Source organism: Salmo salar, chromosome ssa16, assembly GCF_905237065.1.
Source record: "Salmo salar chromosome ssa16, Ssal_v3.1, whole genome shotgun sequence".
In the NCBI taxonomy this organism is placed as follows: Eukaryota; Metazoa; Chordata; class Actinopteri; order Salmoniformes; family Salmonidae; genus Salmo; species Salmo salar.
The window spans coordinates 35,753,730-35,820,718 of NC_059457.1; the positions used below are offsets into that span (position 1 = coordinate 35,753,730).

Consider the following 66,989-nt stretch of genomic DNA (forward strand, 5'->3'; position numbering starts at 1 on the left):
GGTGATAATATTAGCCTATCGCTTGTGAATGAAGCCCAGCGTATGGCAAGAAACAATGCCTTTTTTTGTGACTTGTTTTAATCATAGTCTTACATCTTATGTAGCCTAGCCCATAGGCCAAATGTTTTGATTAGGTTTGTATCACAACTGAAGTGTTTTTTTGATGCTAGTGGTTGAATTCATTTGAGATCTATCGCATCCCACAACTGTCCCAGACTATGTTAGTAATATTTATTTCTCACACAGAATAGATTAGGTCGGGCCTCCTGTGTGGCGCAGCGATCTAAGGCACTGCATTGCGGTGTTTGAGGCGTCACTACAGATCCAGATTCGATCCCTTGGCTGTGTTGCAGCTGGCCGCGACCGGGAGATCCATGAGGCGGCGCCGTCTGGGTTAGGGGAGGGTTTGGCCGGCCGGGATGTCTTTGCCCCATCGCGCTCTATTAACTCCTGTGGCGGGCCGGTCACATGCATGCTGACAGGTCACCAGTTGTACAGTGTTTCCTCCGACACATTGGTGCGGCTGGCTTTAGGGTTAAGCGAACTGTGTGTCAAGAAGCAGTGCGGCTTGGCAGGGTCGTGTTTCGGAGGACACATGGCTCTCGACCTTCGCCTCTCCCGAATCAGTACGGGAGTTGCAGCAATGGGACAAGACTGTAACTATCAATTGGGTATCATGAAAAGGGGTAAAAAATAGTAAAAAAAGAATAGAATAGGTCAACTTTTGTTCTATTGGGGATAGTAGATTGACATAGGCTAGGGCTTTTGTTGTTCGTTAGACCTACTCATCTTGTTGACTGATGAAAAGTAAGTTCTTCCAATATTCAACATGCGCGCAGTTGCATCCCCGATGTTGCTGTCTTCCCTTGTAGCCTGTTGTCATGATGTTGGCCTGTTGGGGTAGGTTTATGACCCCCATAAATACCTTTCCCCTTTTTCCTCTCTCTACTCTTCCGATGTGACTATTGAAAATCCCTTTGTTAACATAGAGAGTCTGGTAACATCAAAAGCTGGGAAACGGAACCATATTTCGGTAATCCAACCAGTTGAAAATATGCGTTGGTACTTAATGAATATGATTTCAGATCAGTTGGCGTCTGAGACATTATTATTGATGATAGGACGACATAAACTGTATCTTGGAAAGTCTACACATTCTAGTTATCAGATTCACATGGAATTGTTGTGCAATTTAAATGTTTAAATATGAAACCATTTGTGAAAAGATTAAATGTAATTTTAGTTTCTTAATGAGAGAACGGTTTGTCATAAGAGTAAACTTTTCTCACTCAGAGGCCCCGCCCAAGTGAACAGACATTGGTTGTAAACTATGAAACACGCCCTTCTTTCACCACTATATAAACCTGTTGATGAAAATGAAACTTTCTGTTCCGAGGACGTGAGGATGACGGTCCTACGTTAAAAGGGCTCAGATAATAACCTAACGAAATTAGCATCGTGTTCAATGTGAAGGTGACGATCGACACGCCGTAAGGATGAATTTCGACTATACCAGCCAGAATATAGCACGATCTTAAAAGTATGCAACTTGATATGAACTTTGAACTCTTATTCACTCCAGAAGTGATACCTCTTAGCCGTTGAGTTAGCAGCAGCCACTGTAAACATGGGCTAGGAAAGGACGGACGACGTATCCAGTCTAACACACACAACGATACTACAACGTATCCAGTTTACCAACCAGAGACATTCTTCGGAGGACAAGAGATCCTTGCTGGGCAACCTGGCCTTCTATCTATGACTAATCTACCGAAGCGCAGCTCAGAGTAAATATTTATTGCATTTTCCTTTTCCAAATAGGCGGTTATTTAGAATGCATAAGATACTGTATTTACGATAGCATAGCTGCCTACGGCCCGATAGAGACACAAAACCTTTTTGTTCCGCTCTTTCATTCAAAACCCAACCCCCTTTCCTTGTGTAACCAGCAGTCATATCTGTTCCGTCCGCTAGGGACGTTTTCCTTTATGACATAATTTGTAATCAATGTATGATCCATTCTGTGTAGATGTAATTCTGTGTGATTATTTAGGCATTTTGTAAATAAATAATTAAACCAAATGTTGTATTGCTGATTCAACTTGTTAGCCAGGGTTCGTGAAGATAACCAAGAATTTACAACTTTCAGATGAGACTGAATAAGGTGACGATTAAATATTGACTGCTATTGAGGTAAAAGATTACCAGGTCTTTAAGAGTTTATTCGGAAGATAACAGCTCTATAAACTTTATTTCGTGGTGCCCCGACTTTCTAGTTAATTACATTTACGTGATTAGTTTAATCAGGTAATATTAACTACAGAGAAATGATTTTATATAATAGCATGTCAAATCACTTAATCCGGCATAGCCAAAGACACGACACTGTGAAAAAGACCCGATCATGTGATGGAGAGCCATGTGAGTGAGAGGTGCTTCGGAGCACACAGCATTCAGGGAGAAGGGTATTATAATTATTATATTTAGCCCAAGGGCGCAACGGCCACTGGCCGCAAAATGCATGGATTTTTTTCGGGTGCATTACGGCCACACAAAGGGAATGCCGCCGGGAAATTCGAGGCATTACCAAGCGCTTGTCAAATTGTGAATGAGAGACTGATGAAGTGTGTACAGCCTGCACAAAAAAACGAAGCAGAGCTCATGCCTTTCAAGCAACTTTTTTCAAATCATCATTAGAGTCGCATCATGCAGTCTTACAATGTATTAAAAATCACAACATATAGCCCAACATTTGTAGAACAACTAAAGTTACATTAATAACTTAGGGTCCTCCCGATTTGTGCAGCGGTCTAAGGCGCTACATTGCAGTGCTAGAGGTGTCACTACAGACCCAGGTTGTATCACAATGGGCCGTGATATGGAGTCCCATAGGGTGGCGCACAATTAACCCAGCGTCGTCCAGGTTAGGGAAGGGTTTGGCCGAGGGGGCTTTACTTGGCTCATCGCGTTCTAGTGACTCCTTGTGGTGAGCCAGGCGACCTTCCGGCTTGTTGACCTCGGTCGTCAGGTAAACGGTGTTTCCTCTGACACATTGGTGCGGCTGACTTCCGGGTTAAGCGGGCGAGTGTTAAGAAGCGGTTTGGGGGGTTATGTTTCGGAGGATGCATGAGTCAACCTTTGCCTCCAACCCCGATGGGGAGTGGCAGCAATGAGACAAGATCACATTTGGGGAGAAAAAGGTGCTAAAATACAACAACAAAAATAAATAAATGTTATAATAATAATACATTTCCATAAATTAAGCATATAGGAGCACCTATTTCCTTGTTAACCGCTCAACACAGAATAGCCGCATGTGTACACTCCCTTAAATCGTTTGTAAAAAATATATTTTCTATTTTATTCAGCTTTGTTCAATTGTATTCTTCATACTATAAAATAATATAAAATAATGCCATGGAATTTTAAGCAAATCTTTTCTGCTAAATGAACTAGTGTAGCCCACAGCCATATGGCATAGCCAGATCAGGACCTAACATAAGGACAACTCAGAGTATGCTATTCTGTTCTTCTGAAATAGACTACATTTTCTTCATATCATGTTTCCTTAGACCTGCCTAAAATAAATAATGAATTTATGTGAAGGTGTCGGCTATATTACATGGATGAATTAGACTTTTTAAAATGTACATGTTCCAAAGGTCTGCATCAGTGGTTTGTAGGCTGTGTGTGGATGCCATGAGATGCTAAACGGGTTTATGTTAATTAACATTCAATTAACCTGAGACTGGCAGTTATTTGCTTGATAATCACCGGCTGACAACATTTTCTGACCGCCACACCCCTAGTCTAAACACAATGTCAGTTGCAGTAGTGTTGGCACCAGCAGTAACACTCTTTTCTCTCATCTGTGTGTGCGTGCATGCATGTTTGTGCGTGCGTGTGTCTATGTGTTTACAGATGAGGAGGAGCACCCCCCCAGTGCAGCCAGGTGAAGCGCTGGTGTTCCATGAAAACCAGCAGTGAGCCAGGGTGTGTGTGTGCATGTGTATCTGCCTTCTTTAGGTGTGTGTGTGTGTGTGTGTGTGTGTGCGTGCGTGCGTGCGTATGTCCGTCCGTCCGTGTCCAGAAAGTAGTGTGTGCCATAGGGAGGGATGAGGGTGCTGTAAACTGAAGACTTGTGAACATTATTTGCCTTCATAACCCCCCTGCATTTGTACAATAAGCCTAACGGCGCATTAAAATACACTTTTGTTTTGTCAGTTGGACTACACTACAGTATGTATACTGTATTGTATCTGGAATTAGTTTGTAGTTTCCTATCTTCAAAGAAGATAGTAAGAAACTCATTGTCATTGCTCACCCCCTTGGATTATTGTTTTCTAAACCAATTTGACATTAAACATCCAACCATATTACTTCTGTAGTATCTGTAATCTTTTTGATGGTGAAGGCCTCCACGTTAAGTGTTGAAAAGGTTCTTGATAAGAACTGGTTGGTCTTTCCCAGGGTTTGTGTTGTATTGAAGATATAAAGTGAAGTTTTAGCCTTTAAAATAGTCTTGTTGACTCAACTCTTGAAATGTTTCAACCACTCTACCAGTGTTTTCCATAACTGCATGGAGTAGTCAGCCAAATACAAAAAGCCAGCCAGAGAGTTCCAGGTTGGGGTAGTCCAGGGGGAGAAGGGGATGCCCCCCAGAATATTATTTTGCGGAACAAGCTTTATTTTGGTGGCCTCCGGTACATTCTAAGGCATTGTTTCCATCCAAAATACACAGCTAAATTATTGAATACTTGAATGACTTTAACTCCCAGATTGGTAAAATTAGTTATGTTACTGAGTAGAAAGACATTACTTTACAATGAAAATGACCCAAAAAATAGGAATTCAGTGTGTTAATTGTTTTGGATATCATCTAGGCCTATATGATCAGGACTATTTTCTAAGTAAAATAACATTTTTTCACATTGAACCTGTCCTTTTCTTGAGATTAAAGTAGTATTTACAGTTTTACTGCAAGATTTGAATTGCCCCAATAATGTTTGTTCTTCGAATTATGTATTTTATTGGCTCTGCTGCTGTGGACACTTAGGGTAAGATAACCAATGTAGTTTAAGAAGTCTGTGGATAGTGCTCAAACGATCCATATCTGAATTCCTCCATCTTTATGCACCTTCGCCATTTGGGTGAACTATCTCTTTAACAGTTTTGCCTTTCAATCAATAACACTGTGTGGGATTGTCAGGGGAGGGGGCAGAATGTCTGTGAGTCACAGAGTTGGTCGGGTTTCAGACCTGTCAATCCATCACTGTTGGTGGGACTTTGAGGAAATGTGGTTGATTAGTAATCTAGTCAGAACAACTAGTCTAGTCTACTCTTTCAATTTAGTTTATTGTTGCAAAAACCTAAGAAAAAAGGTTGTGTTCTGTCAAGTAAATATAGATTCCCTATTGAGAAACAATATAGAATTACATGAAAATGGTTTTGAAAATGCAAAGAAATAGACCTATTGAAGAATGAAGCAGGTGTTAAACCCGGGCTTTGCTACACAGAAAACAACAGTTGACTACTCCATTGTCAACACTTTAATCAAATCAGTAGGCCTATATAAATGTATTTAATAATACCATATAAGTATCATGACATTAGCTTTTATAAACATCAATCTGTTTTCTTTGATCATATTTTGGACCAAAATGAGTCTCTCTCTCCACTACCTATTGTTCCTGCAGTGAGGATTCAAAATCTTCATTGAATGTTTTCATAATTTATCCGCACATAATCCATAAAAAGCAGTACTAGCCTACCAGTATGACAATTAGGGAGCCAAATCTCACCGATGCGATTCGGTTCGGTTCCGTTCCAAAAGAGCCGTTCGTTCGCGAACAACCCATCACTAGGACACACTGACGAGTCTCTTTAGCGGTCACTGGCAAGTCTTAACATGGGCTTTGAATCCTAGGAAAATACAAAGAAAATCTTTGGTTGCCTTGTCACGATGCGTTACCATGCACATATAACTATGTTGTATGATTATTATTATTTTATTTGTTGACTTTTTTTTATACAGGGTGGGTCACCATTGAGACCAGGGTCTCATTTGCAAATAAGCCCTGTGAACATGAACATACAATAAATAATATCAATACAATAAATACAAAAATATGAATCAAAACAAACTCTCACATATCACCTCAATTAAACTCGATATAAACTTTCCAATGGTGACCAGCGAGTCTAATTTTAAAGTGACCTGAAGGCTATTCCATGAGCCAAAGCAACATGCAACAATTTCAAAGATTTTATTGAGTTACAGTTTATATAAGGAAATCAGTCAATTGAAATAAATTCAATAGGCCCTAATCTATGGATTTCACATGACTGGGAATACAGATATGCATCTGTTGGTCACAGATACCTTTAAAAAAAGTTACAGGCGTGGATCTTAAAACTAGTCAGTATCTGGTGTGACCACCATTTGCCTTGGGCAGCGTGACAGTTGCTGGATATTTGCGGGAACTGGAACACTCTGACTTACACGTTGATCCAGAGCATCCCAAACATGCTCAATGGGTGATATGTCTGGTGAGTATGCAGGCCATGGAAGAACTAGGACATTTTCAACTCCCAGGAAATTTGTACAGATCCTTGCGACATGGGGCTGTGCATTATCATGCTGAAGGTGATGGCGGGGGGATGAATGGCACGACAATGTGCCTCAGGATCCCGTCACGGTATCTCTGTGCAATCAATTTCCCATCAATAAAATACAAGTGTGTTCATTGTCCGTAGCCTATGCCTGCCCATACCATAACCCCACCGCCACCACAATGCTGACATCAGCAAACCGCTCGCTCACAAAATTATATACACGCTGTCTGCCATCTGCCCATTGCAGTTGAAACTGGGATTCTTCCACGAAGAGCACACTTCTCCAGTGTGTCAGCGGCCATCGAAGGTGAGCATTTTCCCATCGAAGTCAGTTACGACGCCAAACTGCTTTCAGGTCAAGACCCTGGTGAGGACGACAAGCATGCAGATGAGCTTCCCTGAGACGGTTTCTGACAGTTTGTGCAGAAATTCTTCAGTTGTGTAATTCCACAATTTCATCAGCTGTCCGGGTGGCTGGTCTCAGACCATCCCGCAGGGGAAGAAGCCGAATGTGGAGGTCCTGGGCTGACGTGGTTACACATGGTCTGCGGTTGTGAGGCCGGTTGGTTGTACTGCCAAATTCTCTAAAACGACGTTGGAGACGGCTTATAGTAGAGAAATGAACATTCAATTATATAGAAACATCTCTGGTGGACATTCCTGCAGTCAGCATGCCAATTGCACACTCATGCAAATCTGTGGAATCTGTGGCATTGTGCTGTGTGACAAAACGGTACATTTTAGAGTGGCCTTTTATTGTCCCCAGCGCAAGGTGCACCTGTGTAATGATCGGGCTGTTTAGTCAGCTTCTTGATATGCCACACCTGTCAGGTGGTTGGATTATCTTGGCAAAGATCAAAGTTTTTTGTGCATATGGAACACTTCTGGGATCTTTTATTTCAGCTCAAGAAACATGGGACCAACACTTTAAAAGGTTGCATTTATATAGTATTTTTGTTCATTATATCACCATATTAAATACTGGGAGAAGTGTTGGTTGAACAATCTTCCTTCTATTTTCAAAAGTGAGGGAGGATTTATTTCTAGAAAGTTTTTTGAAAGTTTTTTGTATGTTTTTCAATGTTTGTTTTAAAAGAGAGTTTATCATCAATCCAAATACCCAAGTACTTATAATTGTCTCCCTTCAATGTGCAAATATGCAGGTCCTCAGGGTCAATGTTATGAGAAGGGATGGTTGTTTAGCAACAGAACCGACTTCTGCCCAACTATGGAGCAAAACAGACAGGGTTGGCTTAGTTTCATTAGCATTTAGCACTAGTTTAGGATAAGTATGGAACCCTGACCTGTTCACCGGACGTGCTACCTGTCCCAGACCTGCTGTTTTCAACTCTCTAGAGACAGCAGGAGCGGTAGAGATACTCTCAATGATCGGCTATGAAAAGCCAACTGACATTTACTCCTGAGGTGCTGACCTGTTGCACCCTCGACAACTACTGTGATTATTATTATTTGACCATGCTGGTCATTTATGAACATTTGAACATCTTGGCCATGTTCTGTTATAATCTCTACCCGGCACAGCCAGAAGAGGACTGGCCACCCCTCATAGCCTGGTTCCTCTCTAGGTTTTGGCCTTTCTAGGAAGTTTTTCCTAGCCACCATGCTTCTACACCTGCACCTGTACAGCACTTTGAGATATCAGCTGATGTAAGAAGGGCTATATAAATACATTTGATTTGATAAGTAAACAATTTTGAATTGAGTCAAAACCATGCTGAAGGTCATGAATGGCCTGCTGTTCTGACGGGGCACAGGAGTAAATAACTGTATCATCCACGTAGAGATGAATGTTACAGGTTTTAACAAATAGAAACATATTATTTATATAAATAGTGAAGAAAATAGGGCCCAAATCGACCCCTGTAGCAAAGGGATAGGAGATTGACTTTATTCATTCAATTCAACACCTTTTATAAACTAGTCAACACTTGCTGCTGTTAGGTCGTATATCAAAGCACCATAAATAGTCCATGTGCCCTGACTATAGTAGGCCTATGAAACAGGCAAAAGAAAATAAATGGATGTGCCACAAAACAATGAAGTGGATTTCAACTCATTGTTACCACTTACATTACACTGGACATCTAAATTCACTCACACGAGACAATGAAGAAGCATCATGCTCTCCCTCCTTGAAAAAAAATTATGTGGAAATAAATTTGACAGCAGCCAACCAGAGCGCACAAAAAGTACAAAGTGGAAAAAGTATCCGGCTGACAATGAGTCTGTTATTGGCTACTAAGACTACGGGTGGCATTTATTGAATACACTGCTCTACCATGGGCCCAGTTTTTCAAAAGTTATCTATCTGGATTTAGCCTATTGGATAGGATTAAATAAATAGCAATAGAATGGGAGTCCCCATTCAAGTCAATCATTCATCTTTTCTATTCATTCTATTTCTATGCATTTAATCCTATCCGATAGGCAAAATCCAGATAGATAATTTATGAAAAACTGGGTGCTACTGATTTGTGCCAAAGCTTTGCCTGAATATATGGAGGGGTTGGTTGTTTAGCAACAGAACAGATTTTAGTTTTGGGAACAGAAAACTGAATTGAGATCAAATGGTTAATCGATCCAAAATTTGCAGGATGTTGGCCAAAATCCATCTCGCTCCATCTTCATCCACTGCTGACACTGGGCTTCCTCTCATCATCATACCATATTTGGTGGTGAGTGGAAATGCCAACTGGATGCTTCAGATTTATACACCCAGTGAAACATCTGGCTCATTGTTCTAACTGTATTATAGCTCTGGGTGCTGTGTGTTATGTGCATCACTGTTTTCCGTCCTGGTAGGACACATTTTGTAGAGAGTTGTTGCGCATGCTTGTTTCAAGTGCAAGCTAGTTATCAAGTGTGACCCACAGTCTGCGATTTATACATTTTTTTAAATCTGAAAGTAGATTACGCTGGTAAAGTCAAATGTCACAACAACACCTACTAAACCATTCTGTGACAAACACACTTTTTGCCTTGTCTAAATTTGTCCATGTGGTTGCTGGCTGCGCTTTGCTACCATCTGAAAAATAGGAAACATTGCCCATTATTTCATTTCTTAAGGACCCCAAAACCCCACTGGGAGAACCTATTCAAGTAAGTAAATACATGTTTCTTATGTAAAAAAATATATAAATGTATTATTAGCTAGCTGGCTACAGTAGGCCATTTTGTAGGCTAACTCAACTGATATGCTAGCTAGCTTTACACACTGTTTAGCTAAGTGAATTAAATGTAATCAGCTAACTAACTTCTTATTACTGTAGCTAGCTATCTTGATGTAATCATTGTAAATTAAAAAACAGTCTCTAAATGCATTTGTAGATAACAGCCATGGAAGAGGTTGAAATTACAGCTCCAGCTGTCAGTAAAGGGAGAGTGTAGGCTACTGGATAGGGCAGGCCATTTTGTGGGAGGACATTATGAAAAAATTCTCCAGTTCCAGTACCTAGAGGGAAAAAGTTTGAGGACAGAGAGATAATAGCAACATAATATTCAACGATGTCTATTTTTAGTATAATGAAGCCTGTTTCTTTGATGTTTTCTGTCCTCAGATATGGAATCCTGTGAAAGCCTGATGAAGAGAGAGGTCCCAATGAATGTCCCAAGAGACTAAGGGTATATCCTATATGCCATGGGTTATATATGTAACCCTACCTATTTTAGCAAATGTTGTATAAAGAAATACAGTTAAACATCACACACAATGTACTGTATAAACCTATTACAATTGGAGCAGGCCAACCCTACTGTCAGAACCGTCTCTGGATTGTAGGAGGGGTGAAGTCAGGCGCAGGAGACAAACTACATGAAAACACACTTTAATGAATTAGTCCAAATATGCCACAACCCAAGGCAGGGTACAAACTCAAAAGGATAGGAAAAATCCTAACTGAGTTGGGGCGCAGCCTGGCAGAGCCTCATGCCTAAGTACAGCATAGCGGAGTAAAAAATAAAATACCCAACCTACTAAGGATGACACACTAACAATCCTACACAACCCCAAACCAAAAAACAGACAGATTAAATAACCCCACTAATGACAACCCAAAACAGGTGCTAACCTACACAGACATAACCAAACGAAACAGAGAAGGAAATCGGTGGCAGCTAGTAGGCCGGCGACGACGACCACCGCACTAACGGGGAGAGGCGCCACCTTCTGTGGACATTGTGACACCTACTGGAGGTCTGCTGGGTATGCAGGGTTCTGTTTCAGCCCAGCAATAACACACCTAACTCAACCTATCAAACCTAATGAGTAGATAATCAAGTGTGCTATTGCTGGGCTGGAATAGAAGTCTGCTCACCCAGTAGGTCAGGTATCAGTGAAGCAAGGTTGGCTAGCTAGTCTCAAATGAACCTCGGTGTGACTGGCTAGTTCTTGTCTCTCATGCTAGCCGTTTCAGCCAAATATAACTTGAGAAACTGTTGTTTGTTTGTCCCATCAATAAATCTATCAGATTTACGCAGAAACAGAGTGCTCCTTTTCTTTTTTTCTGGCTAGTCACCAGTTGAAGTGTCCTGGGCTAAGGAATGGTTTTTGGATCACACCAGAAATGTCAAAATGTAAAATATTGATATGGCCAGCATTGTAGATCATTTCTCCCCTCTTACTGCCGCTTTAGCTTATCTAGAAATAACAGAGAAATTATGTGAAAACCAGCGTGCTGCAAACGTTCCAAAATGTTTTGTCACCAGTGCTTGTTTTGTCGTCCTTTTTAGTTCTCACGCACTGTTGCTCCTACAACACTTATCTAGTGAGCACCTTTGGAGTTCCGCCCAAGCAAGGCATTTGATTGGTTTGAAGTTGTCACTGATCCCTCCGGAACTTTCATTACGCACACCTGGCCCCTATTCCCAGTGATTAGTAATTGTATAAGTGTGCCCTTGGTTTACAATGTCCTGGCAATTGTTGTTACAATGTGTGTTGGTTTGTGTGAGTACCTATGCTGTGTGTTTTGTCTTTCGTGCCGTTGCGCAGATGATTACTGGTCTCGTCCCGTGTGTTATTTATTTGACTTACTCCTCGCTCTTTTATTTGGGTTTCAACTCTGTGTTTTGTGTAGTGTTTGGTTGGTCTTTGTCCCCGTGCCTTTATATGGCACGCCGTAATTTGGGTAAGAAATGTTTAAAAAACTATGCATTTCTGCACCTGTCTCTCGACCCTTCATACCAATGTGACAGTGTTGTGAGCTTTCACTGATTTACACCAGGTTCCGATCCCTTGTTAGCTGATTTCTGCCAGGGAACTTCCCCAGGCTTCATGTTATAGGGAAGCCTGGATTGCGACTAGGCTAGGAGGGGGTCTCTGTCGCCTGACCGGAAGTTAGAGAATTTAGCATTTCTCATTTAGCAGTTCTCATTTTTATGCATAGTTAAGCATACCACTTGAGCTGTCTATCCTCCTGTTTTATTTTGTTTTAAAGAAGCTAAATATGCATCTCTGTTAATCTGGGTAAATGATTGAAAGGAATGTGAGTCTTATTCATTGCATTTAGTAATTCTTGCTTTTCTAAAGTATCAACGTCACCAGCATGCATGCTTCCTAAAATAGTTAGACAAGCTAGCTAATCTAACTTCATTGATAGCCTGAAATGGCTTCTTGGTAGCTACTGTAGTTTGAGGTTGAACTTATCTGGGCTAGCTAAAGTGAACTTCATGACGTTGCTACTAGTATTACACAGAAACGACAACAAAATGGACAAATGGGTGTGGCCCCTCTGGTCAGGTAGAGAGACGAGCCAGGGAGGAAATCAGTGCCTCCAAATGAAACGCAACCTAGTTACACGTAATTATCCCAGAGTGACCTATTTTATTCAGATAATTTTGTCACTAAGATTTTGACTAAAATATTGTCTTAGTCACATTTGTGTCCTTTGACTAATGATTTTGTCAAAATAATGAAAACAGTGGGCCATTTTAGCCAACTAAATGCCCTTTCATTTTAGTCACATCACATTATTGCCTCATTACCTTAAAGTAAACAAATGACTCACTTCCATGTGCACAAACATACATAGCCTTGTCCTACCAACATATTTCACTGCATATCATCCTATTCTCTTCCCAACAGCAGAAATATGACAAACGTATACTGTATAAGAATTATCTGGCCATATAAATTCCTAAGTCAACCGTACATTACATACAGAACAGACTCACAATTGCAGAGAGAGTAGCTCAATCACCAGATGGTGCCGCAAAGTATTGGCAAAGTCACTCGTCGCATCATTGTCATTTATCAAAGTTCCACAGATGCCGCAGCCACATTGATGTCCAAAAGTAGAACGGGGTAATGACTTTGAACAGGCGCTATGACTGTTTTGCCCACCAGTGATGTCGTCGATTCATTAAACCTTGAGTCCGAATCGAGCCATATGTCCACTGTGCTCATGTCAGAGTCACCAATGGTCGAGTCACAAGTCCCTATGGCTGGTACGAGCCCAGCTAGTGTTCGAGTCCTGGTCCAAGTGCTCAAGTCTGATTCACTGGGTCCATATTAACTCCAAATAAAGTTATTTACACAGTCATGTAGTGGCAAGAGGAATTTAGTCAAATTGTTTGCTATCCATTTTCCTTTCTTTCTGTGCCAACAAATGTTTGCATATAGGCTACCAGGGCGGTCGTTTCTCGTCAAAAAGCACAAGAAAGAGGATTTTGACACCCACCATCTCAGATGCTCTGAAATTGTTTCTGTAGTTAAAAAACATTTTTGTTGAAATGTAATTTGATCTCTGAGAAAGTAAGTTAATTGTTAATCGAGCTGACTTTTTTCAATATTCTATGAATCCGATCAATTCGAATGTCCAATTTGGGTGCAATCAATTAGCTTAGATTCTCGGAGATCAACCTATATTTCAACAAATTACGTTACAGGAATGCTAATCTTATCTGTTTCTAACTACAGAAACGATTTTGGATCAATACGAGTGTCATGGCTTGATGAATTGACATGGAACGACGTTCAGCTGGAAAATGTCCTCGAACGTTGCAGATCGAAATTCCATGAATAGAGCCGACGTTATTCCTTATTCAACATGTCAGAGGCATGTTTGTTCTACATAGCATATTTCTATCTGAATGTTCCAAAACGTTGCTCGCTGAAAGCGCCCCAGGTTGTTTTTTAAGGTAAGGGCTAGAATCAAGCCGTTTTCTCTGAGGAGAACAGGGAGACTTGGCTATGTTGGCTACAGAACCTGGCTATGAAATGCAGTGGGAAACATGGGAGGGTTGAGCGAGACTACAAATTCAAACACAGCCTATTTTTTTTATACTCAAGGGAGTGAAAAACATAGCTAGACTGTTGTTCTACTATTCAACTCAATGGTGCTATTGTTTTTCATTTCGTAAAGCACCTTGAGAGTCTTAACCAGGCAAGGGTAGCAAACTAGAAGGCAGGTGGTGACTGGTTAGCTACGGGGAAGCAAGATTGTCGCCTGTGCAATGTGTATAATCAGACGCAGAGCTGGAGCGGAGCCTGTCTGCCTGTCTGCCCACACTCATCGCTTACTCCCCCACAGCTCACCAGCTGATGTAGACTGTGTGTGCTGGGTGTGGTGCTTCCTTCCTACTGCTGAACAGAACTGCGCTACACATCTGTGCTGCTAATATGAATTGTGCTTGTCACTGAAAAGCTCTAAATCTCTCCAGAAATGCTTGTCCAGTTCACTTAGTAGTCAGATTTAGTCGCAGAGATAATTTTGTCTCATCTCGTTTTATTTAATTGAAATTAAAAATAATTTTCATTTAGTTATAGTTTTTTCTTTAGTCAGCTATAGTCTCATCAATTGCCAGTGAAAAATGTGTTTTACGAATATTTTAGTCACTATTTTTGTTGATGAAGTTAACACTGGGCTCCCGAGTGGCGCAGCGGTCTAAGGCACTGCATCTCAGTGCTAGAGGCGTCACTACAATCCCTGGTTCGAGTCCAGGCTGTATCACAACTGGCCGTGATTGGGATACCCACAGGACGTACAGGGCGTCCAGCGTCATCCGGGTTAGGGTTTGGCTGGGGTAGGCAGTCATTGTAAATAAGAATTTGTTCTTAACTGGCTTGCCTAGTTAAATAAAGGTTAAATAAAATCAGACCTGAAAAGAATGAGGGAGGGATGAAGAGAGCGAATGATGATGGAGAGATGGATGAGGTTACTGGGATGCTGCAGATGTTTTCCCACTCTTTTTTTCACTCACTCCCTTCCTCATCTGCCTTCAATCCCCTTATTTATATTAAATCCTGTAAAAAAGACTGATATTATAAATAAAAATACACTTTTTTGGTCTCAGTGCCGCTGACATGTCAGGGCACATGCAGTCAGTGGTCTCGTGAGTCCTGTGTGTGTGAGAAGTGAGACTCACACCCATAGTTTGTCTTTATCAATTAGTTGTATGTTAGTTGTATAATATCATACCCTGTTTTATTGATCTTGTTGGTGTTTCATAATTTACACTTCTCCTCTTTCATAACACCATATTGGGTGCAGACTGACTAGATGATAATCACCATCACTCATTATCAGCCTTTTTCAATGTTGTCCCGCTGAGATTGTTCAGGCCCAGTATTAGTGACTCATGATAACATTATGCTTACACAGTTAAGGCAAATAATCACATTTCGTTGCCATTTGGGTGTGTGTTTTATGAGAGTAGTTGTGATCATACACCCAGCTGTCAGCTGGATAGATATTTGACAGACTGTTACCTCTCTCTCTAACCCCTCTCTACCTCCTCCAATAGATTTAGAGGAATGACCCATAATCCTCTTCTAGTGGTGGGACACGGCTAAACTCCACACAGTGATTTTATTACAGTAATCTCTGGTGAAATTGGCTTAGCTTCCCTTCAGACAGCAAGCAGACAGGGAGGCAATCAGAGACACAACAAGACATACAGAGAGCTACAATGAGAACAAGACAGTGGTTCCAGAGTCTGGCAACAGAGAGAGGGCTTATTGGGAATTGACAGCAGTGCAGGTTGATGTTTATTGTCATGAGTCATGTCCTGGAGACAGAACTGAGCGATTTCCCCTTAGATAGGCTAGCTGCAAAGTCAAAATTGGCTATATTGTAAACATTTATGAAAACCAAAAAAATTGCTTTTTGGTCTTCATTTAGGGTTAGGCATTAAGGTTAGCAGTGTGGTTAAGGTTATGGTTAGGTTTAAAATCAGATTTTATGACTGTGGCTGTTCCAGGCTAGTAACCACTCTGCAGAGCTGCCTCCAGAACAAGATTCATGACCGAAAATGCTAACCTGCAACAGGGGTACGACACTACTAGCAATACAAACTAGGCTCTGTTGTTATTTACTTGTGCCATGATTTACCAGTAAAATAAGATAAAGAATATCATTTCTATGTAAGCTGCAGCATGCTGATTTTCATTGTGTGGTCTTGCTGTCTGATGTAGCAACATACAGTATAGGACGCACGCACACGCGCGCGCACAGGCATGCACACACACACACAGTGTAATGTTATTGACAGATAGCCAGTATAAACCAAGGTGGAATGTACTATTTAAAATCTATTCAAGGGGAATTTTTGTCTTTGCTTCATCAGCTATTCTTCTCTGCATTATTGAAATCCAGCAGCATAGTACAGAAAGAAGGCAAGAGAAGGGAGAGTATAGAGGAATAGTTCACATTGAAATGGGCCTTCCCTGTGTCTCAGTTGGTAGAGCATGGTGTTTGCAACGCCAGCATGGTGTGTGCAACGCCAGGGTCGTGGGTTCAATTCCCACGGGGGACCAGTACAAAAAATTTTATGAAATGAAATGTATGCATTCACTACTGTAAGTCGCTCTGGATAAGAGCGTCTGCTAAATGACTAAAATGTATTATTATTAATAAAAAAAATTATTTGAAATTTAAATGACATAGAGGGAAGACTGATTAAAGGGAAATTAAAGTGTGTTGAGCTTGATACAGCATTTTCCTCTGCCTTTTCCCTTTTTCTCTCTTTCTCTCTGCCCTCCCTTTTATTGAGAAGATGGGTCACAGGAGACTAGCCCCACCCCCATATGTCTGACCACGCCCCTCACGTGACAGAGAGGAATACTAAATCATGGTTGCCATGGTGACCCCCCCTCCAATGGTGCAGTTTGAAGTAGCAGTTTGATTTACTCCCTCTGCATCTTTATCATACTTTGGTATCTAACATGTTGTATACCTTAACAGTTTAACAATATGCTGTGTATACCCGCATACACACGCATTGCGCATGCGCAAACACACACTCTGGAAAACACACACACGTGGCCCCACACACACACAAAATGCATTTTATTGCTGATATCGTCAGTACTGTTTCTGTATATGGAAAGAATTGAGTGAATAATACAATATCAACGTTGGAGAAGATCTGAGCAAAATAAGACTTGAAGAAAGAGGGAGAAGACAAGGATTCAATAACCACAAACAATGAGTTTTCTTTCAAACACTTTCATTATTTTCTCCACATAACTCAAAAACAAACAGACCCCCCAAAAGTTAATAAATAAAAGAGAAGAGGAGAGAAAAAAAGAACTGGGCATGCTTGGGCATGCGATGGGCTCTCAGGGTGATGGGTACTTCCAGTCGGAATGGTAGAAAAACCACAGGAACAGGTAGATCACATCTGCACCTCTCAGCATCAAGACCCGCTGGACCAATATTCATAGTTATTCTTTAAATCAGTGAACCATTTCCCATAATATGCCTTAACCATCTTACAGTATCAGTCCAGTTTCCAACAGTACCTCAGTAAGTCAAGACTGGGGGAGCAAACCACAGGAGGTTGGTGGCACCTTAATTGGGGAGGATGGGCTCGTGGTAATGGCTGGAGCGGAATTAGTGGAATGTTATAAAATACATCAAACCCATGGTTTCCATGTGTTTGATGCAATTCCATTTACTCCGTTATAGCCATTTTTATGAGCCGTCCTCCCCTCAGCAGCCTCCACTGGCACAAACGTTCTTGAAAAATATAACTCCAAGCATTTGGCCCCAGCTTTCATTCCTTCACATCGGCAGCTCTGTTTGACTTTGCTGGATAGAGAAACGGAGAGGTATGGGAGGAAGAGAAGAGAGCACACATACTGTAGATTGTGAATGATTACTGACTGGAGGACCAGGACAATCAGGAGGGAGTACTAGCCCATTACAGACATGCTATAAATGTCTCAGAGTCTTTGAGTTAGTTAGCCAGCTATAAAAGATAAACAAAGCACTTCTCTCTTAGTTTGTCTGTTTGTTTTTTTCTCTCTTGTTTAGTTACGTCTAAGATGTGGGCTTTGTCATGGAGAAGCAGTGGGATGCAGTATACTGTGTCTGACTCCTTTACTGTACCGTACTATAGCTCCAGCCGAGGCTATCCTATGGAAGATTCTGCTTCTCAGAACAGTACTGGACAACACCTGGAAAGGTTCTGCTTGCTCACAACTAAGAGCAACTTGGCAAAGCCCGTAAAAGACAACCTTTCCTCATTGGGATGACATTTTAAAATGTTTTTTATTTTATTTATTTCTTTTTTTTTCTAAAAATGTATACAAATCTAAAACATACGTGACCATGCATTTTAGAATATATTTTTTTTCTTACTTTATAAAACAAGGCAGTTGGCGTTTTTTCAGACGTCTTGCAAATAGCAAAAAATGTTTATGATTTTTTTTGTCTTGGTAAATCGTTGTTTTGAAAGCAGCAGTTTGAAACATAACAGTCTCTGAACTTGTACTTGGGCACACCAGTCTCTTACTGTACAGCCAGCCAGTGGCTCCAGACCAGGTGTGTGGGGTGAGGTTTGGGTAGAAACCTTTAGTCATTATACTGTAAAGAGAAAGAGAGAGAGAGACTCTGTAGGGGCCAAAGGGGCAGTTAGATGACATGCCCTATAGTCCTCATATGAAGTTCAACCTGTACATTAAAGGCCAGAGAGATATTGATAAAGTTGGTTGGAATGTCAATATTTTATACAAATCTAGCGTATCATCACTCCACTGGACAGACGTGCATGAGTATTGTACCTGTTGTGTACATGGAATTGTACAGTGTGTGTGTGTGTGTTTGAGAGTTCTTTCCTTTAGATCACGATTTCCTTTTGTTGTAGACTATAGAGATAATCTTTTACATTAGAGACTTGTTGTAGACTATAGAGAGAATCTTTTACATTAGACTTTTGTTGTAGACTATAGAGATAATCTTTTACATTAGAGACTTTTGTTGTAGACTATAGAGAGAATCTTTTACATTAGAGACTTGTTGTAGACTATAGAGATAATCTTTTACATTAGAGACTTTTGTTGTAGACTATAGAGATAATCTTTTACATTAGAGACTTTTGTTGTAGACTATAGAGATAATCTTTTACATTAGAGACTTTTGTTGTAGACTATAGAGAGAATCTTTTACATTAGAGACTTGTTGTAGACTATAGAGAGAATATTTTACATTAGAGACCTGGATGAAGTCCTTTCAGACAGAACTATTCCTACTCCGGTTGCAGACAGATTAGAGTTGATAAAGAGTAATTCCTTGCGCATGTTTCAATCTTGGTAACCCAAGTTGCTAAAATTTACTAACATAGATAGGTATGGTGTTATAGTTGTTAGAGGCAATTTTGTATTGGTCATCCTGGTTTTTCAGATTGTAAACATGTCCTGTTGCTGACCAGATTCTGTAGTTGCAAAAGTTTTTTTGCAGCCCTATTTTTATTTAATCATATTTTCATGAAAGAAGGAAACAAAATGAAGTCTTGGTGAAGATGGTTGGTTGTTAGGATTTGGGGAGCACGGTGGGGTATAAAATGAAAGGAGAGTTACATGAAACACGGAAAAGAGGGTAACAGGATATGGTGTGATGTCATGAGTGGACTACCGGGAAGGGGAACGATGGGGGGTGAGAGGCTGAACTTATAATCGTGAAGGGGAACAACGTGCCAGAAGGGTGATATGTGCAGGGGGAGAGGAGGGGGAGGGTTCGGAGGGCACTGGGTAGGACAGGGGACAGGGGGCCGTTTCCCATCCCTTTGAACCTTGTATTACTGGGTGGACAACACCTGTGTTCAAATTCTACTTGAAATCTTTCAAATACTTTCAGCATTTGCTTTAGCCTGCCTCGACTGTCAGGTAGGCATGGTTTTGCACTTTTGGGACTTTTGGGACTTTTCTGTTGTTTCCATTGCAACAGGTAATCTCAATCAAGCACAGATACAGTATTTTAAAATATTATTAAATAGTATTTGAACCCAGGTCAGGTGGACACAGTCACAACCAGAGTAGATACATTATCTTCTGCCTCATTTGACCCACTACACCATCATACAGGCAGTGCCACCACTCATCTGAGTCTACCACCCCAAACAAACTCAATCAAAAGAACATCAGCAATATCAACAGAGAGAAAAGGCAATTAAGGAATAAAAAATAATATATATTAACATGTCATACGTGAGCAAATGAATCATTTTAATTATACGTTTTTAAACTATGATTTAAGAAGATAAACAGGTAATCTCAGGGAGAGAAAGAATTAAATCCAAAATGTTTTGCAGATAACTGCTTATCTGAAATCTGGGCATTGGGAACCATCTGTATGCCCATATTGTTTATCCTCTTACTGTATTCTTTACAGAAGTGTCAAATGGTCAAGGGCTGGATACTGATAGTCATGATAATACTCATAATAATGTATAATAATAAAATGAATCAATAGGCAATACATTTTTAAATAAAAAAGTGGATAAACAAAAATGCGACTCCAATGTTGAGCAAAATCACCATGACGACCAGAATTGAGCTGGAGCTCTGTGGAGGAGGGAGGGAGAGAATAGAACATGTTCATTCAGACTTTCACTAACATAAGCACACACACACACACACACACACACACACACACACACACACACACACACACACACACACACACACACACACACACACACACACACACACACAGCTCTGCCTTAACACACAAGCAAATACACAGCTAATGTGTACTTTCTTTGATTTTGGTATTTACTCTGTATAATTAGGTTAATTTGAGAGATACAATATTTTCAAGTGAGTCTCTGTGTCATTTATAGCCAGCATGTCTAAACAGCAGACTATTAGTGAAATCTAACTGATGGGCTTATGTACTGTAACACTGTCATGGAAAATGTGCAGGACTGGATCTATTGTACAAGGTAGAGAGCATAACAAATGACCTATGTAATTATCAAAGCAATTGAGTCCATAGTATGATATCTAAAATATTTCGAATAAAGATACATCTTTACACTGTAATTCACACAATCATTGGTAGCCTACAGCAGCTATGTTTACTCCACACCATGTTACTGAATGATTAACCCTAAGGATGTATTGTGTATAATTCATCATGTCTTTTATGTGGTGCATTCTCCATGCCAAACATGTTGTGTAGATGGCTCAGGTCACTGATCCCATTTGTTAGTGAGATACATGGACATTAGCTCTGTGTTGGAGTATCCTCATGGATGGATGTATGTTTGCCTAGGCTGTTAAAATATATCATAGTGGGATCTTTGTCCAAGAGTGTTTTACAATGTGATCACTTGCAGAATCTACGTCTGTGTTTCATGTGAACCTGTCTTACACAAGTTCGCTGCATTACTTGCCTCACTGCGGCTGCAAACATCCCCCCCCTCCTCCAGTCACCATCACACGCCCACTTATTGGCTACCGCTGAAGCAAGGCATAACCTGTTCCCTAGCAACAGAGCGTGGGGCAGCCAATGCGGGGCTGCTTTGTGGAAGGAGCTACTTTGCCAATCTGCTGTTACTAAGGTGCTGGGAGTACAGTGGGAGATAGCTAGCTGAGGCTGTGGTGCGGTGGAGGGGACTGTGGGAGGTTAGAAGCCCAACCGAGGTGTCTGTGTTGTGTAGAGCACCTGTCTATCAGGAGACTACACCAGGTCCTGGGATGCTCCCACTTGCTACCTTACACATAAGAGTTCATTCTGTTATTTTGTCTGTCTACAGTAAAGTTGTATCTGAGAGCTGTGTGCGTGGAAGTGAATACTCATGCATGTGTATTTTTCTGCATGTGTGCACACAATAAACAAATGACATGACTAAATGTGACTATGAATGTGTGGTTGAGAGGAGGACTCCTTACCGAGTTTGCTTTGAGCTGGGTCAGTTTCTTGTCATCGTCGTGTTCTAGTGCAATGGGTGAGGATTTCTGTGGGGGGGAGAGGGTGAGATCCCTGCGCAGAGGCCGAGCCTCCAGCTTGTCCTCCTTGCGCAGACTGTCCATCTTTTGCATTGAGTCTGGGGCCTGTCCCTCCTTGCCCTCTTTTCCCTCTTTACCCTCCTTACCCTCCCGTGCCCCTGAAGGCCGTGCCGCCTCCATGTCTCGGCCCTCCCTGGCCTCCCGGCTCTTACTAGGCCGCTGTCTCTGCAGCGTGTGGGAGTGGGCTTCGCCCCCATGACCATGACCCTCCTCTGCCAGCCCATAGGGCTTCTGGGAGTTGGAGTCCATCGGCAGCAGCGGCCTCATCTCCATCTCGTAGTTGCTCAGCTTCTCCTCGTCCTGCTCCAGCAGCCGTGTGTCACCGCTGTGCGTCCGCTGGGACCTCCACGATGCTGACGGGCAGTCCGACCACCGGTCCCTGGAGGCCTTGTGATTGGACGAACCATGCTCTCGAGACTTATGATTTGAGGAGGCGTGCTTGTGGCCGTGGCCGTTGGTGCGCCCGCTGCCCCTGGCCTCCTCTTGGACAGAGGGGATGGTAGAGCGACTTCTGCCCCAGCTGCCCCCCCTGCTGCCCCCTTTATAAGAGCGCTTGTCCTTGTCCTCGCTCCAGCTGTTGGCCCTAAGGTACTCCCCCCCTCCACGCCCCTCCATCAGCACCTGGATCTCCTGCCCACTACTGCCCCCACCGCCACCACCCCCAGCATCGTCCACAGCACTCTGCCGCAGGAAGCGAGCGTTCTTGGTGCAGGGTGGCTTGGTGGTGGCAGGGCTGCAGGGGGGCGAGGAGGGGTGGCTGGCCTCAGGGCTAAGGTCAGGGGTCAAGTTTGGGGGCGTAGTGCCCTTCATGTAGAGTTCAGGACTGTCTGGCCCTGTGCCACTGGAGACCACCTCAATGTCGTTCTCACTGGAGTTCTGATGCTTTGGCCTTTGGACCTCTACTCCTGACCAACAGCACAGAGACAGAGAGAGAGAGACACAGACAGAGACACAGAGAGAGAGACACAGAGAGAGAGAGACACAGACAGAGACACAGACAGAGACACGAGAGAGACACAGACAGAGAGAGAGAGACACAGACAGAGACACAACAGAGAGACAGAGTCAGGACAGCATGACACACAACGTTGGAATAGTCCCATTTCAAAGTGAATGATTTAGAGTTATTATGTTGGGACGGCCCCATTTCAAAGTGAATGATTTAGAGTTATTACGTTGGGATGGCCCCATTTCAAAGTGAATGATTTAGAGTTATTACGTTGGGATAGTCCATTTTCAAAGTGAATGATTAAGCGTTATTACATTGGGATAGTCCCTTTTCAAAGTGAATGATTTAGAGTTATTACATTGGGATAGTCCCTTTTCAAAGTGAATGATTTAGAGTTATTACATTGGGATAGTCCCTTTTCAAAGTGAATGATTTAGAGTTATTACATTGGGATAGTCCATTTTCAAAGTGAATGATTAAGAGTTATTACATTGGGATAGTCCCTTTTCAAAGTGAATGATTTAGAGTTCTCTTTGTTTTGTATTCATGAAGTCCAACCTCTGTCATATGGCCATGGCCAATTTACCCCATGAACGACATGAACAGCTGTACTGCTAACGTCAACCAGATGATGTCAGTATTATGTAAAGGAAATCAAAGGGACGTGCATATGGAAGGAATCATAACCCCATATATTGACCTTAAATGACCTAATTTCCTTTCCTGAGATGTGTGTAGTTGATGTTCCCATTCTATTATGCAATCATGCACACAACACAATAGAATAGAATACCTCTTAGACAGACAGACAGACTATTCCTGACAACTCCTGTCCTGTCTGTAGACTAGACTCTGCCTCTTTTCAAGGTTTTTCAGTCAGCAGCAGCAGAGAGAGAGAGAGGGGGAGCTGGTTAAGCATTCTACTCAGTTACACCAGACACTCCTTTCTCTCTCTGCATTGCCTACCTTACCTCGCTGTCTCCCAGACGTCTGCACCCAGCCAGTCACAGCGCTCACACAATCTTTACTCTGCTCAACAGGCAGCATAGCACAGCATGGCAAGGCACAGCACAACACTATCACTCTCACTCTGAGCCTCAACAGTGCTCAAAGGGCTAATTTATCATGTGCAAGTGCACAGATATTGTATGCAAAGGGTTTTGTTGGCGCATAAGAGCTTGGTGAAATGACCCGTTTCAGTTAAGACAAATGCTGTTGTCGTTGCTCTGAGAATAAACTCAGCCTCCTAGGGAATCTGTAACTGTGAGTCTTTATAATGTCATGACATTAAAAACAGCCATCAAGGTATTGTCAGGTACGTGGAACAAACAAGCAAGGGACAGTATATGTCAGGAAGTGTGTGTGTGTGTGTTTAAGAGTGTGTGTGTGTGTGTGTGTGTGTGTGTGTGTGTGTGTGTGTGTGTGTGTGTGTCAGTCAGCCTGCCTTGCGTGGGCTTGTTGGAAAGTTCATTGTTGACCTCCCTCCAGCTTCCTGTTGTTGCCTCCATCACTCATGACTTGCACTGCACTGTGGGTAACCGGTCCCATGGGGCCCGAGCACATACGGTAGAGCACCCACATGCCTGCCACTGACACCTGATTGATTTGGCCATTCTCTCCTCTCTCTTGCCATTAGTTACATGTTGACTTATTAGGGGTTAGCTCTTGGGGGTTAGCTGTTGACTTACATGTATGTTTATTCATATATGATGCAGTATGTATTTTCTCTCAGCATTTCAAGTTGATAAAATAAAGTGACACACTGTGAGTGCCAAATAGACTCATGGCATTAGTGTATTGACATTTGTGGTTATAAAAAGACTGTGTGTGACAAAATTGGTGCTTCTGGTGTATTGATGGTTGCTATAGGGATGGTGGCACACTCACCATTTTTGCGGTGCTGGAAGGAGGGGGAGAACTCTTTGGCGGTGACCCTGGCAAGGCGACACTCTTCCTGGGCCTTCTGGGCTGCTCCCGTGGCCGCCTCCGCCTTCCCTCGTGCATGGGCTGTCCTGGTGGTGAGTAAATAATAATTAATTAAAGAATGCAACTGCAGGGAGCAAGTTGCATGACTGACTTTGAGTGTACTGTACGTGCATTGGAATGTATAATATAATAGACAGCCAATTCACATTTCTCCTGTGAGGTCAGACCCTCTAAGTCAGGGCTGCCCAATTCCAATGCTGGAGTATTTTCAAATCATTTCCTATAAATAGCCTACTATTTTAATGTATTTTCAAATACTTATTTCAAATACTATTTTAAAATGCCTGGGTTAAATGCATGGGGAGTGTATTTGAGTCAGTGTATTTCAAATACTTTCCAAGTGTATTTCTAATAAATTCCAATATTCAACTACTTGTCTTTGAAAGTAACTGAAAAAACCTAAATAGTATTTGAACCCAGAGCACGATACTACGAATCAAGTTTTAGGAGTTACCGAGGTAACTTTGGTCAAATCTGAGTTCAACTCGGGATAACCGGTACCACGAAAGTTTCTCACCTTTTAGCCAGGTACATTTCTATTGCAATGAATCCTTCAGAACTAACCTGCTCTGGTGCAGGTGTCTGAGTATCTGAGCCGTGAGTTGAGGACCAATGAAATCAGATTCTCTCCCTCTCGCAAAGATTGCGTCATCATCCACTTCATTTGAGGAAGATGACTGATTAAATATTTTTTTTATTAAATGTTTTTTTTGTGTGTTAAAAAATAGTAATGTTGAAATACCTATCACATTACACATTTGGTAATGACAGAATGCACTTGAAACTTCACACACCTTTGTATGACAATACAATTATTTTGTTGACAGGAGTGGCAAAAAGGTACTTGTGCATTGATAAGCACACCAAAGACGACCTTAACGATAACTAATAAAATAAATACCTCACTTCTAAAAGCCTATTTCACACTATAGCCTGCTGAATTGAAAATATTAATTATAATCCACGTAATAATTCACATTTCCTGTGGCTGCAGGATTATTTCCCTGCTGTTTCAAACTGGCTCAAATTAAGATCCTACATCTGTAGCTTCCTTCGTAGTATACCCCTCTGGTATTTGACAGATAGCCCCATACTGACATCTGTTTCTGTGTCACACTACTGTGGTCTCATAAAATAATAGAGGCCTGATGATAATGTGCACTTACAATCCCTTCAAATGGATAATTCCGTTTTAGCTCGCATGACATAAAGCCACGTCCAGAGGAAAACATATGGTGCTTTCCCAATTGTTTTGCCTTTACCATTCTTTCTAGTCTCTCTCTCTGAACCCTCTATTTTGTCTCTTTCCTTTTCTATTTCCCTCTCTCCTCCTTGTTTGTGCAGGAACTGTCTTGGTGCAGTATTGCATGTCGATGGTTATTGATTTTCTTTGCCTTTGTTTCTTTTTGCTTCTGTCTCTCTTCACCCTGGCACTAGAGCTCACAGCACTGTGTGCGTGCGTGCGTGCGTGCGTGCGTGCGTGCGTGCGTGCGTGCGTGCGTCCATCCGTCCGTCCGTGTCCAGAAAGTAGTGTGTGAGTAATAGTCTGTAAAAGTCTCTGTTTGTTCATTTTAGATAGCTGTGTGAGGACAGTGTTGGCTGGCCTGGTGTGTTTGGTAGGGACACATTAGTGGGTGTTAGAGAGGGGTGTGGTGAGGGGGTTAGCTGAGGTGAGCTGAGAGGGGGATAGAGCTCCTCATCTTGTTCTACTGGGGACCAGCCCTCTCCTGGACTGTTGTCCTAGCAACTGCAGGAGCAAGGGAGTGAGAAACATAGTGAGAGAGAGAGGGGGATAGGAATCTTCCATTCAGTGTTACTGTGCCCCAGAGCACTGCATGAGTTATTTTACAGCTTCATCATTTAGAAAGAATGCAGTGATCACCCCTCCCTCCCTCCCTCCCTCCCTCCCTCCCTCCCTCCCTCCCTCCCTCCCTCCCTCCCTCCCTCCCTCCCTCCCTCACTCACTCACTCACTCACTCACTCACTCACTCACTCACTCACTCACTCACTCACTCACTCACTCACTCACTCACTCACACACACAGACACACAGACACACTAGCACATGTGCTGGCGTGTAAGGCAGATATGGATTTGATTCTCTGCCTATTTATATCACACCAAGCCACAGCAGTAAGAACACCACTTCTGATTTCACAGAGACACTAATCATTCCATGACATCAGACACACACAGGACTTTTTTCCTGCACCCCTCATCCCTCCTAATACACCTTCTTACTCTCATGCGTGCGCGCGTGCACACACACACACACACACACACACACACACACACACACACACACAAACATACATGCACACATGAACATAAGTTATTTCACCGCTCTCTGACTCTCACAAAGCACAATGTCTCGACCTCTTGAACCATCTTTCTCATGCAAACACAGACACGTTTTCTCACACAACCTGCACTCACCTTGTAACACACAAGTAAAGACAATCTCCCTCCTCCCCACCTCTGCTCTTGCAGACATTTAGAGAGCTAACTTCCTCTCACACCTTTATCTATCTAACGCATTCATTCACACTGAATACATTTGTCTTGAGAAAAGCTGCCAGCTAATCTTATGTTAATGGGAAAGGGGCAATGCTTATACAATCTTAAGTAACCTAGAATGGCCTGACTAAGGCATGACCAGAGCCGTCTGGGGAATAGGGTGCCATTTGGGACACAAGGAGAGTCTCACTAATCCTCAGGATGACACACATAAGGAGCCTCTTTTTAATAAGTTGCATCAAGATGGAGTTGAACAGAGCCGGAGACGATTCATGCTTGTTTCCGGTATCAATGTCTCATCAGCTGCACATGTGTGGACAGGATTCTGTCTAAAACATGACTGACATTTACATTTTAGTCATTTAGCAGACGCTCTTATCCAGAGCGACTTACAGTAGTGAACGCATACATTTCATACAATTTCATACATTTTTTTCTGTGCTGGCCCCCCGTGGGAATCGAACCCACAACCCTGGCATTGCAAACACCATGCTCTACCAACTGAGCTACAGGGACTCTGATAAACGCAATTACCCTGTTAACGTCTCATGAACATCTCTTTCTGTCCTACTGTGGTCTCTTTCTGTCCTACTGTGATCTCTTTCTGTCCTACTGTGGTCTCCTTCTGTCCTACTGTGGTCTCCTTCTGTCCTACTGTGGTCTCTTTCTGTCCTACTGTGGTCTCTTTCTGTCCTACTGTGGTCTCTTTCTGTCCTACTGTGGTCTCTTTCTGTCCTACTGTGGTCTCTTTCTGTTCTACTGTGGTCTCATTCTGTCCTACTGTGGTCTCTTTCTCTCCTACTGTGGTCTCTTTCTGTCCTACTGTAGTCTCTTTCTCTCCTACTGTGGTCTCTTTCTCTCCTACTGTAGTCTCTTTCTGTCCTACTGTGATCTCTTTCTGTCCTACTGTGGTCTCTTTCTCTCCTACTGTGGTCTCTTTCTGTCCTACTGTGGTCTCTTTCTGTCCTACTGTGGTCTCTTTCTGTCCTACTGTGGTCTCTTTCTGTCCTACTGTGGTCTCTTTCTCTCCTACTGTGGTCTCTTTCTGTCCTACTGTGGTCTCTTTCTGTCCTACTGTGGTCTCTTTCTCTCCTACTGTGGTCTCTTTCTGTCCTACTGTGGTCTCTTTCTGTCCTACTGTGGTCTCCTCTGCCTCTGTTTGTGAGTATGTCTCTATCTCTCTCTCTCTGTTTGTGAGTATGTCTCTATCTCTCTCTCTCTGTTTGTGAGTATGTCTCTATCTCTCTCTCTGTTTGTGAGTATGTCTCTATCTCTCTCTCTTGTGTGTGAGTGTTTGTTGTTGTTTGCCTATATTGTTCTGTGACTATGCATTATTTATTGGTATCTTACCTCTAAGAGTAACTTTTGTCTTGGAGTTCTACAAGGAAAATACCTTTCCTCTCATAATATCTGGGTTAGCCTGAGTACTGTTTGCACCAGAGAACTGCTCTAGAGGCAATTAAAATGTTTAGCATAGAACGGTTGAGGTCAATCTCTTCTCACACTGTGTTCCTCGAAATGTGCTTCCCTGTCCTCACAGACAGAGGTATGTTACCCACATTCTCCTTACTGTATTTTAGCACAGCTTTAAAGTCAAGCAGTGGCTGATATTGTTCCTGTATACAAAATGATACCCCCATACCCCTGCTCTCATCCTCTCCTCTCTCTGTGCTACAGCAGTGCCACACTGAATCAGCTGACATGGGTTGAGATAAATGTATTATCCTGCTGCATAGAGGTGTAGATGCCCTCATCTATAATGAGTGTCCCTGTGTAGGTAGTTAGCTGTAGCCAGTGTGTCCTGTGTAGGTAGTTAGCTGTAGCCAGTGTGTCCTGTGTAAGTAGTTAGCTGTAGCCAGTGTGTCCTGTGTAGGTAGTTAGCTATAGCCAGTGTGTCCTGTGTAGGTAGTTAGCTGTAGCCAGTGTGTCCTGTGTAGGTAGTTAGCTGTAGCCAGTGTGTCCTGTGTAGGTAGTTAGCTGTAGCCAGTGTGTCCTGTGTAGGTAGTTAGCTGTAGCCAGTGTGTCCTGTGTAGGTAGTTAGCTGTAGCCAGTGTGTCCTGTGTAGGTAGTTAGCTGTAGCCAGTGTGTCCTGTGTAGGTAGTTAGCTGTAGCCAGTGTGTCCTGTGTAGGTAGTTAGCTGTAGCCAGTGTGTCCTGTGTAGGTAGTTAGCTGTAGCCAGTGTGTCCTGTGTAGGTAGTTAGCTGTAGCCAGTGTGTCCTGTGTAGGTAGTTAGCTGTAGCCAGTGTGTCCTGTGTAGGTAGTTAGCTGTAGCCAGTGTGTCCTGTGTAGGTAGTTAGCTGTAGCCAGTGTGTCCTGTGTAGGTAGTTAGCTGTAGCCAGTGTGCCCTGTTATTATACTTAAAAAAAGAAACATGTGCAGAGGCTCTTATCCAGAGCAACTTACAGGAGCGATTAGGGTTAAGTGCCTTTCTCAAGGGCCCATCGTCAGAATGGTCACCTAGTTATCTCGTGGATTCGAACCACCTTTCGGTAACTGACCCAATGCTCTTAACCGCTAGGCTACCTGCTGCCCTGTGTAGGTACTTAGCTGTAGCCAGTGTGCCTGGAAGAGTTTGATGAGCTTAAATAGGATTTGAGTTTTAGAACCAAATATAGCAAATGCGTACCCTTGCATATACTGTATGTATGTGTAGAAACACAGACACACACATGGAAGTGTACAGATGCCCACAAAACGTAACATAGCTATGTAAAACAAGACTAAAGTCCCTCGTTTTTAGAGTAATAGCCTTTGGGGTTGCGTCCTATGATATAATAATTCATCGATATGCATAGTTAAGACTTTGGAGATCTTGGAAGAGTGTGCTGGTATGAAGGTTGTAAGCGTGGGTGTTTGAACATTTGTTTGCACGCACATATATTTTTGTGCAAATTGTGTGTGTGTGTGTGGGCCAGCCTCCAGTTCAGCCTCCCTTGTCTCTCTCCGCCTGTCCGACAATGCAGATATCACTCCCTCCCTCCCTCTGCTCTCTCTCTTTCTCTCTGTATCTCTGTCTCTCTCTCTTTCTTTCTCTATCTCCCGTCATGCCTTTCTCCCACCTCCCTCCAGGAGAAGGCTTCAGCGGCCCAACACAGGAGTGCAGAACTAAGTCAAGAAACAGGCAGATCACACAGATATTCTGTTATCATAGCTTATGGCCTAATTGCGTTTTCTCTTTATCTCTCTCTGTCAACCACAAAAACACATACACACATGCCCGCACGCACACACACACACACGTCACACACACACACACATATGAACAAATGCATACATGCTTTCAAATAATGATGTAATAGTTCATAGCCATGACACCATGACCGTGTATACCCACATCATTGATTGCCTCTACTGCTCACCCATCAATATAGACCCATCAAGGTTCCGGGCAACGTGTTTAAACAATCCATACCAGCCTCATTCAGACCCCAGTCTGGCTTGGTCAGGAAGAGGAACTCAGTATAGTGGGCCATGCAGAGTTCCACATGCATGTGTGATATCCAAGAGCAACCAGCTATGTACAGTGAGGGAAAAAAGTATTTGATCTCCTGCTGATTTTGTACGTTTGCCCACGGACAAAGAAATGATCAGTCTATAATTTTAATGGTAGGTCTATTTGAACATTGAGAGACAGAATAACAACAAAAAAATCCAGAAAAACGCATGTCAAAAATGTTATAAATTGATTTGCATTTTAATGAGGGAAATAAGTATTTTTTGGATTACAGTATTCACTGTAATCCAACCCTAGTTTATAATTAAATGAATAGTCACTGGGGACAGTTTGTTAAAATAAATACAATGTGATGTAGCTCAATGTTACCATACATTCTTTCAGTTCCTCAGCCCAGAAGGGGATACACAAACTAACAGTGGGGAACCGTGAGGGTCTTCTACACCTTCAGAGAAGACCTAAGGATTTATAAAATAATTGTTGTCATTTTAAAATATACACTTTGTTTGAATTTCTATTTAATCTTTTCAATAATATTTCATTGGTATTCTGATTATATTATCCTTCTCAATGATATTCTGACTGAAACTCTTCAGGTTGTTTTGGAAAGAAAAGGGTTAACACTGAAGCAAAAACAATGATCCAATCAGGATTTTTCTTTGTTGGTCTCCGGGGAGATAAATCTAGCTAGCTGTGTCAGCCATTGGCTAGGCCCTCAGAAGCTAGATAGAAGGCATCTGCCATTCAACTGTATTAGGGCATAATTTAGGAGTGACAGTGGAATTAACCAATCACGTTTTGACTTGGGTGGGACGGTTCTTACAAAAACGTATGGAAACTTCCAGCTTCTTGAAGGCGGATAGGTCACTGCACAACAGCGAGCAACAGTTTTCCCACGGTTTAGCTAGCTAGCTTTTGTTGTAAGCTAGTTAAAAGTGTGTAGCAGCTGCAGTATGTGTTATCGAAGAGGATGTTGTTGCTAATTTGTTACTGTGGCTTCACCCTTTTCAAGATGAACTTTCAACAAGAAGTTATGTTTCAAATGATCATTGTCTGGTGAATGGAACAGTGTTTTTTAATTGCAGCTCGCTTGCTGTTGTTAGCTGTCTCTTTGAAAAGAACTTACAGTATGTGTGTGAAACATTGTTGCATTTAAACTTTAGATTGATCACTGGTTACTTTGTGTGGTGAACATGATGAAAAGTAATAGTTATACAATTTGACTGAGAAATGCTTAGCCTAATGGTTGTGTTTTTGTATTCTTATGATTGGGACCTACTGGCTGATTATGTCTGAGGGAATGAGCTTCTTATCCTTTAACATCATGCTGTGTGTGACTGCTGTCTTTCTAGTGGCTCTATGTTTTTGGCTAATGGTGTTTCTGTATGCTACTGTACAATGTAGGCCTACAGTGTAGGCTACATGTGATAGCAGAGTTTGCTAAACAAATTACGTCCCGATACAAATCTTCATGATATTATGCAATCACGCGAATGTCGCAAAGGTTGCGTGTTCGAAACTCATCATGGACAACTTTTGCATTTTAGCTAATTAGCATCTATGCAACTACTTACTACTTTTTAGCTACTTTGCAACTACTTAGCATGTTAGCTAACCTTAACCCTAACCTTAAACCTAACCTTAACCAAAACCTCAACCAAAAACATAACCCTTAACCTTAACCCCTAGCCTAGCTAATGTTAGCCACCTAGCTAACATTAGTGTTAGCCACCTAGCCATCTAGTTAATGTTAGCCCCAACAAATTGGAATTTGTAACATTCATATGTATTGCAAATTCGTAACATATTGTATGAATTGCAATTCATAACATATCATATGAAATGGATGAGGGACATCCACAAATTAATACATATTATATAACATACCAAACGTAACAGATCATACTCCCGAGTGGTGCAGCGGTCTAAGGCACTGCATCTCAGTGCAAGAGGTGTCATTACAGTCCCTGGTTTGAATCCAGGCTGTATCACATCCGAATGTGATTAGGAGTCCCATAGGGCGGCGCACAATTGGCCCGGCATCGTCCGGGTTTGGCCGGGGTAGGCCATCATTGTAAATAATACTTTTTTTAAAATACTATTTTCAGTGTCCTGGGTTTAATTTTACTATGTTACGTCTACACCTGAGTACAGGTTGCAGGCAAACAACGAGTTGAGAGCTGCTCTTGAGATGATATTCTGGTGAAACTAAGCTATGTGGCGCTCATGTCAGTATATTTGTACATTGCGATGTCGTAGGCTACTTTGTGCATGATTTTTAGTATACCTCCACTACACTACTTTGATACACATCAATGGCAATTAAAAGTGAGTATACGCAATGCCCACTGAAACAAAAGTTGGCATATGGCATATATTTTTTATTTTGTATCTGCTGATAGCCCATACTAACACCACTGATCATGAGCGAGTCACAATCGCATCCTTTGATGTGTCATCGTTGTCACTTTTGGTGATAGTAATTTTTGAGTTTGGTACAACGTGTTGGAAGATCATTTTTCGCCACTGAAGGCCTTTGTCCAAAAGTCACAGTTTGCCACTGCAAACTAAACCCTAGTAATTGCTATTCGGAGGTACTATAAGCCCTCTATCCATCAAGCCTGACCCAAAGATGACCCTCTACCAGCCCCCTATACACAGACTACTATCATTAAGCAATAAAGCACGAGGGGGTGTGGTATATGGTCAATATACCACGGCTAAGGGCTATTCTTAAGCACGACGCAACGCGGAGTGCCTGCATACAGCCCTTAGCCGTGGTATATTGGCCATATATAACAAACCCCTGAGGTGCCTTATTGCTATCATAAACTGGTTACCAATATAATTAGAGAAATAAAAATAAATGTTTTGTCATACCCATGGTATACAATCTGATATACCACAGCAGTCAGCCAATGAGTATTCAGGGCTTGAACCACCCAGTTTATAATAAGGCCCTACTCCTACTCCTAGTAAGGCCTGCTAGAAAGGCCACATGGGCCCACTGGTAGTAAGGCCTACAAGGAAGGCCACATGGACCCACTGGTAGTAAGGCCTACAAGGATGGCCACATGGACCCACTGGTAGTAAGGCCTACAAGGAAGGCCACATGGACCCACTGGTAGTAAGGCCTACAAGGATGGCCACATGGACCCACTGGTAGTAAGGCCTACAAGGATGGCCACATGGACCCACTGGTAGTAAGGCCTACAAGGAAGGCCACATGGACCCACTAGTAGTAAGGCCTACAAGGAATGCCACATGGACCCACTGGTAGTAAGGCCTACAAGGAAGGCCACATGGACCTGCTGCTGGGTCTTACCTGGACATGGCAATCTCAGCCTTCTGCTTGGCGATGTCTGCAGCCTTCTCGGCTGCGTCCACAGCCCGGTCCACCTTCTCTCTGATCTTACTGGCTCTGAGGGGGATCAGGTTCTTTCTCTTGCCGCTCACCAGGACATTCTGCTTGTACTTGCCCTCCTCCTTGGTCCCGTCAGGGAAGGTAGTGCAGCCATACCCATGCCGCTTGTTTCCCACCCACTCCCCCTCATAGTGCAGGCCGTCCGAGCGCCGGCTCACGCCAAAGCCCGTGCGCTTGTCGTTCTTCCACTCACCGCAGTAGGTTTCTGTTGCCGTGGCGTCCACATCGTCCTCGGCAGCGGCCAGTTCGGCCTCGCCTTCTCCCAGGCTGATGGTGGAGTTAACTGAGCTGACCGTGCTCATGCCCGCCTCGCTGCGGAACGAGCTCTGCTTGGAGCGCTGGCTGGCCAGAGAGCTCTTGGACTCGGACTTCCTCAGTTTGAGTCCACTGAGGATGGAGCGGCCTCGGAACAGTCCCTTCTTCTTGCCCTTCAGCAGCTCTGCCTCGCTGTGTGCCGTGAGCACGAAGCCCCCCCGCGACACGGCCGGACTGCCAGTGGAGCTCATCCCACCCACGCATGCCACGCCGGCCCTGTCCGGGAGCAGAGCCATCCCGTTACTGTGCTCCGAGCGCAAGGAGTTTATGGAGGTACGCAGCGGAGAGCGGATGACGGCTGCCATGCCGTACGGCACACTCTGCCGCAGGCCGTATCCCTGTCGCATCCCCCCCAGCCACTGGCCCTGGTACGTACCTGCAAAGAGAGAGAGACAAAGGTCACAATGCATACCAATATGATATAACAGCATATCAATAAATTATTCCTTTTTTATATTTCACAATACAACAACAACACTAGTGATAGAGGTATGTGCCTAAGGGGGCTAATGAACATATTGCAGAGTCTAGCATGTGTAAATCCCTCTTTGTCTGTGTCGGGACTCAGCTAATGACATTATAGCCTACTACAGTAATACTCGCTGCCTGAACACACACTCTTCCCCTCCAGCATCGTCTGCATCTTACCTGAGACACTAAGTTCAAGTACTTCAATTAGGGACTAAACCATGCAGTATTACCATAATAACTACAACCAAACATACCACTACTACTATCACTACTAATACCGCCAGTACCAACACTACTATACTAAGGATATAAAGTAAAAATACTGCATCCCAGGCTGTATCCCAGTCATCAATACATGTATGAGTGAAACTGTGGCGAGATAGTAAGTGAAGAGCACTCATAACATCTATCAACATGTCCATCCCGTTATCTATCACTATGTCCATCCCGTTACCTGTCAGCACTGTTATTTAGGGGTCATATTGTCAACAAAATAATGTAATGTTCTTTTCCCTGAAATGTCCAGTATGGCAGCTGGTCATCATGTCATCTGCCAACCTCCTCTGATTGATCATGTCTCAGTGTGCTCCTATATAGAGGTAGCAAATGGACATTAGGTGCCCTAACAGCGTAACAAAGGACTGACCCTGACTGGCTAGGGTCAAAGGTCAGGTTCCACTTGGCACTGGATTCCATAATTCAATTCAGTGGTGCTATATTATGTCAAAGGTTTGATGGTAGATTTTCAGCCCAATGCAATATATGACATATCTATAGGGATAGGTAGCATTGTTTCCTATTGTGAACTACACTCTAAGTCTATTTTGTCTGTGAATAGACCCAATACTTGTTCAGTACACTGCCTTAGTAGTTTATATTTTAAAGATGTCGCAGGATTTTTCTCCATTTCCCATTCCAGTATAGGCCCATCTGTTGGATATCTCTGTAGTGCCGGAATCTAGGACAATTCACTGCATCTCTCTCTGTCTCTCTCTCACATGCACGCATGCGCACGCACGCACGCACTCACACACACGCTATCCTTGTGGGGACCAAACAATTGATTCCCATTCAAAATCATATTTTCCCTAACCCTAATCTTAGGGAAAACCCTAACCTTAACCCCAAACCTGACCCCAACTCTTAACCCTAACCACTAACCCCTAATCCTAATTGTAACACTAACCCTAATTGTAACCCTAACCCTAAACCTAAACACTAAGCCTAAAATAGCGTTTTTCTTTGTGGGGACTGAAAAAATGTTTCCTTGTTTTACTATCCTTGCGAGGACTGCTGAACTAATTGACCGATCTATAGGATCCATCTATGTACAAGTATTCATCTGTCTTATCTATATTCCGTCCTTTCCATGCTGCCAATGACTGAGCAAACCCTCTGATGTAACAGCTCTTCTGCTCGGTGATTCATCGCAGCAAGCTTTCTAGAATTTGCTGCTTAAGTGTGGAATCAGCACACATACAGATGTAGGATCTTAATTTGATCACCCTGTTGCAGGAGAACTGTACCGAAAATGTGTAGTGTATTTGAGGTTTTAAAAGGCTTCTAAAGTTAGTAATTTCCACATTGACATTTCGGACTTCATTTTTCCCTTACGAAAAATGTATCAACCCCTACAAAAATGTCCATTAATTATAATCCTCAGAATAATTCATATTACCTGTTGCTGCATGATTATTTTCCTGCTGTAGCAAACTGGCTCAAATGTAGATCCTACATCTGTGTAGGCCCATATAAGGATCCCAACCAATCTCTGCGTCTGTTTTTGTATCACTCCTTCTCCACCCCCCCCCCCCCCCAACCCTACGCGCACACGCACATACACGCACACACACACACACACACACACACACACACACATACACTCTCCCCTTTCCTCTCTGCCTTCATTGCTATCTTTGAGCTGGCATGTCAGTGAAATGCACAAGGTTGGATGGCTCAATGAGGCAACAGCAGAGAGAGTGTGGGATATCCCCACCCAACAGCAACACACTGCTGCTGCTACTTCTACTGCTGCTACTGCTGCTACTTCTACTGCTGCTACTGCTGCTACTTCTACTGCTGCTACTGCTGCTACTTCTACTGCTGCTACTGCTGCTACTGCTGCTACTTCTACTGCTGCTACTGCTGATACTGATGCTACTGCTGCTACTTCTACTGCTGCTACTGCTGCTACTTCTGCTGCTGCTACTGCTGCTACTTCTACTGCTGCTACTGCTGCTGCTACTTCTACTGCTGCTACTTCTACTGCTGCTACTTCTACTGCTGCTACTGCTGATACTGATGCTACTGATGTTACTTCTACTGCTGCTACTGCTGCTACTTCTACTGCTGCTACTGCTGCTACTTCTACTGCTGATACTGATGCTACTGATGCTACTTCTACTGCTGCTACCACAGTAGGATGGAAACCTACTGAAACCTACTACTCTTCAAAACAGGCCTGGCAGTCTGGGTGGGCATTGAATATTTCTGTGCGTTTGAGTGTGTGCGGGAGGAGAGTGAAATAGGTAGACAGAGAAGAGAGAAAGAGGGAGAGAGAGGGCAAGAATAAGACCAAGCTCTAACATAACTCTCATAACTCCCCCCGTTCCACACACGTCTGACCGTCACAGAGACAGCTGGCCGACATCTGGGCACACCCGCCCGATCCTATCAGTCAACAGCTGTGTGCCATATGATGGATCAAACACAGGCCTCAACTGATAGGATTACACTGATATTCCCACAGACAGACAGACAGACAGACAGACAGACAGACAGACAGACAGACAGACAGACAGACAGACAGACAGACAGACAGACAGACAGACAGACAGACAGACAGACAGACAGACAGACAGACAGACAGACAGACAGACAGACAGACAGACAGACAGACAGACAGACAGACAGACAGACAGATTAGCTAGGGCCTTCCAGCATTGCTCTGGCACATCTATCTATCTAGGATCGCTTCCTGTTTTCCAGCTCTTGATTTGATTTGATTTAATTGATCCCAGCACAGACACTCCAGAGAGAGAGAGAGAGAGAGCGAGGGAGGAAGTATGAGTGCTTCTTCTGTGTCTGATTTATTAATTTTTTTTTAGCTTTTGCGACCCAGCTGAAATAAGGTCCAGACTGAAATAACTTGGGTTATGTCTGGTTTCAACAAAGTCCATATACACAGAGAAGTGACTTATCCTCTCTTGACAATTTGATTAGGTCCATTTTGGATCAGACCACAGCATATTAAGTTGTTATTATAGTTTGCAGACACATTAGCTAGAATCAGGTCATAATGAAAGACTTGTGTGTACCCCCCCCCCCAAAAAAGAATAACAATACAAATAAAGACTGGTGTGTCCCCGACCTGCAACAGCAGAACACTTCTCAGTGAAGGATGTCAAGTGACATGGCCACGGGATCATCATCTCACCATTACTTGTATTTCACTACAGCCATTAGTAAAGCATAGCTAGGCTAATGCCTGATGCAAGTTTGCACACATCAACATTTATTATGAGGCAAAATAAATCCAATGTCACATCTAGCAGAGAAAAATACAGTAGTCTACCTGAATGTACTTTTAACAAATGTGTGTTAATTGAATTCAAAGTATCAAGTGCTCCTGAAATGTCAGTGACATATTCCTTCTGGCTTCATTTTGACATTGACATAAAAATCCTGTCATTACACATGCCATGAATCATTCCACATCAAGCAAAACATATTATATGCTTACTTGAGTTGTGTCATCCTTGTGTAGCCTTATAGACTTTAGGAATGTTTTAATGAAGCTGCATCGTGACCCGAAGTGTAGGCCTATTGTCATTGGAGCTCTCCAAGGTGCTGAAATGATAGCATTCTCTCTGTGGGGGTGGATGGATGCACGTTCATCATTGGTTTGTCTGAACAGTTTCCCACGCGTGTATGTGCCCTTACAGCTCGACCAGGAAGTCAGAAAGCCTATTTCAATTCAGATTGAAGCTAGTTTCATCAGTTCATTTGGCTGTGGTAGTAATTTGGTTGTGGAGGCATCTCTCAGTCGTGTTAATAATCGGTGAGGCAAGCATATTATTCAATTTCCCCACAGCTATGAAAACATCTAGGATTCTGAAAATGTATTTTAATTCACAACGTGTCACATGCTGCCGGCGTTCAGATTCGACCTAGTATGTGATGCATGTAGCCTGGCTACAATAATCCTCTGTCGTTTATTTGCGTATTGGTTTTCTATGGACTATGCAACTGAGATGTTAAAACGAATTCGGTGGAGGTTTTCCACCGGAGGGCTGCGAGATGGGTTTTTCAACAGCAGTACAGGGGACTGGATGGAAATGGTTAAACGTGGAAAGATCAAAGAAGCGGAAACATCAGAGAAACCCTGATTAGATCACGCGCCAACCAACCCTCGGTCTGAATTCATAATAGTTATGTGTTCTTCTGTTTCTAGGTTAAACTTGTCTGTTGTATATTCACTCCAACAGAGATGGTGTGGCTTTTTCAAAGTTTAGGCCTACTACACCTGTAATCAAATGATGAATCTCATTTTGATATTTTAGGCCGCATTGTGAGTTAAATTCATAACAGAGGAAATTGAGAAGGATGGCAGAAAGTGTGTTTGGATTGTCTCTTTCATGAATTATTCATATTTTACAAAGTCAGCACTTGCACTTCAGACTTGTGTGTGTGTGTGTGTGTGTGTGTGTGTGTGTGTGTGTGTGTGTGTGTGTGTGTGTGAGAGGGACAGACAGACAGAGAAAGTGATACATATATATATATATATATATATATATATATATATATATATATATATATATATATAGAGAGAGAGAGAGAGTAATGTGCATGTAAACAACATGACTCACAACAGTGTTGTAAGATAGGGCTGTATGGTAGTTTGTAGCAACTCTCTTTAAGCAAAATGTCTAATTGCTGACACAAAAAAGTTTGGAGTTTGGAGAATTTTATTTTAATCTGATGATGGTTATGCTTAGGCAAACAAACTATGAAGGAAAATGGAAATTGGGCATTTTGCCCATCTATCAGGTACATTTTTTAGTAATTAAGTCTTAAAAACTGAAGTCTAGGTATCTTATTTTAATGAAATGTCTAAAATATTGAAACAAAATGGCATTACACATCTCACTATTAATATCCCCACTATTATGAGGTTTTGATGTAAGGTCCCTCTTTTCATTATTGCGCCAAATCATGTCCAAATCATCCTAACGTATCTTAAAACGGTCTGTTTAACTCAATAGATGATTTGGAAAATGCTAATTTAGGTACCATTGACTTGCAACACACTCACCTTAAATTTGACGGCTTTATTAAAAACTGATTTCAAATTCTCTCTAAATAAGTGGATTATTTATCTTTAGGCTCTCCTAATTGTACACTACATGACTAAAAGTATGTGGACACCTGCTTGTCGAACATCTCATTCCAAAATCATGGGCATTAATATGGAGTTGGTCCCCCCTTTGCTGCTATAATGGCCTCCACTCTTCTGGGAAGGCTTTCCACAAGATGTTGGAACATTGCTGCGGGGACTTGCTTCCATTCAGCCACAAGAGCATTAGTGAGGTCGGGCACTGATGTTGGGCAATCAGACCTGGCTCACCGTCTGCGTTCCAGTTGATCCCAAAGGTGTTCGAAGGGGTTGAGGTCAGGGCTCTGTGCAGGCCAGTCAAGTTCTTCCACACTGATCTCGACAAACCATTTCTGTATGGACCTTGCTTTATGCATGGGAGCATTGTCATGCTGAAACAGGAAAGCGCCTTCCCCAAACTGTTGCCACAAAGTTGGAAGCACAGAATCATCTAGAATGTAATTGAATACTGTAGCGTTAAGTTTGCCCTTCACTGGAACTATGGTGCATAGGTCGAACCATGAAAAACAGCCCCAGACCATTATTCCTCCTCCACCAAACTTTACAGTTTGCTCCATGTATTGGGGCAGGTAGCGTTCTCCTGGCATCCGCTAAACCCAGATTAGTCTGTTGGACTGCTAGATGGTGAAGCGTGATTTATCACTCCAGAAAACGCGTTTCCACTGCTCCGGAATCTAATGGCGGCAAGCTTTACACCACTGGAAACCCATTTCATGAAGCTCCCGACAAACAGTTCTTGTGCTGACATAGCTTCCAGAGGCAGTTTGGAACTCAGTAGTGAGTGTTGCAACCGAGGACAGGCAATTTTTACGTGCTCTGCGCTTCAGCACTCGGTAGACCCATTCTGTGAGATTATGTGGCCTCCACTTCACGGCTGAGCAGTTGTTGCTCCTAGATGTTTCCTCTTCACAATAACAGCACTTACAGTTGACCGGGCAGAAATTTGACGAACTGACTTGTTGGAAAGGTGGCATCCTATAATGGTGCCACTTTTAGCTCTTGAGTAAGGTCATTCTACTGCCTATGTTTGTCTATGGAGAGTGCATGGTTGTGTGCTCGATTTTATACACCTATCAGCAACGGGTGTGGCTGAAATAGCAAATCCACTAATTTGATGGGGTGTCTACATACTTTCGTATATATAGTGTGTATATATAATGTACTGCTCAAAAAAATAAAGGGAACACTTAAACAACACAATGTAACTCCAAGTCAATCACACTTCTGTGAAATCAAACTGACCACTTAGGAAGCAACACTGATTGACAATAAATTTCACATGCTGTTGTGCAAATGGAATAGACAACAGGTGGAAATTATAGGCAATTAGCAAGACACCCCCAATAAAGGACTGGTTCTGCAGGTGGGGACCACAGACCACTTCTCAGTTCCTATGCTTCCTGGCTGATGTTTTGGTCACTTTTGAATGCTGGCGGTGCTTTCACTCTAGTGGTAGCATGAGACGGAGTCTACAACCCACACAAGTGGCTCAGGTAGTGCAGCTCATCCAGGATGGCACATCAATGCGAGCTGTGGCAAGAAGGTTTGCTGTGTCTGTCAGTGTAGTGTCCAGAGCATGGAGGCGCTACCAGGAGACAGGCCGGTACATCAGGAGACGTGGAGGAGGCCGTAGGAGGGCAACAACCCAGCAGCAGGACCGCTACCTCCGCCTTTGTGCAAGGAGGAGCAGGAGGAGCACTGCTAGAGCCCTGCAAAATGACCTCCAGCAGGCCACAAATGTGCATGTGTCTGCTCAAACGGTCAGAAACAGACTCCATGAGGGTGGTATGAGGGCCCGACGTCCACAGGTGGGGGTTGTGCTTACAGCCCAACACCGTGCAGGACGTTTGGCATTTGCCAGAGAACACCAAGATTGGCAAATTCGCCACTGGCGCCCTGTGCTCTTCACAGATGAAAGCAGGTTCACACTGAGCACATGTGACAGACGTGACAGAGTCTGGAGACGCCGTGGAGAACGTTCTGCTGCCTGTAACATCCTCCAGCATGACCGGTTTGGCGGTGGGTGAGTCATGGTGTGGGGTGGCATTTCTTTGGGGGGCCACACAGCCCTCCATGTGCTCGCCAGAGGTAGCCTGACTGCCATTAGGTACCGAGATGAGATCCTCAGACCCCTTGTGAGACCATATGCTGGTGCGGTTGGCCCTGGGTTCCTCCTAATGCAACACAATGCTAGACCTCATGTGGCTGGAGTGTGTCAGCAGTTCCTGCAAGATGCTATGGACTGGCCGGCCCGCTTCCCCAGACCTGAATCCAATTGAGCACATCTGGGACATCATGTCTCGCTCCATCCACCAACGCCATGTTGCACCACAGACTGTCCAGGAGTTGGCGGATGCTTTAGTCCAGGTCTGGGAGGAGATCCCTCAGGAGACCATCGCCACCTCATCAAGAGCATGCCCAGGCGTTGTAGGGAGGTCATACAGGCACGTGGAGGCCACACACACTACTGAGCCTCATTTTGACTTGTTTTAAGGACATTACATCAAAGTTGGATCAGCCTGTAGTGTGGTTTTCCACTTTAATTGTGAGTGTGACTCCAAATCCAGACCTCCATGGGTTGATAAATTGGATTTCCATTGATTATTTTTGTGTGATTTTGTTGTCACCACATTCAACTATGTAAAGAAAAAAGTATTTAATAAGATTATTTCATTCATTCAGATCTAGGATGTGTTATTTTAGTGTTCCCTTTATTTTTATGAGCAGTGTATATACAAAGTTTATAGATATAACTTTATTCAATTATACATAGAACTTTTTCTAAATGACAAAATGTTCGACCAACTTACCTCGTTTTGTTGTTGAAGTCATTTAAAAAATTTAGATCAGACAGATTACAGTTTTAGTTGAGCAAGAGTAGTGGCAGCCAGGGAAAGTGTTGGGAAAAGTTTTTATGACATAAAGTGGTTTCTGGCTAGAACAGACACGGACAGACTGCAATCCAGGACAGAATACAGCTAGCAAAACTGTTGCAAAAACGTCAACATTCAATATGAGCTGCAGTTAAAAGCTAAATCTCTCAGTAAGCTTAAATCGACTACGGATGTTATCCGGGATTTGGTTTTGAGCTTTTTCTGTCACAGAGAGGTGATGGTGTGCCCCTCTCTTCGACTTTTCCATTTAAGGATTATTAACACATAGAAACATCAGACTATTGATTTATCATTTGAATGCTAATTCCCCCAAAATTGCCCTGTACATCACAAAATTGATTTACATCGTGCTCATAATTTTGAATAACTGAGCATGCTATTTATTTGGCCTCATAACATAATCTGGTTCAACAGCAACAAGATACGTTCTTTAATAACTGCGATAACGCACCATGCAGGATGATATAACAACATAAATCAGCTGATGATCTACAAACTGTAGACCCCTCCACATCTCTACATGGTTCAAACCACTTCTTAATAACAACCATGTTGGTATGTAGGTCAGGGATCACATTATACAGGTTACTGTACTGTAAGGTTGAACAGGTTGACTCATATCCAGATAGACAACTCTCAGGGCAGTTTCCTGTAGCTTTCAGTTTTGTGAGTGTGTTTTACTCCCAATCAAATAGTATGTGATAATCAGCAATCACTTTGATCGTTATCACGTGACTGATGGTGTAAAATGGAGCGTCAACAACCATCAGAAACACTTGTAAATTAGCTACATGACAATTATTAACTTCTCTTTTACACAGATTGTTGAAGTGTCCTCCATGGATACCTTGGACGGGTTCCTTATTCCATGGCCATTGGCAGTATAGAATGTCTTGCTCAATCTGAGGGGTAAGACATTGGAAAGACAATGCTACTTTAACCTCTCTGTAGCTTTGTCTCCTCCCTCCTCTCTGTCACTGTCTACTGTGATTGTGATTAAGCAGCCAGATTAGTGCCCAAATAAGTAAACACCATTAGCAAAGTCAACCAGCCAATCAGAGCAAGGAACAGTGAGTCCCCTGTGACACGCTGACCTGCTGCGTGTCTGTGCGTTTCCACAGCAACTTACTGTACAGAGGCAGTGAGGCACGAGGGAGACAGAAAAACAACTGCTCAGTGCATAGATCCTTTTCCTCCATTCAGTTGTGGTTTGATAAGGAGGTTATGCAACATGTGTGAGCACAGATCGGGGGTAGAATGCAAGACTATTTCTTATTTACGATGATGGATGTTGTAATCAGCTGATTAACGTTGTTGTTCGGCAAAACATGCTGTAGCTTACAGACACGAGGAGTATACTGGTGTCTTTTAAAGACGCTGACTGATTTACGGACATATTGAAGTGTTACATAATGAATACTGACTGTAGATATCAAGTATCTGAGTGTCTCTCATACGACAATAATCGACTATTCCTCATTCTTATACAGTTTATCTTCTCCAAATCCATTTCTCTCTATTACATCTCATACTCATTTCATTATAACAAAGCCTCACAGGCCTAGTGCTCTCTTCAGAGTGGATACTGTAACTGTTATCATTGTGGATATAGTACTGTATCATATCTGTTCTGCATATTCTGTCCTCATTAGCCTGCTCTCTCTCCTCGTTCAATCAGTGTTGGGTGGGCTGCTGGTTGGGTGCATGATTGTGTAAGGTGCTAGAGAGTTATATAAGCTTAACAATGGTGTTGCATCAGGAGGTTTCACCAGAATAATTCAAACTATTCTACAGACAGTTATGTCCTTTAACTGTGTGATTGTTTTGTTTTGTGATATGAAATGTTTTGATGAATATATCTGGATGGATCTGGAATCCACCTTAGGAAAGAGTATGTGTGTATGGATGGTCCTGGATGTCCGGAAGCTTGGCCCCAGTGATGTACTGGGCCGTACTACCCTCTGTAGCGCCTTACAGTCAAATGCCGAGCAGTTGCCATACCAGGCGGTGATGCAACCGGTCAGGATGCTCTCGATGGTGCAGCTGTAGAACTTTTTGATGATATGGGTACCCATGCCAAATCTTTTCAGTCTCCTGAGGGGGAAAAGGTGTTGTTGTGTCCTCTTCACGACTGTCTTGGTATGTTTGGACCATGAAAGTTTGTCGGTGATATGGACACCAAGGAACTTGAAACTCTCGACCCGCTCCACTTCAGTCCCGTCGATGTTAATGGGGGCCTGTTCGGCCCTCCTTTTCCACCGACACCAACAAATTAGTATGATATGTTACACTTGGTATGGTTACAAAACATGAAAGTAGGTTTGTTGGTTGCGGTGGATAGGTGGCGTATAATGCGAAAGTCGAGCAACTCAAAGATTGCGAGTTCTTTGAGACAACTTTAGCATAGCATTATAATTCGTAACATATCATATGAAATGGGTGATGGACATAAACAAATTAATACATACCATACGAAACGTAACATATCATACTAAATGGAACGTCTCGGATTTACGTACAGAAGGATACAAAATGCTCTGAGACCAGGTTGCCCAGCCAGGTTTACCATGAGTTTCTCTGTCTGGTTATGGGAACTTCACCCTGACTGCTTATTTCCTATTCATGGCTGTACAGGTAATCTGGAATATCTCTTTCTCTCTCTCCGACTGCATGCAGAGTCCGGATGGCCTTAATTTGGGCCTCTAAATGTATCTCCCATTGCAGCTCGAGCAGCGGAACTGCTTACTTAAATGACAGATGGACGGAGAAAGAGAGATTAGTTTCTGAGTGACAGGAGAATAATGAAGCAGGAGACAGTTCAATTTTGTGTGTGTGTGTGTGTGTGTGTGTGTAAGGCATCCATATGTTGATGCCTTACACAGAGGGTACTACTCAGCCATAACATGACTCAGTCTGAGTCTGGGTCTTACCTCCATCAGAGTAGGTCTCTGTACCGTATCCGTCCTGAAGACCGTTGTTCCAGGTCCCCTCGTACTTCCCGCTGGTGCCGGTACTCTCCCTGAGGCCGTAGCGTCCCTTAAATCCACTTGTCCACTCCCCCTTGTACACCCACTTGCCCTTGTTCTCAATCCCAATCCCGTGGCGCTTGCCCTGCGCCCAGGTGCCCTGGTAGGTGTTCCCACTGGGCCAGGTGTACACCCCCACCACCTCAAAACCATGGCTCCAGGACCCTGAGTACTCGCCTTGGCCCTTCGGCCCAGTGCAGATGCCATGGCCGTGGGCTTTGCCTTCCTCCCACCCGCCACAGTATGACCCCCCATCATCAAAGTTGAACCTGCCCCCAGTGGACATGCATGAAATAGGTTTTGGCAAATCCCCCAAATCTCAAAAAAAGAAAAAACACAGTTGGGGGCGGAGTTGGTGATGATGAGGTGTGAGGGGGAGGAAGACACACATACAAATCCCCTGGGTTGACAAAGAAGAAAAATAAAAATAGCCCCCAGAGTGTAGGGTCCCTCCTGTGAGGCCGGAGCAGCGGGAGCCTCTTCAGACCATTCTCCTATAGCTGTGGTTCACTGTCACTCCCAGTCCAATCTCCTACAGCCGCAGCTCACAAATGGGAAAAGGCCTATGCCAGCCATGTGTCTTCCCTGCTGACACAAATGCAGAAAACCCTCCTTCTCCGGGTTTTGGGTTCTGGCCCCCTCCCTCCACGCAGGGCCCCACCACCGGCACTCTCCCAGCCGCTCTTTAGCGCTCCCTGGCAGCTGAGCACCACCAGGCTCCACCTAGAAACCCCAGGTAACACAGCTAACAGTCAGCCGCTGGCCAGATCTGACACCATTTACCGCTTTACAGATCCATCTCTTTTGGCTGGCTCAGCTTGTCGTCTGTACCCAACCCACCCAACATGCTCCTGCCGCACAGTGCAATACAGAAACAGAGAGAGAGAGAAAGAAAAAAGAGGGATTCAGCTTGTTTCTCTCCTGATGCCTCTGCTAGTGAACAGCAATGCAGTCTCTTCCCATATGCACACACACATACGTACACTCTCACCAACAGCAAGTGCGCACACGGACCATGAAAAAAAAACAAGTGATCTGATTATTTTCCTCCTCTCTTTTCCCTTTCCCTCTCTCTTTTTTCATCCACGTCCTTAAGTGGTTGAGCGATGCTGATGCTTTTATTCTTGTTCCCTTCCTGGTGAGAAATCCAGATTTATCTCTGCTTTTCCTCCTCTTAATGCGCCATGCTCTTCATTTTTATGTATCACTATCTCCCTTTTCGGTTGTTGTCTTATTCCCCCCTTCTCTCCTTATGGTTGGGTCTCTCTCTCTCTCTTTCTCTCTCTCTCTCTCTGGTGTCTCTCAAATCTGCTCATTAGAGGAGGACTGTTCCAATGCAGCCAACACCCCCTCCCCCTCACATGCATGCTCCTGTTTTTAAAGAGACAGAGGCAGCATAACATCCAAGCCTCTCTCCTCTCTCTTTTGCAGCCCTGAAGAGCAGAGATTGCTTTTCTATTTGCATGCTCTGCTCTATTTGCATGCCTTAGCCTTTTCACCTCTCCATCACTGGTCTATGCATAAAAACATATTTAATCATTATGTAAGATAATTATATGGTAATAGATAGAGACTGGAAAATCTGTTTATTAGATCGTATTTACCAGAATTCTGTTGAATCATTATGTTAGGTAATCTTCCATAAACACTCTTAATACTGTAATAATAATAATGTAATGCACATTAGTTTGACATGATATCAAAGGAATAACATTGACATACCAAACTTAAATGATTTACATTTTAACATCCAAAGTTAAGACATTAATTGAAAGATACAGATGAAGAGGATGCTGAGTTAAACATCTCTATGTTATGACAAGGTGAAGGTGACAAGGTCATAGGCTTACACATTGTTCTCCTTTTCAAAATGCCGCTGCAAAGGATAGCAGCCGTTTTACGGGCTCCTGACCAATTCTGCTATTTTGTGTGCTTTTTTGCGCTGATCTAATTTTTTTTTAACATAGTGTTTCTGCCATTGTTTCCTATGACCAAAAATAGCTTTTGGACATCAGAACAGCGATCACTAACCTCGATTTGGATGAAGAAAGGCACAGGGTGAACCCAAAGTGCAAAATATAAAGTACTCAGGAAATAGTAGGAAAGATTCCTCTCAGGAAACAAGTAACATTTGCAATGACCAACAAAGACAAATGGCAGAGGGAGTATATATACACTGTGATAGAGTGGGGATTGGAACCAGGAGTGTGTAATGATGACGAGACAAGTCCGGGGATGATGAGTGAAGGGCGTTTACCAGCAGTTGGTTCGGCAGCAGCTAGAAGGCCCGGCGACGCTGAACGCCTGAGCTGGACAGGAGGGGGAGCCAAGTGAAGGCTGGTGTGACACATGTCACCCGTGCAACTAGAGGCGAAAAAACTCTAGATCACCTTTACATCACACACAGAAATGCATACAAAGATCGCCCTCCATTTGGCAAATCTGACCATAACACTATCCTCATGATTCCTGCATACAAGCAAAAACTCAAACAGGATGTACCAGTGGAAGTGGCTCGAAGAAGCGGATGCTAAGCTACAGGACTGTATCGCTAGCACAGACTGGAATATGTTCTGGGATTCATCCTTGAGAAGTTTACCACATCAGTCACTAGCTTCATTAATAAGTGCATCAACGATGTTGTCCCCACAGTGACAGTACGTACATATCCCAACCAGAAGCCATGGATTACAGGCAACATCCGCACTGAACTAAAGACTAGAACTGCCGCTTTCAAGGAGCAGGACACAAATCCGGACGCTTATAAAAAATCCCACTATGTCCTCTGATGAACCATCAAACAGGCAAAGCGTCAATACAAGGCTAAGATCGAATCCTACTACACTGGCTCTGACACTCGTCGAATGTGGCAGGGCTTGAAAACCATTACAGATTACAAAGGGAAAAACAGCCGCGAGCTTCCCAGTGACGCGAGTCTACCAGATGAGCTAAATGCCTTCTATGCTCGCTTTGAGGTAAGCAACACTGAACCATGCATGAGAGCACCAGCTGTTCCAGATGACTGTGTGCAAGACCTTTGAACAGGTTGACATTCACAAGGCCGCAGGGCCAGACGGATTACCAGGAGGCGTACTCAGAGCATGTGCTGACCAGCTGGCAAGTGTCTTCACTCACATTTTCAATTTCTCCCTGACACAGTGTGTAATACCTACATGTTTCAAGTAGACCCCCATAGTCCCTGTGCCAAAGAACGCCAATGTAACCTGTCTAAATTACTATCGCCCCATAGGACTCACGTCGATAGCCATTAAATGCTTTGAAAAGCTGGTTATGGTTGACATCAACACCATTTTCCCAGATACCCTGATCCCACTCCAATTCACATACCGCCCCAACAGATCCACAGGTGACGCAATCGCTATTGCACTCCACACTGCCTTTTCCCACCTGGACAAGAGGAACACCTACAGTGGGGGAAAAAAGTATTTGATCCCCTGCTGATTTTATACGTTTGCCCACTGACAAAGAAAGGATCAGTCTATAATTTTAATGGTAGGTTTATTTGAACAGTGAGAGACAGAATAACAACAAAAATATCCAGAAAAACGCATGTCAAAAATGTTATAAATTGATTTGCATTTTAATGAGAGGAAATAAGTATTTGACCCCCTCTCAATCAGAAAGATTTCTGGCTCCCAGGTGTCTTTTATACAGGTAACGAGCTGAGATTAGGAGCACACTCTTAAAGGGAGTGCTCCTAACTGCAGCATGTTACCTGTAAAAAAGACACCTGTCCACAGAAGCAAGCAATCAATCAGATTCCAAACTCTCCACCATGGCCAAGACCAAAGAGCTCTCCAATGATGTCAGGGACAAGATTCTAGACCTACACAAGGCTGGAATGGGCTACAAGACTATCGCCAAGCAGCTTGGTGAGAAGGTGACAACATTTGGTGCGATTATTCGCAAATGGAAGAAACACAAAAGAACTGTCAATACCCCTCGGCCTGGGGCTCCATGCAAGATCTCACCTTGCGGGGTTGCAATGATCATGAGAACGGTGAGGAATCAGCCCAGAACTACACGGGAGGATCTTGTCAATGATCTCAAGGCAGCTGGGACCATAGTCACCAACAAAACAATTGGTAACAGACTACGCCGTGAAGGACTGAAATCCTGCAGTGCCCGCAAGGTCCCCCTGCTCAAGAAAGCACATATACATGCCCGTCTGAAGTTTGCCAATGAACATCTGAATGATTCAGAGGAAAACTGGTGAAAGTGTTGTGGTCAGATGAGACCAAAATGGAGCTCTTTGGCATCAACTCAACTCACCGTGTTTGGAGGAGGAGGAATGCTGCCTATGACCCCAAGAACACCATCTCCACCGTCAAACATGGAGGTGGAAACATTATGCTTTGGGGGTGTTTTTCTGCTAAGGGGACAGGACAACTTCACCGCATCAAAGGGACGATGGACAGGGCCATGTACCGTCAAATCTTGGGTGAGAACATCCTTCCCTCAGCCAGGGCATTGAAAATGGGTCGTGGATGGTTATTCCAGCATGACAATGACCCAAAACACACGGCCAAGGCAACAAAGGAGAGGCTCAAGAAGAAGCACATTAAGGTCCTGGAGTGGCCTAGCCAGTCTCCAGACCTTAATCCCATAGGAGATCTGTGGAGGGAGTTGAAGGTTTGAGTTGCCAAACGTCAGCCTCAAAACCTTAATGACTTGGAGAAGATCTGCAAAGAGGAGTGGGACAAAATCCCTCCTGAGATGTGTGCAAACCTGGTGGCCAACTACAAGAAGTGTCTGACCTCTGTGATTGCCAACAAGGGTTTTGTCACCAAGTACTAAGTCATGTTTTGCAGAGGGGTCAAATACTTATTTCCCTCATTAAAATGCAAATCATTTTATAACATTTTTGACGTGTTTTTCTTGATTTTTTTGTTGTTATTCTGTCTCTCACTGTTCAAATAAACCTACCATTAAAATTATAGACTGATCATTTCTTTGTAAGTGGGCAAACGTACAAAATCAGCAGGGGATCAAATACTTTTTTCCCCCACTCTATGTGAGAATGCTGTTCATTGACTACAGATCAGCGTTCAACACCATAGTGCCCTCCAAGCTCATCGCTAAGCTAAGGACCCTGGGACTGAACGCCTCCCTCTGCAACTGGATCCTGGACTTCCTGACGGGCCGCCTCCAGGTGGTGAGGGTAGGTAACAACACATCCGCCATGCTGACCCTCAACACTGAGGCCCCTCAGGGGTGCACGCATAGTTCCCTCTTGTACTTCCTATTCACCGACATCTGCGTGGCTGCGCATGACTCCAGCACCATCATTAAGTTTGCTGATGACCCGACAGTGGTAGGTCTGATCTGTGATGACGATTAGACACCCTATAGAGAAGAGGTAGAGACCTGGCAGTCTGGTACCAGGACAACAACCTCTTCCTCAATGTCAGCAAGACAAAGGAGCTGATCGTGGAATTCAAGAAACGGAATGCCGAGCACGCCCCCATTCACATCAACAGGGCTGTAGTGGAACGGGAGCTTCAAGTTCCTTGTTGTCCACATCACTATGGACCTATGGTCCCCACACACCCCGCACAGTCGTGAAGAGGGCACGGCAGCGCCTCTTCCCCCTCAGGAGGCAGAAAATATTTGGCATGGGCCCTCGGATCCTCAAAAAGTTCTACAGCTGCACCATCAAGAGCATCTTTTGACTGGCTGCATCACCGCTTGGTATGGCAAATGCACCACCCTTGACTGCAAAGTGCTACAGAGGGTTGGTGTGGACAGCCCAGTACATCGCTGGGACCGAGCTCCCTGCCATCCAGGACCTCTATATCAGGCGGTATCAGAGGAAGGCCCGAAAAATTGCCAAAGACTCCAGCCACCCAAGCCATAAACTGTTCACTCTGCTACGGTCTGGCAAACGGTACCAGAGCATCGGCTCTCCAAGCCATTAGACTGCTAAATAGCCAGACTGCTAAATAGTAAATTAATGGTACCCAAACTATCTGCACTGACCCTACGCACACTCACTAGACTATATATACAAACCATATACACACTCACTCATACACACTACATTGACACTCCCAAACAAAACCCATCCACATTCACATACACTACATATGCACACATACACAACACACACATGCAGACCGACACAACACATTAATCTGGTACTGGTATTCCCTATATACTGGATAATGTAGCTCCATTCTTGTGTATTTTATTTTATTCCTCATGTTACTATTTTATTTTTATTTTTATACTCTGCATTGTTGGGAAGGGCTCGTAACGGTAAAGTCTACTCCAGTTGTATTTGACGCATGTGCCAAATAAAATTTGATTTGATTTTGACATATCTACCGCAATTATCTCGTACCCCTGAATATCGAATCGGTAATGGTACCATGTGTATATAGCTAAGTTATCGTTACTCATTGTGCATTTATTATTATTTATTTTATTATTACTTGTTTTACTTTTCTATTTCTCTATTTTCTTTCTCTCTATATTGTTGAGAAGGGCCTGTAAGTAAGCATTTCACTGTTAGTCTACACCTGTTGTTTACGAAGCATGTGACAAATACAAATTTGATTTGATTCTAGTCTCTCTTCAGGTGCTCTCCCTATCACACGCTCAGCTGGCATGTTGTCGATGTGTTTATCCTGTCAATTACCTGGGATGAGATCAGACTGAGCTGAGCTGAGTATAAATAGAATGAGAGGACTGACATGCTAACCTCACCTCTCTCAGTGTTGGTGGTTGTGCGGTTCCTCTAGTCCAATGGTTCTCAACCTTTTTTGGTTACTGTACCAATCACATTTTGCTCTGCCTGGAGTACTCCAGAAGTACCCTCTCATTCTTTCTACCAGTAGACCTACGGTTGTATGAGTTTTTTCAAGTACCCCGAGGATAGCCCAAGTACCCTGAGGGGTACATGTACCCCTGGTTCCGAACCAATGATCTAGTCTATACTCTGGACCCAGATAGGCAGTGTAGGCGGTATGGGACTCATTATTGGTCCCTCCCTGGAATAAGAGTGTTTTTGTACAGTAGGCCTCTTATCAAATCAATTGTGTGCCCTCTAGCTCACCTATTTACATTTACATTTACGTCATTTAGCAGACGCTCTTATCCAGAGCAACTTACAAATTGGTACATTCACCTTATGATATCCAGTGGAACAACCACTTTACAATAGTACATCTATATCTTTTTTTTTTGGGGGGTTAGAAGGATTACTTTATCCTATCCCAGGTATTCCTTAAAGAGGTGGGGTTTCAGGTGTCTCCGGAAGGTGTTGATTGACTCCGCTGTCCTGGCGTCGTGAGGGAGCTTGTTCCACCATTGGGGTGCCAGAGCAGCGAACAGTTTTGACTGGGCTGAGCGGGAACTGTGCTTCCGCAGAGGTAGGGAGGCGAGCAGGCCAGAGGTGGATGAACGCAGTGCCCTTCTTTGGGTGTAGGGACTGATCAGAGCCTGAAGGTACGGAGGTGCCGTTCCCCTCACAGCTCTGTAGGCAAGCACCATGGTCTTGTAGCAGATGCGAGCTTCAACTGGAAGCCAGTGGAGTGTGCGGAGAAGCGGGGGGACGTGCGAGAACTTGGGAAGGTTGAACACCAGACGGGCTGCGGCGTTCTGGATGAGTTGTAAGGGTTTAATGGCACAGGCAGGGAGCCCCGCCAGCAGCGAGTTGCAGTAATCCAGACGGGAGATGACAAGTGCCTGGATTAGGACCTGCGCCGCTTCCTGTGTAAGGCAGGGTCGTACTCTGCGAATGTTGTAGGTTCTCGCCTTCATTGGGTGAGTCACAGCAGATATTATCTCACAATGGCTTCCAGGGCCCATAGAAGCAATTATGTCCCGACACCTATGTCCTTAGAGCTCCAAAACACACACATACTCAAGTTACAACCCAGCAGCCAAAGTTATTGTCACACCTCCAGTACGTCAAATCAGACACAATATCCAATAGGTTAACAGATGCCATTAGCAAAATGTGTGTGTGTGGGCCTGCTGTGGGGCTGTGAGGGAATTTGAGCAATTGGTCAAAGGCATGGAGCGCCTGTGGGTCGGCTGAAGCCACACAGCTGATAGCTACTCTCAATGACCGAATGACAGTCACCATCCTCCATAGGGAAAGCACACCATGCTGATTCATACTCATCCTCATCACCATCACCGAACATCCTCTCTTAAACATATCCGTGTACCTTTACAAAAACATTCAACAGCAAAGAAAGGGTTCCCTATGTTGTTGTCAAGTGAAATAACAGCAAGGAGATGTAGACCAGAATTGAACAGAAACCTACTCTCTTGACCTGCCGTCTGTTTAAAAGGATCATCAAGTGCACATCTTAGTTGTTTATTTTATTTAACCTTTATTTAACTAGGAAAGCCAGTTATGAACAAATTCTTATTTACAATGACGCCCTACCAAAAGGCAAAAGGCCTCCTGCGGGGACGGGGGCTGGTATTAAAAATAAAAATATAGGACAAAACACACATCACGACAAGAGAGACAACACAACACTACATAAAGAGAGACCTACGACAACAACACAGCATGGTAGCAACACAACATGACAACAACATGGTAGCAACACAACATGGCAGCAGCACAACACAGGGCAAAACCTTATTGGGCACAGACAACAGCATAAAGGGCAAGAAGGGAGAGACAAATAAAATAAAATAAAATTGTATTGGTCACATACACATGGTTAGCAGATGTTAATGCAGTGTAGCTAAATGCTTGCGCTTCTAGTTCCGACAATGGAGTAATATCTAACAAGTAATCTAAAAAATTCACAACAACTACCTTATACACACAAATGTAAAGGGATGAATAAGAATATGTACATATAAATATATGGATGAGCGATGGCCGTGCGGCATAGGCAAGATGCAGTAGATGGTATAGAACAGTATATACATATGAGATGAGTAATGTAGGATATGTAAACATTATTAAAGTGCCGTTATTTAAGAGTGACTAGTGAAACCTTTACTTAGTCCATTTATTTAAATGGCCCGAGAGTTGAGTCTGTATGTTGGCAGCAGCCTCTCTATGTTAGTGATGGCTGTTTAACAGTCTGATGGCCTTGAGATAGAAGCTGTTTTTCAGTCTCTTGGTCCCAGCTTTGATGCACCTGTACTGACCTCGCCTTCTGGACGATAGCTGGGTGAACAGGCAGTGGCTCGGGTGGTTGTTGTCCTTGATGATATTTTTGGCCTTCCTGTGACATTGGGTGCTGTAGGTGTCCTGGAAGGAAGGTAGTTTGTCTCCGGTGATGCGTTGTGCAGACCGCACAACCCTCTGGAGAGCCTTGCGGTTGAGGGCGGTGCAGTTGAGTGAGTGTTTTAGGTGACAAGCCAAATTTCTTCAGCCTCCTGAGGTTGAAGAGGTGCTGTTGCACCTTCTTCACCACAGTGTCTGTGTGGGTGGACCATTTCAGTTTGTCCATGATGTGTACGCAGAGGAACTTAAAACTTTCCACCTTCTCCACTACTGTCCCGTTGATGTGGATGGGAGGGTGCTCCCTCTGCTGTTTCCTGAAGTCCACGATCATCTCCTTTGTTTTGTTGACGTTGAGTGAGAGGTTATTTTCCTGACACCACACTCCGAGGACCCTCACCTCCTTCCTGTAGGCCGTCTCATTGTCGTTGGTAATCAAACCTACCACTGTAGTGTCGTCTGCAAACTTGATGATTGAGTTGGAAGCGTGCATGGCCATGCAGTCATGGGTGAACAGGGCTCAGGAGAGGGCTGAGAATGCACCCTTGTGGGGCCCCAGTGTTGAGGATCAGCGCGGTGGAGATGTTGTTTTCTACCTTCACCACATAGGGGCGGCCCGTCAGAAAGTCCAGGACCCAGTTGCACAGGGCGGGGTCGAGACCCAGGGTCTCGAGCTTAATGACGAGTTTGGAGGGTACTAAGGTGTTAAATGCTGAGTTGTAGTCAATGAACATCATTCTTACATAGGTATTCCTCTTGACCAGATGGGATAGGGCAGTGTGTAGTGAGGGCAATTGCATCATCAGTGGACCTATTGGGGCGATAAGCAAATTGGAGTGGGTCTAGGGTATCAGGCAGGGTGGAGGTGATATGATCCTTGACTAGTCTCTCAAAGCACTTCATGATGACAGAAGTGAGTGCAACGGGGCGGTAGTCATTTAGTTCAGTTACCTTAGCTTTCTTGTGAACAGGAACAATGGTGGCTATCTTGAAGCATGCGGGGACAACAGACTGGGATAGGGATTGATTGAATATGTCCGTAAACACACCAGCCAGCTGGTCTGCACATGCTCTGAGGACGCGGCTAGAGATGCCGTTTGGGCTGGCAGCCTTGCGAGGGTTAACACATTTAAATGTTTTACTCACGTTGGCCACAGAGAAGGAGAGCCCACAGGCTTTGGTAGTGGGCCGTGTCAGTGGCAATGTATTGTCCGCAAAATGAGCAAAGAAGTTGTTTAATTTGTCTGGGAGCAAGACGCCGATGTCTTTCTTTTTGTAATCCGTGATTGACTGTAGACCCTGCCACATACGTCTCGTGTTTGAGCCATTGAATTGCGACTCTACTTTGTCTCTATACTGACGCTTTGCTTGTTTGATTGCCTTGCGGAGGGTATAGCTGCACTGTTTGTATTTGGTCATGTTTCCAGTCACCTTGTCATGATTAAAAGCGGTGGTTCGCTCTCTCAGTTTTGTGCGAATCAAATCAAATTGATTTATATAGCCCTTCTTACATCAGCTGATATCTCAAAGTGCTGTACAGAAACCCAGCCTAAAACCTCAAACAGCAAGTAATGCAGGTGTAGAAGCACGGTGGCTAGGAAAAACTCCCTAGAAATGCCAAAACCTAGGAAGAAACCTAGAGAGGAACCAGGCTATGAGGGGTGGCCAGTCCTCTTCTGGCTGTCCCGGGTGGAGATTATAACAGAACATAGCCAAGATGTTCAAATGTTCATAAATGACCAGCATGTTTAAATAATAATAATCACAGTAGTTGTCAAGGGTGCAACAAGTCAGCACCTAAAGAATAAATGTCAGTTGGCTTTTCATAGCCGATCATTGAGAGTATCTCTACCGCTCCTGCTGTCTCTAGAGAGTTGAAAACAGCAGGTCTGGGACAGGTAGCACGTCCGGTGAACAGGTCAGGGTTCCATAGCCGCAGGCAGAACAGTTGAAACTGGAGCAGCAGCACGGCCAGGTGGACTGGGGACAGCAAGGAGTCATCATGTCAGGTAGTCCTGAGGCATGGTCCTAGGGCTCAGGTCCTCCGAGAGAGAGAAAAAAGAGAGAAAGAGAGAATTAGAGAGAGCATACTTAAATTCACACAGGACACCGGATAAGACAGGAGAAATACTCCAGATATAACAGACTGACCCTAGCCCCCCGACACATAAACTACTGCAGCATAAATACTGGAGGCTGAGACAGGAGGGGTCAGGAGACACTGTGGTCCCATCCGATGATACCCCCAGACAGGGCCAAACAGGCAGGATATAACCCCACCCACTTTGCCAAAGCACAGCCCCCACACCACTAGAGGGAAATCTTCAAACACCAACTTACCACCCTGAGATAAGGCCAAGTATAGCCCACAAAGATCTCCGCCACGGCACAACCCAAGGGGGGCACCAACCCAGACAGGAAGACCACGTCAGTGACTCAACCCACTCAAGTGATGCACCCCTCCTAAGGACGGCATGGAAGAACACCAGTAAGCCAGTGACTTATCCCCTGTAATAGGGTTAGAGGCAGAGAATCCCAGTGGAGAGAGGGGAACCGGCCAGGCAGAGACAGCAAGGGCGGTTCGTTGCTCCAGAGCCTTTCCGTTCACCTTCACACTCCTGGGCCAGACTACACTCAATCATAGGACCTACTGAAGAGATGAGTCTTCAGTAAAGACTTAAAGGTTGAGACCGAGTCTGCGTCTCTCACATGGGTAGGCAGACCATTCCATAAAAATGGAGCTCTATAGGAGAAAGCCCTGCCTCCAGCTGTTTGCTTAGAAATTCTAGGGACAATTACATTTACATTTACATTTACGTCATTTTGCAGACGCTCTTATTCAGAGCGACTTACAAATTGTCGCATTCACCTTATGATATCCAGTGGAACAACCACTTTACAATACTACATCTATATATTTTTTGGGGGGGGAGGGTAGGGGGGGGGGAGGGTTAGAAGGATTACTTTATCCTATCCCAGGTATTCCTTAAAGAGGTGGGTTTTCAGGTGTCTCCGGAAGGTGGTGATTGACTCCGCTGTCCTGGCGTCCGCTGTCCTGTTGAAAGGTGAACCTTCGCCCCACAGTCTGAAGTCCTGAGCGCTCTGGAGCAGGTTTTCATCAAGGATCTCTCTGTACTTTACTCCGTTCATCTTTCCCTCGATCCTGACTAGTCACCCAGTACCTACCGCTGAAACACATCCCCACAGCATGATGCTGCCACAACCATGCTTCACCGTAAGGATGGTGCCAGTTTTACTCCAGATGTGACGTTTGGCATACAGGCCAAAAAATTCAATCTGGGTTTCATCAGACCAGAGAATCTTGTTTCTCATGGTCTGAGAGTCTTTACGTGCCTTTTGGTATCACCAAGCCGGCTGTCATGTGCCTTTTACTGAGGAGTGGTTTCCGTCTGGTCACTCTACCATAAAGGCCTGATTGCTGGAGTGCTACAGATATGGTTGTCCTTCTGGAAGAATCTCCCATCTCGACAGAGGAACTCTGGAGCTCTTTCAGAGTAACCATCGGGTTCTCAGTTAGTGCTAAAAACGGCTGCTAGAATCCTGACTAGAACCCAAAAAATGTATCATATTACTCCAGTGCTAGCTTCTCTACACTGGCATCCTGTTAAGGCAAGGGCTGATTTCAAGGTTTTACTGCTAACCTACAAAGCATTACATGGGCTTGCTCCTACCTATCTTTCCGATTTGGTCCTGCCGTACATACCTACACGTACGCTATGGTCACAAGACGCAGGCCTTGAACCAGAGCCGCCGCCAATTACAGATGCCCACCCGGACCCTTCCCAATAGGGGGGGGGTACTGTCACGCTCTGACCTAGGAGAGCTGTGTTTTCTCTGTTTAGCTAGGCTAGGGTGTGATAGGTGGGTGGGCATTCTATGTTTTTGTTTTCTATGATTTGGCCGGGTATGGTTTCCAATCAGAGGCAGGTGTCTATCGTTGTCTCTGATTGGAAGCCATACTTAGGCAGCCTGCTTTTCCTTTGTTTTTTGTGGGTAGGTGTTTTCCGTTTAGTTGTGAGTACCTGACGGAACAGTCTGCTGTCAGTTTTGTTTATTTGTAAAGTGTTCATTTTCTAATTTAATTACAAGATGAACATATTCCACACTGCACCTTGTTCTACTCATTTTGACGCCTGTGACAGCTGTTTATTATGTTCAACATAGGAGGGCCAAGCACAGGAAGCAGCTCTTTCAGCAGTTTAGTTGGAATAGGGTCCAGTATGCAGCTTGAAGGTTTAGAGGCCATGATTATTTTCATCATTGTGTCAAGAGATATAGTACTAAAACACTTTAGTGTCTCCCTTGACCCTAAGTCCTGGCAGAGTTGTGCAGACTCAGGACAACGGAGCTTGGAGGAATGCGCAGATTTAAAGAGGAGTCCGTAATTTGCTTTCTAATGATCATGATCTTTTCCTCAAAGAAGTTCATGAATTTATTACTGCTGAAGTGAAAGCCATCTTCTCTTGGGGAATGCTGCTTTTTAGTTAGCTTTGCGACAGTATCAAAAAGACATTTCGGATTGTTCTTATTTTCCTCAATTAAGTTGGAAAAATAGGATGATCGAGCAGCAGTGAGGGCTCTTCGATACTGCACGGTACTGTCTTTCCAAGCTAGTCGGAAGACTTCCAGTTTGGTGTGGCGCCATTTCCGTTCCAGTTTTCTGGAAGCTTGCTTCAGAGCTCGTGTATTTTCTGTGTACCAGGGAGCTAGTTTCTTATGACAAATGTTTTTAGTTTTTAGGGGTGCAACTGCATCTAGGGTATTGTGCAAGGTTAAATTGAGTTCCTCAGTTAGGTGGTTAACTGATTTTTGTCCTCTGTCGTCCTTGGGTAGGCAGAGAGTGTCTGGAAGGGCATCAAGGAATCTTTGGGTTGTCTGAGAAATTATAGTACGACTTTTGATGCTCCTTGGTTGGGGTCTGAGCAGATTATTTGTTGCGATTGCAAACGTAATAAAATGGTGGTCCGATAGTCCAGAATTATGAGGAAAAACATAAAGATCCACAACATTTATTCCACGGGACAAAACTAGGTCCAGAGTATGACTGTGGCAGTGAGTAGGTCCAGAGACATGTTGGACAAATCCCACTGAGTCGATGATGGCTCCGAAAGCCTTTTGGAGTGGGTCTGTGGACTTTTCCATGTGAATATTAAAGTCACCAAAAATTATAATATTATCTGCTATGACTACAATGTTCGATAGGAATTCAGGGAATTCAGTGAGGAACGCTGTATATTGCCCAGGAGGCCTGTAAACAGTAGCTATAAAAAGTGATTGAGTAGGCTGCATAGATTTCATGACTACAATCTCAAAAGACGAAAACGTCATTGTTTTTTTTTTGTAAATTGAAATTTGCTATTGTAAATGTTAGCAACACCTCCGCCTTTCCGGGATGCACGGGGGATATGGTCACTAGTGTAACCACGAGGTGAGGCCTCATTTAACACAGTAAATTCATCAGCCTTAAGCCATGTTTCAGTCAGGCCAATCACATCAAGATTATGATCAGTGATTAGTTAATTGACTATAACTGCCTTTGAAGTGAGGGATCTAACATTAAGTAGCCCTATTTTGAGATGTGAGGTATCACAATGTCTTTCAATAATGTCAGGAATGGAGGAGGTCTTTATTCCAGGGAGATTGCTAAAGCGAACACCCCCATGTTTAGTTTTGCCCAACCTAGGTCGAGGCACAGACCCGCTCTCAATGGGGATAGCTGAGCTGACTACACTGACTGTGCTAGTGGCAGACACCACTAAGCTGGCAGGCTGGCTAACAGCCTTCTGCCTGGCCTGCACCCTATTTCATTGTGGAGCTAGGGAAGTTAGAGCCCTGTCGATGTTCGTAGATAAGATGAGAGCACCCCTCCAGCTAGGATGGAGTCCGTCACTCCTCAACAGGCCAGGCTTGGTCCTGTTTGTGGGTGAGTCCCAGAAAGAGGGCCAATTATCTACAAATTCTATCTTTTGGGAGGGGCAGAAAACAGTTTTCAACCAGCGATTGAGTTGTGAGACTCTGCTGTAGAGCTCATCACTCCCCCTAACTGGGAGGGGGCCAGAGACAATTACTCGATGCCGACACATCTTTCTAGCTGATTTACACACTGAAGCTATGTTGCGCTTGGTGACCTCTGACTGTTTCATCCTCACATCGTTGGTGCTGACGTGGATAACACTATCTCTATACTCTCTACACTCGCCAGTTTTAGCTTTAGCCAGTACCATCTTCAGATTGGCCTTAACGTCGGTAGCCCTGCCCGCTGGTAAACAGTGTATGATCGCTGGATGATTCGTTTTAAGTCTAATACTGCGGGTAATGGAGTCGCCGATGACTAGGGTTTTCAATTTGTGAATGCTGCCATCAATTGTCATGACGTTGGCCTCTTTTGGTACAGGGAGGACAGTTGACCCCCTCCCTTTTGCACCACCACCCAACCTACCTTCCCCCCAATCCACCCGGTGTGTAAAGGGTTGTAAAAACTCTAAAATTCCAGGAGAGTCTCTGGCCACATGGCCCATAGAGAGACAAAGGAAATTCTTCCAACTCATAGAATTGGAGAACCGAGCGACATGTGTGTGCTGGAGAAGGTATGGAAGATTGGTGAAGAATCCAGCTACGAACTGATCCGCTTGATACAATTTTGTGATACTCAGAAGAGACAATATAGCCATATTACCATAAAACTGTTTATATAATAGCATCAGCTTGAGACTTGCAACATAATGGTTGTATAGAATGTATTAATAAGGATAAAGCTTTTATAATACACATGAGATGCTATTGTACTGATGTTAATGTGATAGAATTGTATTTCTGTAACCAAGTCTAGCTCAGTCATAGGCACGCCCCAGGGACACATACAGGACCAGGCGTCATTTGACAAGCCTGTTCGATGGGCACTATAAAACACCCCCTGATTTACATTTCACCAGACCAGGCCTCCACTCGATGGCCACATATGTTTTACCATCTAATTCCTCTACTGAAAGTGAACCATACCACGTGGTTAACTTTTAGACTATTGATACCGACAGAATAAGAATAAGTCTTTGATATTAATTATTAGTCTGCAGCTAAGTAAATTATATCATTGAACGCGAAGACCAACGAAACAACCATTCTATGACGACATTAATGAATGTCGCTCTGAAAGATCCATTCTAACCGAGAGAGAGAGAGAGAGAGAGAGAGAGAGAGAGAACGCGGAGAAAACTTCCCAACAGAACCGAACTCTCCAACAAAGAACGACGACACACTGAGCGTAAATATATATTGATTGCAATTGTTCCCGAATGAGTGAGCCTTCAATTGTCAATTGTTAATATTAATGAACTCTGTGTAACTTCTCAGCGGACCGTTTATGACCCATTGTTCAACAGGCCGACCTGCCTGTTTAGCCCACAAGGGCACATTCCTCTACCAATCCTTTGTGACGATAATTACGGTTTGTATGTTTTCTGTTAATTACTTAGTGTAGTAAATAAATGATTTTAAGACAATTGATGTATGGATGATTTTAGTAAAGACTGGGTTCGTGCAGATACAACAATTTACGACGTTTGGAATGAGACTGGACTCGAGGTAAAATACACCATTTAAACCAGAAGATAATCGGCCTATACTATAATAGAATAGAATATTATAGTACAGGAAAGTTATATTAGGAAAATTATAGCTTTGTAATCTGAATATTCTCCTTGGTGCCCCGATCTCCTAGTTAATTACAATTAAACGATTAATCAGTTTAATCGCGTGATAATAATTACAGGGAGCTAATTGATAAACATATCTTCAGTTTAATGGTACCCCAAAGACACGACACAATGCTGCCATCAATCCACGGTTTCTGGTAAGGAAAGGTTTTAATAGTCACAGTGGGTACGACATCTCCGATGCACTTGCTAATAAACTTTGTTGTCTAGAGATTGGACATTGGTGAGTAATATGTTCGGAAACAGTGGATGGTGTGCTCGACCTTCTGAGTCTGACCAGAAGGCTGCTCAGTCTGCCTCTCCTGCGGTTGTCACGTGGTTTTGGGTCGGCCTCTGAGTGGGATAAGATCCCATGTCCAGGGTGGAGGTCCGAACAAAGGATCCGCTTCAGGAAAGACGTATTCCTGGTCGTAATCTTGGTAAGTTGACATCGCTTTCATATCCAATAGTTCTTCCCGGCTGTATGTAATAACACTTGAGATTTTCTGGGCAAACAATGTAAGAAATAATACATAAAAAAACAAATAACTGCATAGTTTTCTAAGGACCTGAAGCGAGGCGACCATCTCTGTCAGCGCCATCTTACAATACATCACGTAAAGCAGCTACAACTGTCAGTAAGAGTGTCCATGATTGAGTCTTTGAATGAAGAGATTGAGATAAAACTGTCCAGTATGAGTGTTTGTTGCAGCTCGTTCCAGTCGCCAGCTGCAGCGAACTGAAAAGACGAGCGACCCAGGGATGTGTGTGCTTTGGGAACCTTTAACAGAATGTGACTGGCAGAACGGGTGTTGTTTGTGCAGGATGAAGGCTGCAGTAGATATCTCAGATAGGGAGGAGTGAGGGCTGAGGGTTTTATAAAAAAGCATCAACCAGTGGGTCTTGCGGCGGGTATACAGAGGTGACCAGTTTACAGAAGAGTATAGAGTGCAGTGATGTGTCCTTTAAGGAGCATTGGTGACAAATCTGATGGTAAAGAACATCTAGCCACTCGAGAGCACCCTTACCTGCCGATCTATAAATTCCGTCTCCGTAATCTAGCATGGGTAGGATGATCATCTGAATCAGGGTTAGTTTGGCAGTGAGGGGTGAAAGAGGAGCGATTGCGATAGAGGAAACCAAATCTAGATTTAACTTTAGTCTGCAGCTTTGATATGTGCTGAGAGAAGGACAGTGTACCGCCTAGCTATACTCCCATGTACTTGTATGAGGTGACTACCTCAAGCTCTAAACCCTCAGAGGTAGTAATCACACCTGTGCGGAGAGGGGCATTCTTCTTACCAAACCACATGACCTTTGTTTTGGAAGTGTTCATAACAAGGCTAAGGGCAGAGAAAGCTTGTTGGACACTAAGAACGCTTTGTTGTAGAGCGTTTAACACAAAATCCGGGGAGGGGCCAGCTGAGTATAAGACTAAACCATCGGCATATAAATGGATGAGAGAGCTTCCTATTGCCTGAGCTATGTTGTTGATGTAAATTGCGAAGAGTGTAGGGCCTAGGATCAAGCCTTGGGGTACACCCTTGGTGATAGGCATTGGCTGACAAAGCAGATGTTCTGATTTTATACATTGCACTCTTTGAGAGAGGTAGTTAGCAAACCAGCCCAAAGACCCCTCAGAGACACCAATACTCCTTAGCCGGTCCACAAGAATAGAATGGTCTACCGTATAAAAAGCTTTGGCCAAGCCAATAATAGTACAACATTGCTTAGAATCAAGAGCAATGGTGACATCATTGAGGACCTTTAAGGTTTCAGTGACACATCCATAACCTGAGTGGAAACCAGATTGCATACCAGAGAGAATACTATAGATGTCAAGAAAGCCAGTCAGTTAATTATTGATACGTTTTTACAACACTTTTGATAAACAGGGCAAAATAGAAAAAGGCCTATAACATTTAGGATCAGCTTGATCTCCCCCTTTAAATTAAGGACGAACCATGGCTGCCTTCCAAGCAATGGGAACCTCCCCAGAGAGGAGAGACAGGTTAAAAAGGTCAGAGATAGGCTTGGCGATTATAGGGGCAGCAACCTTAAAGAAGAAAGGGTCTAAACCATCTGAACCAGATGGTTTTTTGGGGTCAAGTTTAAGGAGCTCCTTTAGCACCTCGGACTCAGTGACCGCCTGCAGGGAGAAACTTTGTAGTGTGGCAGGGGAAAAAGAGGGAGGAGTATCATGGCTAGTCGCATTAGAAAGGGTGGGAGATGAGGAAATGTTGGAGGGGCAAGGAGGCAAACAAATAAATCTAGATCTGTGAATTGTTAACCCCAATAACAAATAAATCTAGATCTGTGAATGTTTCTGACCTAAGTGAATGTGTGTTGGGATTTGGATACTAACAGGGATGGCAGCAGAACAGAATCAGCATGATCGATCAGGGGAGATGGGCTATGCTGCTCTATCTGCTGAACCGAGTGCACTGACATGTGCCCTCTGGTAATGTTAACACAGTCGCAATTTACACTTCCCACATATCATCACAGTTATATCATCACAGTTAGGCAAACCTCATACTTTTGTAGGCCTTCTTTTGTACTTCATCCATAGTTTTATTCAATGTGATATTCAGTCTGATCCAGAGGGGTTGGGTTAAATGCGGAAGACACATTTCGGTTGAATGCATTCAGTTGAGCATCTGACTCGGTATCCCCTTTCCCTTCCCAGTTCATTAACTTTAATATACAGTGCTTTCATATGATAACATTTGGAATTTGGCATATAATGGAGTTGGAATATCTTTGTGCACTGTGTTCAGCATTTTGAAAATGCTATATTTGAGAATACATTTTTATTAGAGTGTGTGTGTGTGTGTGTGTGTGTGTGTGTGTGTGTGTGTGTGTGTGTGTGTGTGTGTGTGTGTGTGTGTGTGTGTGTGTGTGTGTGTGTGTGTGTGTGTGTGTGTGTGCTGACCCATCAGGTTTTTGGTACTGTAATGCAAGAAAGCATTAACTAATGGTGACATCTACTGGTCTTTTATGGAAAGTGCAAGGCCATATTTTAGAGGGGAAAAGGCCCCACAACAAGCTCAGAAAACTTGAAATGCTCATTAGGTGAAATTCAAGATTACCATATGCAAATAGCCGTTAATGTTTATGATTACCAGTTGTATGAGGTCAAGGAAAGAAATGCCATTAGATAATACTCAAACATCAAACATGTGCATATTTATCAATATATGAATGCAGAGATTCGAAATATGTGTGCATAATATATTTCTAAAGACGTCAGTAGGTTAAGCCTACTTTTTTTAGGCCATAGTCCGAACAAGCTACTGTACAGCTCTACTGTACATAAAGGCCATGTTCATGGACCAAACGCACACAGAGTGACGCAATGAAAATGGCAATTCCAGAAATTCCCAAACTTCACTCTTCTGCTGCTCCTCTTACACTAATATCAGTTTGCAAAGACATTTGAAGACAAAGGATGACATATGTGGCTGTCTTAAAAACAATCAACTTCTTCAACTCAAACACTTTAGAGGTTGACTTGCGCTTTACAAAGTACATACTCGTTTACCAAATCGGAGACGTGTATATTATGAGCGCATGTGAAAAAGATGTGTAGGCTAGTGCAGATACTTTTCTGACCAATCACACCGGCAGCTGGGGTTACTGACAAACTGTAGTACACCCAATCGAAGTGTATGTTTTTAGCTGATGGGTTTAGCTGGCAGTTTGGAATAATGTCACGTTCAAAACAACTGGGAACTCGGAAATGTCAAATTCCGACT

The 66,989-nt window shown here is 43.6% G+C and overlaps 1 protein-coding gene across 2 annotated transcripts; it reads right to left on the reverse strand.

The window, feature by feature from the left end:
* Window positions 1–16,902: 16,902 nt before the first annotated feature.
* On the reverse strand, window positions 16,903–47,599 carry LOC106573633 (junctophilin-3). Of its 2 annotated transcripts, none has more exons than XM_014148861.2 (5): window positions 46,201–47,599; window positions 34,097–34,886; window positions 24,702–24,826; window positions 21,749–22,764; window positions 16,903–20,416 (listed from the first exon to the last, which is right to left on the reverse strand). In XM_014148861.2, the coding sequence occupies exons 1-5, from the start codon at window positions 46,580–46,582 to the stop codon at window positions 20,336–20,338; spliced, it is 2,394 nt and encodes a 797-aa protein (XP_014004336.1). In that variant the 5' UTR covers window positions 46,583–47,599; the 3' UTR covers window positions 16,903–20,335. The 2 variants fall into 2 exon arrangements, with proteins under 2 accessions (XP_014004336.1, XP_014004335.1); XM_014148860.2 differs by having other exon boundaries at window positions 21,749–22,770.
* Between the last annotated feature and the right edge of the window lie 19,390 nt (window positions 47,600–66,989).

Excerpts from the sequence above, each read along its gene's own strand:
- LOC106573633 (XM_014148860.2), bottom strand. The coding sequence starts at position 46,582 with ATGTCCACTGGGGGCAGGTTCAACTTTGATGATGGGGGGTCATACTGT. Across the intron at positions 24,827-34,096 it reads GCTGAGATTGCCATGTCCAG|GACAGCCCATGCACGAGGGA; the intron begins GTAAGACCCAGC and ends ACTCACCACCAG. Across the intron at positions 20,417-21,748 it reads CCCAGCTCAAAGCAAACTCG|AGCTCCAGCTCAATTCTGGT; the intron begins GTAAGGAGTCCT and ends CCTCCTCCACAG.